The sequence below is a fragment of the Ixodes scapularis genome, unplaced genomic scaffold (assembly GCF_016920785.2).
Source record: "Ixodes scapularis isolate PalLabHiFi unplaced genomic scaffold, ASM1692078v2 PGA_scaffold8__174_contigs__length_109621045, whole genome shotgun sequence".
In the NCBI taxonomy this organism is placed as follows: domain Eukaryota; kingdom Metazoa; phylum Arthropoda; class Arachnida; order Ixodida; family Ixodidae; genus Ixodes; species Ixodes scapularis.
This window is the reverse complement of record NW_024609883.1, coordinates 95,341,996-95,414,084: the sequence shown is the minus strand read 5'-3', so window position 1 is coordinate 95,414,084 and position 72,089 is coordinate 95,341,996. Positions and strand designations below refer to the sequence as shown.

General features: G+C 46.8%; 1 protein-coding gene across 1 annotated transcript; it reads left to right on the top strand.

Moving 5' to 3' along the window:
- Positions 1 to 43,987: 43,987 nt before the first annotated feature.
- LOC115332841 lies at positions 43,988 to 60,790 on the top strand. The gene is made up of 5 exons (XM_040210344.1): positions 43,988 to 44,248; positions 54,224 to 54,362; positions 55,241 to 55,452; positions 59,362 to 59,651; positions 60,496 to 60,790. Exons 1-5 carry the CDS (start codon positions 43,988 to 43,990, stop codon positions 60,788 to 60,790), a joined length of 1,197 nt encoding a protein of 398 aa, XP_040066278.1.
- The last annotated feature ends 11,299 nt before the right edge of the window (positions 60,791 to 72,089 follow it).

The window sequence follows — 72,089 nt, the reverse complement described above, 5'->3', positions numbered from 1 at the left end:
AGTTCCATCCCTCTATATTGGCATACCGCTGAGAGCAATCATCTCTATCGCCTAATTACTCGCGTGTCACGTCATTAAAGAGGAGCCCAATAGTTAAAATAGCGAAATTATCCTCTCCAAGCTCGATTTTCGGGTTAACGCGCATGTCTCCTGCCCAAAGACTAGAACCCCGACTTGGATCAAACCCGAGTTTTAGGATAGTTCCATCCCTCTATATTGGCATACCGCTGAGAGCAATCATCTCTATCGCCTAATTACTCGCGTGTCACGTCATTAAAGAGGAGCCCAATAGTTAAAATAGCGAAATTATCCTCTCCAAGCTCGATTTTCGGGTAAACGCGCATGTCTCCTGCCCAAAGACTAGAACCCCGACTTGGATCAAACCCGAGTTTTAGGATAGTTCCATCCCTCTATATTGGCATACCGCTGAGAGCAATCATCTCTATCGCCTAATTACTCGCGTGTCACGTCATTAAAGAGGAGCCCAATAGTTAAAATAGCGAAATTATCCTCTCCAAGCTCGATTTTCGGGTTAACGCGCATGTCTCCTGCCCAAAGACTAGAACCCCGACTTGGATCAAACCCGAGTTTTAGGATAGTTCCATCCCTCTATATTGGCATACCGCTGAGAGCAATCATCTCTATCGCCTAATTACTCGCGTGTCACGTCATTAAAGAGGAGCCCAATAGTTAAAATAGCGAAATTATCCTCTCCAAGCTCGATTTTCGGGTAAACGCGCATGTCTCCTGCCCAAAGACTAGAACCCCGACTTGGATCAAACCCGAGTTTTAGGATAGTTCCATCCCTCTATATTGGCATACCGCTGAGAGCAATCATCTCTATCGCCTAATTACTCGCGTGTCACGTCATTAAAGAGGAGCCCAATAGTTAAAATAGCGAAATTATCCTCTCCAAGCTCGATTTTCGGGTAAACGCGCATGTCTCCTGCCCAAAGACTAGAACCCCGACTTGGATCAAACCCGAGTTTTAGGATAGTTCCATCCCTCTATATTGGCATACCGCTGAGAGCAATCATCTCTATCGCCTAATTACTCGCGTGTCACGTCATTAAAGAGGAGCCCAATAGTTAAAATAGCGAAATTATCCTCTCCAAGCCCGATTTTCGGGTAAACGCGCATGTCTCCTGCCCAAAGACTAGAACCTCGACTTGGATCAAACCCGAGTTTTAGGATAGTTCCATCCCTCTATATTGGCATACCACTGAGAGCAATCATCTCTATCGCCTAATTACTCGCGTGTCACGTCATTAAAGAGGAGCCCAATAGTGAAAATAGCGAAATTATCCTCTCCAAGCTCGATTTTCGGGTAAACGCGCATGTCTCCTGCCCAAAGACTAGAACCCCGACTTGGATCAAACCCGAGTTTTAGGATAGTTCTATACCTCTATTTTGGCATACCGCTGAGAGCAATCATCTCTATCGCCTAATTATTCGCGTGTCACGTCATTAAAGAGGAGCCCAATGGTTAAAATAGCGAAATTTTCCTCTCCAAGCTCGATTTTCGGGTAAACGCGCATGTCTCCTGCCCAAGACTAGAACCCTGACTTGGATCAAACCCGAGTTTTAGGATAGTTCTATACCTCTATTTTGGCATACCGCCGAGAGCAATCATCTCTATCGCCTAATTACTCGCGTGTCACGTGTGGGGCATTCAAGTTTTGTTTGCACACGACTTACAAACAGGAAGATATTTGATCCATGTTTTCGAAGGCACGTGAATTGTTTATTTCCATCTTTTAATAGTATATTTTTTAACACATTGTTGTTTCACGCAACAATAATTTTCTTAAAGCTTTTGTATCGCTCTGATTTAACTGTAGCGAGGTTGTCACCGAACCACCCGCACCCATGATATGAGAATACAGTTTGGTTTCGATCCGTTCTGAATCAATAAAAAAAGAAGCGGCCTTTGTCTTGTTTTCGGTTTTGTGTGGGTCCGGTTCGACAACCTACTCGAGAAGCCCAGGCTCACGCTCAGAGATAAAATATTATGTCTTTATTACTTTTCTCGTGAAGGAAAAATGGCAATTTTAACGCGAAACTCAAGTTTGTAAGTTTGGCGGTTTTATGTTACATCTGTGGTTTTGCACTGCCAACCGTCAAAAACGGCGGTGCTGTTTTCGCACTGGCCTTGAGTCAAACTTGCAGCTTGTTTCATGTTCTCCCGCGTGCGGGGGAGGCGAGGGAGGAGAGAAAGAGCTTTTTTTTTTTATATAATGCTTTTTTTAAGATCTTTTAGCTGAGACATAATCCTTTCCGAGAGGCCGCTGGAGGAAGCTACCTGGCACCACTGTGTTTTCTGTTGCAGCGTTTTGGAAAAGATTGCGTCTCCTACGGTTCCTAGCAAACTGACCCTGAGCACGGAGCAAGGAGTGTTTAGTTAAGGGGTGGGGGGTGCAACGATTTTAAGAATAAAAGGACTTGCATCTTGTCATTTTTATGTTGTTTATCGGGTGCCGGAGGATAGAGAAAAAATCTCCTTCATTAAAAAACGTCGCGATTCCGCTGCCTAATCGCAAAGCAAATGTCGAGCTTCCCCCCCCCCCCCCCCCCCCCCCCGCCCCCCCTTCCCCCTGGAGCCGAGAGTGGCACCGAAGGCATTACGGCAAAAAGCTTACGTGACCTCGCTCTCGCCTCTAAGCTGCAGCTTAACGCCCGCTAATGTCAGCAGAGAGAGGGAGAGGAAGCGGGCGTCCTCCGAGAGAGCACACGGGAAGCTACACGGCACCTCGAGTTACGTCAGTAGAAGGGGGACCAGGTGTGACCCTGAAGACTGGGAGTGAGTTGACGGGTGCGAAATATTAAATATGCCAATATTTACCTTTTTTTTTTTTTTTTTTTTACACAACAACCAGGACACGCAGGCGAAATCGTTTTTTTGTTCTTTATTTAGAAGTGTCTGTGGCGATTTCCCAAAGTGTTTGACTGAAGTCCGGAAATCGTTGCATCCCCCCTTTCCCCCTTTATGGTCGTGAAAAGGACAGTTCTGACCTTTTTTTTTTTTATATAAACATTTCTTTACAAAAGAGAAAAAGGAACTTTTTTTTATTATTTAATATATTGTTTTTCGAAGACCGGTTACGCCGAATCTTTTTAAGAACTTCCCTAAAACATCGACATCTGATTGTGCGCTTTAAGGAACGCCGTTGCTGCAGCACATAACTTTTTTCGTGCTTGAGCATTGTTCTCTTGATTCCTCGTATCGGGCGCGTCTCTCCCCTTTCATCGCTAATCCCCAGATATTCGCATCAAACGGTGGACCTATCCTGCCAAGGTAGCACGCCATTGTCTGGTCTCTAATTTTTATTCTTCTAATCCAATTTTCCTACCGCCAGTGACATGTACACCTTGAGCGTCATGAACTACTACGTCGATTTCTCACTCCTCATTTAAATAAATAAATTTACTCTTTTTTGACGTCAAACAAAATTGAGGCGCAATCCAACTGAACACCTTTTTGCCGGAAGCACTCTCTGCAATTGTAAACTTCAATCTTACAATGACAGTAAAAAATATAATTTGTGACAGCGCTGGGAAATATATAGGGAGCGAACAAGTAAAGCCACAATAAAACCTGGCTTGGCTTCTTGCCTTTGACTAGTGAATGAGGATACTTATGCGTGCATTTATATTGAGTTGTTTATTATTTTATCAAAGATATTTTTCTTGCTATCCAACTTTTGTTAGAATCACATCACGCAGAATATAAAATTCACGCACAAACTTTTTTTTTTTGTTGCTGGTTGTGTTTGTATTTTACGTCCGTCAACAAATGACTCCAGTGTGCCACATTCGCCTCGAGAAGCACGCCAGTCATTGATAGAAATTAACCGTTCATACTACAAACACAAAAGCTTCCAAGTCAAGACGGAAGACAGACAACCGGAAGCAGCGCTACTTTTCGGAAATTTTACTACGCGGTCACTCTAAAACGCCAAGCGTGCAGTCTTCAGAAATCATTGGGTGCTCATTTCTGCCTAGCGTAGGGCAGGCGGAGGTGTGGATTTACTGTGCGCGTTAAGGTCGGCGCTCCTTCACTCCTACTCCGACGCTCCGAGTTTCATACTCCGAGCGCCGCAACTAAACGACGAATAGCGTACAGGAGCGCGACACACCGAGGCTGCGGTCCAAACCTAAACGAATGGATCCGAGTTACCCTGGCGGATTATGTCACGTGACAACAAAAAATAAAGAAACGCTGGACGCAGGTAGGTTTTCGATAACCACCTTTACCCTAGAGTTAGATCAAGTAAGTTTTGTAACACGGCCAGAAACTATCGACGGGCCACACGAGCTCCTTCCGACCGTGGTTACAAATGGCAGAAGCCGAAAATATTTCGAAGATAAATATATAGGCCCGTGTGGAGCGGCAGAGTCTAAAGCAAAAGAGACGGCGACGTTTTGAAGTTTCTACGAACGTTTTAATGTTCCTGAAAGGTTTGAAGACTCGCTTCGTGCTCGTATGTGGAAGGTTATCTCAGCACTCCTTGTTATCGTGCTACTCGAGCCACTGCTGCTGGAGGAGCTGCTCGAGCAACTTGAAGACGGACTGTCATCAAGCAGCAGCAGCAGTAAAGCGGGCAGCACTTCGCGAGCGGCCACCCCAATTCTTTCGAGGCGAGATGCGAGATGCCCGGCGAGAAAGGAAGCCACGTGTTCGCGCCGAAGGCTGGCCTGGTCGAATCCACAGAAATCGGAGGAGCGGCTTTTCTCGGATTCAGACCAAGAGCTGTAGTGGGAGCTGATCCGAAAGGACGAGCGGAACACGTCCGTCTCGATCCCGATCGCCCAGTGAAATAGGCGGTCCCGGCGCGCTCCAAAACAACTAGTGGAGTTCGCCATAAGGCAAGGCTTCTTAAGCACACTCTAAAAAAATCCTGTGAGTCTGCTTTCCCGCACAGCACTCGGAGAGCCAATCACCGCAACTTACGGAGGCAGCTCAGCGAATGACAATGCCGAAACATATGTTTAGATCAAAAAACGCAGATGGAGTTGTGACATTAAGCAATGCAAGCGTGACGTTTTGCATTGCTTAATGTCACAACTCAGACTGCGTTTTTCGGTCGAAACATATGTTTCGGTATCGTCATTCGCTGAAGTTACTCCGTAAGTTGCGGTGATTGGCTATCCGAGTTTTGTGCGTGAAAGTAGACGCACGGGACTCTTTTTAGAGTGCATGCGAGTAACTTGGCAATACATCATTCTAAGAAATGCCTGCGCGTCCACTTGTCCGCAAAACACTCGAAGAGCCAATCTTTGCAATCGACAAAATCAGCGCAGCGAATGATGAGGCGGAACATCTGTTTATGCCTCAAGGTTAAGTCTGCTCTGTGGCATTACGCGCTGCAAGCATGACGCAATTCGCATTGCGTACTGCCACAGCGAAGACTCCATTTTTAAGTCTAAACGGATTTTCCGCCTCATCATTCGCTGAACTGATTTCGTAGTTCGCAGAGATTGGCTCCTTGAGCGTTTTGCTGGTAACCAGATGCGCAGGCATTTCTTAGAGTGAAGGATAATGCTGTGTTGAAATTGGTGCCGCGGAAAAAGCATCTGTTATCGAAGCTAAAAGTTACAAAACTAATGCCTTTAATTCGTGTGTATGACTATCTGGATAGCGCGACTATTTTCAGGCATACAAGGGGCAACAGGTCTCTAACCTGAGGAATTGAAATTTAGCCGACTTAGTACGACTGCTAGCCTGGGGACATTAACATGCCTCGCGCACCAGTGAAACACGACCAGATGCGGGTGCGATGCTATACACTGTTTCATTTTAGAGGCATACTGAACCAAACCATTTAGTGTCTATAATAAGTGCCATGAGCCAGCAGCCGCCCCTGTGCGGATGCACTCGCAACGAAATTGATGTCATAGTACCCCATTCGCGCTTAAGATGACAGTGAAATGTATGGGCTTTAGGCCTAGTCAGAATAAAGACAGGCTTTTCATCTCCAAAAGTAAAACCTACGTGCTTGTTAGACCAATTAGTCGCTTACCTTTTACACCAGACCCCGCTGTGGAGATGAAAAGCTTGTCACTATTCTCTGTTTCTCTGGAGCCCAGACATTTCACCGTCATCTTAAGCGTGAATGGGGGACTATGACGTCAATTTCGTTGCGTAAGCTCGCGCACACCGGCGGCTGCTGGCTCGTGGAAAGATCGTGAGCCAATAGACCCTTTCCGAAAGTCAGTCTACCCACCTTGTGCAGAGCCAGACCCGACGCTCTAATGGCGGAACTACACTGTTTCTTCACACCAGAAAAATCGGACGGCTTCGAAAGCATAGAGCAGAAAAAGGAAAAGATGTTGGTCGTTTCACGTCACCTTCGATGCACGAAATCGAGGGTGCTTGATTGAGCCGCGCATGATCTCCTATCACCGCCATTAGAGCGGCAATATTGGAGCTTTTCGGACTGCCACAAGAGGACTCTGACTTTTGAAAAGGGTCTATTACTATAGACACTGAAATCCAGCATCCCTTTTAGTGCGAGCGAAACCGAAGCTAGACGCTCGAGCATACTGCCCTGAACAGTGCTTGCGCTGCACGAGTGCACGTGCTTAGCAAATTTAAAGAGGGGAGCTCGCACTCGTAGCTTCTGCGCTCACACTTGAAGTGAAAGCGAGTATTACTCGCGCTTTGAATGTGCTTGCCAAGCACGCGCACGTGCAGAGCAAGCATCATCCCGGGCCCCACGCTCGCGCTTGAAGCGAGCGCGTATCGAGAGCTCGCCCTGCAGAACCCAAAGATCATGAGTTTAGTCATTTTGTCCCGACCCTGCCCGTTTGAGTCTGGATGAGCCTCGTACCGCCGTGCAGTTGTGTATCACTACTGGTTACTGCTCGTTACAAAATACAGTCTGTACTCTCTTGGGCTGGTCCGCAGCGGACACTATGAGCCGTCTCGGTCAATCGAGCACAATCGGCGGGACACGCGGTTTCGCTCTCTCCATGTCGTTCTGCCAAGCCGGGATGTCAGTGACACGTCATCAGCGGTCAATATGCTCCAATGGATCATAGCGTTTGCTGCGGTCTATTTTAGGGTGAAACGGATTATAAGTCATACAGCAATGGTTCAATTTCTTATCAACATCGTAGAGGCAACTAACAAGCGGCAGTCGCCACTTGAATATTCGACAAGCATTGCGCTGTCTAAATATCCAGAAACATTCAGTTAGGTTTCCAAAGATGCAACGGTGCTTGTGGTTGACTTCAGCTTCCCAAGGTCCTGCGTTCGATCTCTGACGTGTCGCTTGAGCTGACGAATTTGGCCACTGGGCAGGATTAGCTCGTATTAGCTGGGACCCCCCTCCCCCCCCCCCCCCCCCCCAAAAAAAAAAAAAAAACGAAAAAAAGCTTCCCTCTTTTTATTTTTAGAAGGACACTTCCCCTCCCCCTTTTTTTCTCTCTCTCTCCTAAGGTGGCAAGGGGAAAAGGGGAAAGGGTGCGAGAAAGGGTTCTCTTCGCTCGGCCTTGCTACGATCGAGGCGCCACGTGGCGACGGTCGTTACAACTAAGATGGGATGTCCAAAAATCCTGGCCTTGAATTTAGTGTATATAGTCGTTTTTACTGAAGCAAAACGATAACAGGCAACATACCCAAAACTATAAAAGTCATGCGCTATAAAAGCGGCTGTTCCGGTCCGAAACCTTCGCACGGTGGCTTCAAGAAATGCCGTTACCTCACCTGGATGACCCATCTTATTGTCGCAGTGAGGCGCTCTTGTGCGTTCACTACAACTTTCAAATATACAGCAAATCATGCTTGGGACGGTATTGGCTGCGATAGAATCATACGTAGGCGCTCACAGATATAAAAAAAAAAAAGAAAGAAAATGTATCTTGAGTTGGCGCTGTGTCCACGTCTCCAGCGAGAAAACGAGCTTTTTTCATACTCTGTATGCGGCGATCAAGTGTTTCAAAATGCATCTTTGTAGCATCGACACGCAAGGAGGAGTCAAGCTAATCAAAGACAACGTAAAGAAGGCGAAGGAAACCAACACTGTGACTGCCTGGAGCTCAGCTTCAGGTAGTCACAGGGTTGGTTGCACCAGCGTTGTGCTTGTGCATGTTCCTTGTCTCTCTCTCTCTCTTGTATACTGTAGGGACTTCAAGCTATAGCTTTGTGTCTCAACGCAGGTTATATAAGACGCGTCCGCGTCCACTCATGATTATAAAACTGTGTATTAAAAACGGTCAATAAGATTACATTTCATTTGATTCGTGTTTTTAACGACCTCGGTATACAAGCATATGTCTGTAAAAAACTGCAAGGAGTATTCACTGGACGCCATATTTGAGGGCGCTGTGTAGAGTGCATGCTCGGAACAAAGTCGCATTAAAAGATGGGTAAGACTGGCAACCTTGATAGTGGTTGCTCACTTATGACCGGCATTGAATACTCTCTATAGAGAATGACCAATGAGATGATTGACGGGGGGTCGGATAGAAATTGGGGTGGCGATGTGTGCCAGCTCAGCAATTCATAAAACAACGCACAAAACAACGAAGACGGGAGAGAAGTACGCACGGGAGGCGAAAGCTAAAGTTTAGAATTCTTTCTTCGGTTCGCAACCTTTGTTCGCAGTCATGCAGATTTGAGGGCAAAGCCGAAATTTTTCGATAGCTGGCTTACCCAAGAGAGGCTTTCACGATGTAAACTTCTTCGAGTGCTTGTTGCCCACGGCAGTTGAGCTTCATCGAAGCTGATCCCATGACTTTAAGGGGTCGTCTGTCTGGACCATGAAGTCGGCGTTGGGGCTCGGAGAGCTTGTGGCACTTTGCGAAGATCTTTTGAAAGATAGCAGCTGGTAACACCGTTTCATCTCCTCCAGTGTCTATTCGGAAAACAACAGGAGTTTCGTAGACGAATATCTCGATGTCCCATTTTGCTGTTTGAGGAGAAGCTGCAACTCCTACGAATCCTTGTTCGTGTACGAGGAAGTTCACGGTTGTTGAAGATTTGCAGACTGTTGCAAAATGTCCCTTTTTCTTACACCTGTTGCAGCCTGCGTTCTTCGCCGGACACACGCTCCTCGGGTGTGCCTCTCGACCACACAAACGGCACGGTTTGCCTTTTGGTTTGGGTGTTGCGGTCTTCTTAGTAGGAGTTCGAACATCTGAACGTTCAATTCCTCGCTGAGCAGGTCCTGCTGTTGTCCCATTTTTGGCTGCTATACAGTCAACGTTGGCATCCTTTTCTTTTGTCGGTCGGAGTTCCACTTGTTGCTTCTTAATCACTTCCGATTGTCGCGCAGCAGCGATGGCCTTCTGGAGGTCCAGATCAGGATCCAGTTGAAGTTTTTCTGAAGTCCTGCTGTCCCGAAGACTAACAATCAGCCTGTCGCGGATCAATTCTTCCTTCAGTGGTCCATAGTTGCACGTGTAGTGGCTAATCCATGGAGAGCAGTGACGTACTCCTCGACGGTTTTCGTCTCCAGTTGCGTTCTTGTGTTGAACATGGCTCTCTCATGCACCACGTTTCGACGAGGAATGAAGTAACGTTCGAAGTTCTCCATCACCTTCTCGAAATCTTGGGCCTCGGTGTCGGACAGCTTGAAGGTCTGCAAGACGTCTTCAGCTTGTGGTCCCATGATGTAAATGAGAGCGTCGACTTGGTGTGATGATGGTTGAGATGCCAGTCCTGATGCACAGTGGAAGCGCTTGAATATCTTCTTCCACGCCGGCCATTCGTTAGGTGTTGTAAAACTGAAGGCTTCGGGTGGCGAGATGCGAAAAGTTGCCATTACCGTTTGTTCGGTAGCACCGTTGTCGGCAGAAGTTGAGGGCTTGTTCATTGTTCCTTCGTTTGTAGTCGATCCTGCGCTTTACCAATCATTAGCAGACTCGCGGAGCGATCCCACTTCGGACACCATGTTTCGTTTCACGTTCTTTTACGAAGGGCACACATGGACAACCTTTCGTGCAGGAGTCAGACTAAAGACTGACGTCTCGTTTATTAGATATAAAACGAAATAAAAGAAAGGCGCCTCTGGTACGGGGTGCTCAGGTTACGCGCAAAGCGGCGGGGCGGATGTTTATATCTCGGGCTCCGCGCGCGAACAGTTGCTCTCGCTCGGTCGCTTTGGACTTTGGAGCTCGCTAGCGTCGGCGCGTCGGCGACTCCATAACGTGTATGAGCGGAGAAACTTTACATAAATTTGTCTGAGACAGGAGCCTCGAATAGCTCAAACTCGCACAAAGCAGCGTCCTGATTCAATAAGTTTTGCATCGCTCGTCTTGAACGTCCTCTGTATCCCGCAGGATGTGCCCCTAAAAAAAAGTACACAGATTTTTGTTTTTTGAAAAACTAAACTACGCATTCCAGGTCGCTAATTATCCGCCCAAATGTTGCGCTAGCGTTCCGAATTAGATGCCAAAGTTTCAGAAGTAACCGCTATGTTATTAGAGAGTTACAAGCTGTTTTCTTAAATTCTCCACGGGAAAATGGCGGCCTAAGGTGACCTCGAATACACAGAGTTGAATGGCACCGGGGGGCGAAAATGGGCGCCATTTTGCCATTGCGATTTTCGGAAAATCACTTCCAACTTTTGAATAAGGTAACGCTTTGTCCTAAAACTTTGGCATCCGGTTCGAACCGCTAGCGGTAAATAGGGAATTGTAGTAGACCGTTCCCGCAGCCCGCTAAGCACCCGGATAGCGCTCCGTAATCCGCCACAAGACCTTGAACTATGCAGAGAAGGCTGGCGGCGCGCTTGCGCAGCTGCGGCGTTTTCTTCGGGGATAGCGTAGCGGAGGAGAAAAACGATCTACTACAACTCCCTAATGTTAGGACGGTAAAGCGCGCGCTGGTTGAGCGTCCGCTCTAGCTGCTGCTAGCGGCGCACTCTGAAGAAAAAAGGGCGTAAAAGGGAGTATCGTTACACCCTTTGTCCCATATAATACACCCCAAAACTTCAATTCGACGTACAGCGCGCTACAGTCGGACGGACGGCGCGATATTTTACGAAGGGCTTGATAGCCGTGTGGTACAACTTATTAAAATAGCTAATGTACCGTTTTACTGACTACAAAAACGACGACGCTGAGATAGGGGGCCGCGATCAGCCAATCAGGGCTCGGCGTTCTGACGTCACCGCTACTTCCTTTCTCATGCGCAGAAGATGAAAATGAGCCCGAGGCGTATACGCATCGGAGTAGGCCACGCACCCTGTCTCCCTTCCAGGTGGCGCAGCCTGTACCGCGAGCCACGCGCCTCGTTCCGCATTTCATTTTTCCCCGATATTACATCCACGTTTGCAGTAAAATTACTTAATTTGCAGAAGAAAGAATCGCCAATAAGTTGTAGCACAATTCGATATGCGAATATTGCCGGGTATATTGAGTATATTTTTTTACCGGCATGCTTCGCGCGGCTTTTGTTGAAGCAAAAGGCTTAAAAATCTAGTCGCCCATAACTGCGTCGACGTTAGAACCAGTTCTACAGCCGACTATGTAGAGTAGGAAAAAAATTATAAATTGGATTAAGCACAACTACAGGACTAACAACAGGAGGTATACTGCATCACGTCATCTTTATCCGCTTTGCTGCGCCTTTTATTTCTTTTTCGCAAGGTTTAGGTTATACAGGACGGTCGATTACCGGAATACGACCGTAACCCTAAATGGAATCGTTTTTTTTTTTTTTGTAGGATACCTCGGGCGATTGCTGCAACAAAAAATGAAGCATAGCTTTAACCCTCACGTGCCGTCAGATTCGAAAATCAGAGAAAAAGACCAAGCACATGCTCGGCAGGATGAAAGGGTCTATATATTAGGAAGAGAAAACAAAAAGACAAAAAAGAGAACTGCGTCAAAGTAAAGGCTAGTCCACACTTTTACGACTGCGTACGACCGTGTTCCTTAAAACCTCTTGTGATCTCTTACAACGGTGAACACACTGGCGCCATCTATCGCCTTGCCGTGGAACACATGGCATTGCCGTATACTTTCCGTTTCCTTTGGCGCATCGTTCTTGTTATTTTTTTTTTCTGGAAAGAATTTTCGCGTATGTTATAATTTATAAACGACGGGTTACAGCGGGCTTCTTTGGCAACTAAAACTGACAGACTGTGGGTATTGCCTTCCTGCGTTGCCTGCACTGCTGCCGTACCTAAAACTTGAAGTGACTGTCCCGAGCGTATGCGGAGAAAGACGTTGCTGGTCTCCAGCCATGGTGGGTCTTTACTCCAGGTGGAGCTGAAGGTCTCGCCACTGATGAGCGTACACGGCACTCCTTAGTCAACTTCGAAACTCAAGCTTTTGTTGTCAATAAGTACCTCCAGTTTGAACTTGGTTGTGTCTGGCAACGAGTTTAGTTCGTACAGTGTGGATGTGTCCGCTGAGCGGTGATAACTGGTACTATGATGCATTTACAGTCGACAGCGGTTGGTGTTGGGGTAGCTCCATGCTCTAATTCCGATGCGAGCTGTTCGCATGTCTTCGTTTCTCGATGAATCTTTTTTGAACGCCAGCATTTCTTGCAGTAATTGGAAGAAACTCTGTGGAACTTCCAAGTTTTTGGGCTGTGTTGCGCATCGCATCTCTAGCAGCGTTGAGCGGTGTAATTATTCTTGAGACAATCTTATTTTTGTGACTGGCAGTCACCTGTTCTCACCTTGTGCACATCTTTGAAGTGGGACTTTACGTTCCTTTGGACTTCTCTGGTTTTTTACGCTCGCAGGGCAAAGTCGCAGGCCTTCTTGAAGATCAATTCATTTTCTATAACTTGCGTTGTTGAACTTGTTCGCTTCATAGTCCGCAGACAAAACGAACTCGCAGCAATATATCTAATTGAAGAACGGACGGGTTAGTTGCCTGCTCGGCGCTGGTTTCGAAATTGCAGTCTACTGCGTGTTTCTTCAAGGCTGTTGCGTAAGCAGTCACTGCTTCGTTCAAACTGCAGAGCACGTTCAAAACGTGCTCTGCAGTAGACCTCGGGTGTCTGTGGACCAAAGTGATCTTTCAAAAATTGTACAATCTCGTCGAAAGTCAGCTGTCCTGGCTGCCACACTGTTAGCAAAAATAACACGCCCAGACGTGTAAACTGTTGTCCCATAGCGGACACGTCGAAACGTGTTCGTTTTACACGAGGCCATCTGTGTTTTTCGTCTACACATGAGTTGCTGTGTAAACTTAACACGCTACACCGTGTCTGCCTTCCGCAAAAACGTTTCGAGCGTGTTCCTTACGAAACATGGCGGCCAGCGGCCGAGAACAGGCGAGAGACGAGCCCAGCGAGCCGCGCGCGTTTCAGCCGAATTGAAAGCACACAGGGCGCGTTAGTTCTCGTTCGATGTATTTTATACACAGTAAAGTCTCCAAGCGGCGGACGTAGCTACTTGCAAAGGTACGTACGTGCGTTGTCGGCGGTCGGCGGCGTCGGTAGCTACGATCAAGCCATAGAGTAATATAGTAAACGTAAAGAGAGGACACAGGAGCCGATTCGCGGCCCAGATAGTGCGTTTAATACCCTCCGCTATGTGGCGCTTTTCTGCAATTCGGTTAAAATTAATTAAGACTCTTTCCGTGTAAAGTGTTTATTTTTTAAATGGCAATGCGTTAAAATTATTTTAAGTACTTAAAACAACTAAATAGTTTAAACCAAATACGTCACAAAAACCACGTGATGAATGGCGCCTGCCATGGCCTGCCTGCCTGCACGCCGTCGCCTCTGCATCATTCTGCATGGCCTCTGCTCGTCCCTGCGTCGTTCGTCTGTGCCGTGCGTGCCGTCCAGCTGTGCTTTCTGCTGCATCATGTTCGGTCGACTTTGCATCAATCAAGGTGACGCATGACCGCCCGCGTGCTCGCATGCTCGGCGTGAATTCGTGGAGCCGATCGGTTCGAGCTTCTCGCGCTCTTGTTTCTGCCGGGCTGTCTGGCTGCACTTGAACGTGTGTGCATGTTGATTTTCGATGAGATTGTTTAAAAAAAGAAGAATTTAACTAACGACCCTGCACACGACATTGTCCATGGGTTTACAGATGACGGTGTTGAACGAACCTCTAACATTGCAGATAGAGCCTTGGTTGTTATGCTGTCTGAAATTTCCAGGAGGTGCGTTTAGCCCCTTGCATACACTGTTGTGCACACTCCAACAACGTCTTATGTTTAACGCAGTCTCCTCATTTCTCTCATTCGGGAGCTTAAAACTGTTGGCTTCACAGTAAAGGCTGTGGTCTGTGGTTAGGGGGCTTCAAACGTAAGCTTGGTGTGTGTGTTGATAAGCCATTTTTTGAAGTTGACAACGAACACGTTTACTTTGTCTTTGATGTTCCGCACCTTCCCCAAAAAAAACCAAGAGCAATCTCCAAGCCCACAAACTTTGCATTGGAAATGAGGTCATTGAGTGGTCTCCTATTGTTGAACTTTATTGCTCTATTCATGAGATGAGCTTGCACCGAAACTTACTGAGAGACACATTTTTTCAAGAACCTTTCTATAACATGGAAGAAAATTGTGCCCCACAGGTATTGAGTGCCTCACTCTTTCTTGCAATCATATCCCTTGTTTATGCCAAGGAGCTTCCTGAGGCAGCCATGGCTACAGCCTATTTCTGTGATAGGATGTGCATACTTTTTTATCCTCTAAATAGCTAAAAAATTCAAGAAGACAGGGCAGAAGTTGCGTCATGCCATTTTGAAGGGAGAATCTGAAATACTTGATTTTCTCCACCAGTAACTCGGATGGATTTCAGCATGGCAGTTCCAAAGTAGGAGGCAGCCATAAGCCATCATTGGGTGGCAAGTTACTATAAAAAGTGTCCTCGTGCTCTGGGATGAGCTTTCAAGCAGCCATGACTTACACTACTGCTTTCAAGCAGCCATGACTTACTTACACGACGCCTGCAGCAAGACACATTGAGAACGTTTTTGGAGCTATATACGACAAATGCTGGGCTGCAACACAAACCCAAATGTGCATCAGTTCACCTCAGGACTAAAACACCTCCCGATAAAAAAACTGTTCAAACTGTCGGACAATGAAAACGTAGAGGATGACAAGGCTGACCTCCTAAAGGAGTTGCAAATATCTTCCCACCATGAAAGTTTAATTTCAGACATTGTGGAATTTCTTCCAATTGATAACTTCCCGCCACTAGAGGATATTTCTGAGCTGGCATCAGACATCAGGTCTAATATAATGGATGACTCGTCGACTTTTTTATTACGTTTGGGGCTATTTGATCAAGCTTTTGCTTGAACAGACAACTTACAGCTATGGCTGCTCTCAGCTGCTATCGGATGAGTCTAATAACTTGACCAGGCCTCACCAATACTGTCTTGTTCCTAAAGCATACCACGTGCCTGGAAAATTCCTCGGGAACTTAGTAGTACCACCACAGGCTGCCTGTAATTTCATTCAGCAACTGGAAAATCACTTTCTTCCCATAATAGAGAGTGTGACACATTTTCGAGGGGTGTGTGCCGCCTTGTATAGCACACTTTGAGGTCTGGGTTGTTTTAGCCTTTGCCCAGAGGAGTACACACAAAAGGTTTTTAAAATTGTTTTGCAGAATACGCTTGTGTTGACATGTTTGATTTCTTAACCGGAATTTGGACAAAGTTCGGTTGCGCTCTTCAGTGGCTAGTAAGCAACGAGACAGGTTTAACTGTTAATAGTGTATTAACAGAGGCGGTTGCCAAACCAAAAACAAAAAGTGCTTATTAAGTGGGCGGTGCAGCTTGCTTTCCAAACATTTGTTTCCCCTTTTTCCAGCGAATCTGTAGCATGGCTCCCTAACAAAAATATTTGTTCACTTTCTACAAAATGTCGACAGAAAATTGTGTATAGAGGCTAAAAATATTTGAAAGAAAATGTATCCACTTTTGTATCTACTGTCCATAGTTTTTTAGCCGCTCTTTTCTGAAGCCATATTTCTTTTCTGAACAATTTCGGGGAATGTTTAGGGACGTTGAATCTTGTAAGATTTCGAATAGAGTTCTCATTGTTTGGTAATGGCTCGCCCGCAGTGAGTTTGAGGCTATGCAAATTGGTGTTTTTTTATATTTGCCGGAAATCGGGGAATTTGTACTATCCGGCGTGTGCTTCGCACTATACTTTTATGACTGGTAATGATAGCGATGTCTTATTTATTTTTGCGCTTCCTTCCCGTACCCGAGTCGGCGTGAAAGTGAATGTATCATACAGCATGTTCTCTGTGGAAAGGGTTTTTAACTTGGTTCCGTAAGAATTTATTACGAAGTGTACGATATGCTGACGTCCTTCATATTCATTTATTTTTGTGAGTATCGATCTCTTTCGTATAAAACATACAGAGCTTCTGAAGTAATTCATGTATACATGAATGTGGTCCAATAAAATGTGTTCGAACCACTTACTGTTGTTGACCCCAAAATCCTCCACCAGTCAGGAGTCAATGCGGCGATTGTGTAACTTCAATGCTTTACAATAGGAAAAGAACAGGAAATATATATACATCTGCTTTGTGAAGTAAGTTGAGCTATTGTTTGACACATTTTGCACGAACTCTATCGTAAAAAATAAAGCAAAAGTGCGTCAGTATTAAAAAAAACAACAAAAAAACAGCGGCTTCGGGAGTCCGAGAGCCGAGCGAGGCGGGGAGGAAAGAGAGAGGGGTACCGGAGAACCGGAGCAGAAACGCCCAAACCGAAACCGAAACTAACTTGACCAGAAACGGAATCACATTATGCTTAATACCGCCCGCTAGGAGCGCTACCTGTCACTGGTCTATCTGGGCCGCTGGGGCCTATGGCAGTGTCCGCTCTTTACCTTGTGTATATTACTCTATGATCAAGCCGCTAGACACAAAAAAAAAAGCCGAAAGCCAAATTTCTATAGATAAATAACTTGAGCAAACTATTTAGAATCGGGCGGTAACTTGCGCCACCTATCGAGATTTTTAGCAGCCTGTATTTAAAAAATAGACGAGTCTGTTAACACTGCGAACGACCACGACTACACAGCAACCCTACATACAACGCAGGCAACACCAGTACCACGTACTACACAGCACCGACATGTACACAAACACAACAACGACACTATGCCCGACACTTCCTACTCGATATCCATTTCTCCCCGCGGCGCATATAAGCTTGACATGTGCGGGTGAGCTCTTTGGTCGCTGACCATTACAGATTTATAGAAGCATACACAAAACACGGCGCAATGGACAGCCGTGTGTTAGAACTGTTCGCATTTAAAAAGTATGGAGGAAAAATCTGTAATGTTAGCCCGTTACAATAAATAACGATATGTTAACAATGAATCTTAAACCGGTCATGAAAAAGTTCAAATTTTTGTTATTTTCTTGCTTGATCAGTGTTATGAGCAGTCCGACTAGCTTGAATCAGATAGGAAAACAAATTATTGGGATTTTGTCATTACGTATACAATAATAAATGAAAATGATCCTTGCGCAAAGCATTTTTCATATATTTCTGAGAAGGACATCCGGACATCCGTCCAACACTTCACTTCCGCTAGTTGCAGTACGGGAACAGACGCCTTCACTTTTGGGGCGTTTTGATGCAGTTTGTTGTCGTATGTCGTGTCAATGTCGAGTGGAGCGATGGGGCTTGGGAATTTGTGACCGGTGTTATTCGTGAACACTGGTGTGGGGCGCTGATGCGTCTTTTTTTTATACTGCCACCACCCCGAACTTTGAAGATACACGGGCCCGTAGCAGTGCATTATGCTGAATCGCGAGCTCCTTCTCTGTTGACGTCGCTTTCCTGGTACCACTCGTGGATACTGCAAGCGTTTAAACAGTGTGCACCGTCTCGCCTACATCCCCGGTGACGTACTCGACCTGTTGAAACTTATTGCTTCCGTAATTTTATATTACGCAAGGCAGTTATCTCGTTGGTCTGGTTTCGGTAATAAAAGCAAGGCAAAACGCTCGCAGTTCCCGCCCTCAGTAGACGTCGGACATCTTCCACACTTTGACACCGGATAACTGAATGAACGAGGATTTACATTCACTTCCGAGGTTACTCTCGCCGCTTCCTCACCGTTGAGCAGCAGGATGAGCTGGCGACAAGCCGCGGATGAAAGGCTTGAGCATCAACAGCCCAAGCGCACTCGGTGCCGATGCGGGCGACGCAGGTTTCTGTCAACCGGGAGGCCAGCACAAACCGTGACCGTTCCAGCTCTTCGTCATGACACGGTGTTGCAGAGAGCAGGGTAAAATACAGCTACACGAATCACCGAAGCAAACGCACTGCTATCTTAAATCTTGGCTTGTGATTGCGCCTTTGTAGTAGATCATCTTATTCGTTTTGCTGGAGAGACGCAAACGACGGGCATAAGAAAATCGCTTGCATATTCCACATATCTCACAAAAGCATTTACCCCGTCACCTTGCGAAAAGCGCGAAACACGGAGTCCGCACCGTCCTAAGCTTCCCGTTTTTTACCTACTTTAGAGCAGTTTGTACCTGCTAGTAGATATGCCTACTGAAACTGAAACAGGGCAGTACCAGAGAGAAAGAGACTAAGTTCGGAAAGCTTGCTCGCTCTCCAATTTCTTAACTCTCAAGTGATTGTACCATAATAAATGCACCAACGCTTCTTCCAAAATAAAGAAAGAGCACCACGTTCACAACGTAAAAAATGGTCTCCGTACATGCATCTGTGGGCAGGTAGGAAACCTTGCCCTAATTTATTCACGCCGCATGATTTGCGCAACTAACTCATTGCAGGACCGAATCATTTACTCGAGCGGTGTGCGTCGCTGTGCAAACGCAGTCCAACACGAAGCATAAAAAACGGCAGATTTAAGACAACATTCCGGAGTCCATTATTCAATTAAAACAACGTAATTTTGTTGCAAACGCCCGCTGCTTCTTACTGACGGTATGTGTAGGGATACTTCCACAGTTTGAAACGGAACGAAGGAAGATTTACTTTTAAAAACGCTCGCTGCGTCCTCCCGGACCAGCTGGACCGGATCAGCTGACGACGACGGGTCTGTACCCGTTGAACCTCCACCCCGCAACAAACAATTTGCGCTCCGTGTTAAAAGCGTGGTTGAAACAGGCCCGGAATACAAAGCACCGCACCACACACGACGAACGTTTCAGCTCTTTTTCGCATCGCCGGGTTGCACCAAACAGAACGAGATCGCCGAAGTCAACGCCGCGCTGTCGTGAACCTTGGCTTGTGGTTGCGAAATCGTGGACCCTGTGACTCCCTTCGCTTTCAAAGCACATACGACGATTACGAATGGAACTTTCCGTCTTCCAGGAACATCACAGGGGCACTTCTCCAGTCACGTCTTCACTATGTGCTCGCAAACTCCGAAGCTCTATGCTAAGCTTCTCGCGTCCCGTCAAACCAAAACAGTAGCGGCGCCATGCGTACTTGACAGATTGCTTCCAGCGTACATCGGCGCTTGCGCCGTGGCCAGATCGTTTGCAGTTGAAGGTTGAAGCAAAAACGAAACCAACTGCAATGTCACGTGTTCACACCGAGGACACGCTTTTTATATCCATTTTAACTGTTTGGAACGAATAATTAGACCCATGACTTTATTTGTGGTGTGTAAGAAATTATTATCAAGACCCCTAAACTAAACACAAACATGGGCGACATGAGGGAAGCCGCATTGCCATCGACCAGAAAATGGCGGCGAGCACGGTAAGCGCGAGTTTCGCCAACGTCCTGCGACATGGCGCAATTGCTTTTGGTGCATATCTGTCTCCGAGACATGTTTCTTTCCGCGGCATTTGTCTCGACGGTCCTTTCTAAGTGTGTCCCCAAGCATTCCGGTGATTCGATAGCCGGCAATGCCGCGGTCGTCGCCGGGGGCGATGCGTGTTATCGAGGTCGGCTACACGGTTATGCGTGTATGACCGAACCAAACACGTTTTTTACAACCTCGCATGATTTCTGAACGAATTATCCGTTACTCATCGTGTAAATTTATAGTAATTTGTGTAAATAGCGTGTTTTTCACCCCAAATATTCGCCAAATACACGGGACTTGCTAACAGTGCAAGGCTAGATGAGAGCGCAGACCACATCGCATGTATCTGCCTCACACAGCGTTAGTAAGTTGGCTCGTTTCATCGGAGAGTCCATGATGTCGTTGGCTTCGAAGAAATATTGGAGCCGTTCGTACCAAGATGTCCTGGAGCTGTCCGTGCCATCGAACTCTGGAAGGTGACCTAACTCAGGCGCGACCAGGGCGTTGCGACGATGGTCGTTCATTGTCGAGGCAGGGTGTCCGGTAAGTCCCGAGTCTCCCTCGTCGCCAATGGATCGATCTCACCAGCCAGTTTGGCTGCGCTGCCTCAATTCATGCCGGGAACTTTAGTATTTTTCACGTGCGACGACCTCGCTGAAGTTCTGCGCAGGTACAGCAAGAAACGGCAGGAGTCGTCTCGTGCAATGCCGCCTGCCTCCTATAAACAAAAGTTTTGGCGTCGTCACGCAGGCGTCGAACGTTTGGAGACATCGGTCTATTGTTATGTCCGAGAAGTCATGCTTAGTTTAAGTCCCCAAGAGCATTATAGAAAAATAGGAGACGGCCAGCTAGGCCCAACGTCGGTTCAGTTCGAGGTCCCGTGCCAGAGTGTTCGCGTGTCTCGCACGCTTGAACACGCTCTGATACGCATGGCTGTTTACGCGGTTCCTGATGACGGTACATTTTCTATGCAGAGAGCAAGTCGTCTGCTTCTTTTGCAGGGGCTGCGGTGACGTCAGAACGACGTCGAGTTCTGATTAACTTTGATTGGAAGGATAGTGGGTAGACCTCAAGGCTAGATGCCTCGAGGTCTACCAATTATCTTTTTTCCCAATCCGCCAATAAGAGCTTGGCGTTTTGGCATAATCCCAAACCCTGTGCAAGAAACAGAAGAACGTGCGCCCCGCATCACGACACATCAGTATGACGGCCCTGTCCCATTGGTCGTACATTGGCCGCCGACACGCTCGGCGTACACAAAGAAAACACGTTTCAACATGCTTGTGAAGTGCCCGCAGATACTTTCGGCATCATGTCTGCAGCAAACACACCGCCTTTTATATGATGTATACGAGCAGTGTGAACTCGCCGCAGCCTACAGCATCTACTAGGACATGCACTAAGGATGATGTCGAAGGATATGCCGTCGATGATGGTGGGCAAGATGTCGGGCCTGTTCACGATGGCAGAGATAAAGACACAAACCAATGGAAGCGATATAAAACCACAAAAGAATGTGCAATAAATCATCACCGGGCATCCTGCCTGTCTGCTTCTGCTTCAATATAACATAGAAATAATGGAAACAGCGCGCAAACGACAAGGACGGGAGGAAAAGGAGTACACAGGACGAGCGCTGAACTGACAACTGAATATTTATTGAAAAGGACCCAACGAAGAAAACACCCACAAAAAACACACTCGCATCAACACGTGTCCATGAAAGTAATCTCCTTCTTATGTAAATACACAGAAGTTTGACTCACGCAGTTCTGTTCCCCCTCCTTCTTTATTCCATACGCTTCTAAAATTTCCCTGGCTGTTTTATCTGCTCCCCTCCCCATGATTGTGATCTTATTGAAATCAGGATGACATTTGCATGTTCCGCAGTGCAGGGGCAAATGCCCTCCTGCTGTTGAACTAAGCGACCAGTCATGTTCGCGTGCCCTTTCATTTATGCAACGGCCCGTTTGCCCATGACTGGTCGCTTAGTTCAACAGCAGGAGGGCATTTGCCCCTGCACTGCGGAACATGCAAATGTCATCCTGATTTCAATAAGATCACAATCATGGGGAGGGGAGCAGATAAAACAGCCAGGGAAATTTTAGAAGCGTATGGAATAAAGAAGGAGGGGGAACAGAACTGCGTGAGTCAAACTTCTGTGTATTTACATAAGAAGGAGATTACTTTCATGGACACGTGTTGATGCGAGTGTGTTTTTTTGTGGGTGTTTTCTTCGTTGGGTCCTTTTCAATAAATATTCAGTTGTCAGTTCAGCGCTCGTCCTGTGTACTCCTTTTCCTCCCGTCCTTGTCGTTTGCGCGCTGTTTCCATTATTTCTAAGCATGAACCAACTCGCCCACATCGCTACTCTGATTCAATATAACAAGCGTCCTTTTCCGCTGGCATTAAAAAGAAGAAACATTACGTTGTTGAAATGCCGCTATTACAAAGCAAGCGCTCCATGTAAAAGATGAGGCCGTAAATTTGAATTACAAACGTACATAACCGAAAACGGGCACACGAACTTCATTCCGGAAGAAGTTTTATGTGCAAGTTTTTAGAGCTTAACTCGGACGCGGTGAAATATTAAGAATAAAGCACAAACGTCGGTCGTGTATAACACAGGAAAGGTGGTACAAGGGGAAAAGGTGCGGAAACCAGAGTATCTGAAGTGGAGAGGAGCGACCTCTTTCCCCAGCGGCTTTTCTTGTGCGCGCCCGTTGCTCCCTCGCACTGTTTGTCTTATATTACTGTTTACAAACATGAACCGCTGCTTGCGTCCCATGCGAGTTCCGCCAGCTTCGTCTTTGCAAGCCTGCCGAACTTGCTTAGGGAGACTAAATGCTACACGGACAACAAAGTTGGAGATTTACCGAGGGCCTTCGGCTGTGCGATTGATTGGCTTGGAGGAAACAAGATGGTTCACAAGGATACTCTAAAAATTTGGACTGACCTCGCGCTTCTTGGTTCTTTTGGCGTTCGCCTGGACACCTAGTAGTTAAGTGTTTCATCGACGTTTCAAGCAGCGGTGTTAAAGGCCGACGACGAGACGCGAGATTCTGCAAGGCAAAAGATCATTTTCACCGTGGGGGAGGAGAAAACAGGCAACGATGGACAGGGTAGAAGAAGGGAGAGGAGGAAGCGGGGGAAAAGTGGAAAGCGCGAACTTGGCCACCGGTCTTTAAGCATGGCTTTATTCATTCTAGGACGCATACTGCCTGGTGGCGTTTGCAAAGAAAAGGGTCTGTCAGGAGAAATGCGATACTGATATATATAAAAAATGACAGCTCAGTCCCTGCACTGAGAACCTTTGAAGTATTGGCAACAAGATGGTTCGGTGGCGCCACTTTGCGGCCGCTCTCGTGTGACGTAGCGGGTAGGACGCGAGCAGACGACACTCTATGTAATAGCACGGAGTGGCTACGTTATCTCGTATCTATGGCGATTTAGAACGGTTTATTTATTAAGAAAACGTGTAAGTTTTTTTTAGTCATATTTTTAATATTCGAGTCCAACTATAGAGCGACCAACAGAAACACCCGACACCGACAAGCCTCAAACACGTGCAGCATGCACGCAATTGTACCTTTGGCAGGCTTGCGGTCTCTCGATGCACGTGAAGTAAGCACTATACTCTGTATCACCCTATGATGTACCGCAGGAAAGGCTATAGACGCTTTACACACGCGCCAAATTACAGCCGCCATTGCTGACCTTCTCTTGTCTTACCGAGATGCCGAGCAACTGAAACGGTAGTTGACGATCCTCTACAAAGGCCGATGCTTTAGAAAAGGACACAGTAACACTTAAAATGGCAATAACCTGGCCTGCTATGGTAATGACGAAGTGAAATAAACGGAATAAGAGGAAACGAAAACTGAAGGTCAGTTATGGCGGCGTCCATGCACAGCTGCTGCAAAGCGTCTATAACCGCAAGCTCCTTGCTCTAGGACACGTCTCGGCGGCACAAGCTCTCGTGCGTTGAGAGCAGTTCCAACCAGGTTCCAACGCTATGAGCTCGCGCTTCTAGCCTTCTCTGCGATGTACCATAAGGTGAAACGGAGTATATATATAGTGATTGCGAGCTTGCCAATGGTACCCTCGCGTGCATGATGCTCGTGTTTGAGGCGTGTCGGTGTCGGCTGTTTCTGTCTGTCACTTTAGTGGAACTCCTGCATTATGAATAAGAACGCCCCGAAATTGCTTTATGTCTAAATTTTTTTAATGATCAAAAACAAGCTCGGGACTTCAAATTACACCTTGTGTTGCGTGCGTCAGGGCTATTCACAGTGTTTCTAATTCTCGTTTTTTTTTCCGGATTTGTGGAGGTTTTTGTAGAAAAAATGGTTTTGGCCTTCAGCAGAGTAAATGACCTGCTGACAGCTGCGCTCGCGCGCGCAGCTGTTTTGCAAAGCGCAGGACACTTGTTTCCGCTACATTGAGCTTGCCGATAACGACGCTCCCATCCCGGTGCGACTCGACAGTTACACTAAGGTGGAAGCGTCAGGTGGGAGCTAGTGTGACTCGTCAATTGCGCGCGCATTTGACGTCATCAAATGCGCGTGCAATTGTACTGGATCTTTATACAACCGGCGTTCGCAACCGCTTTGCGAACGCGGATCCGCTTCCAGTTTGAATGAGCTATAAAGGCTGAACTTAATGGAACGAATTATGCGACGAATAACTGGCGAACGCTGCCCGACGGCACGCTCGCTTTGCGCGCGGCGTAGCAGCCACTGTGTTGATTCCACACGCGTAGCAAAAGCCGCCGGGCAAAATTCGTCGGTCATTCGCAGCATATTTGTCTCATGGAGGTCAGCCTTAAAGGGGTATTCACACGAGGGAGAAAGCCCGCGGATTTATCCACGGCACGCGCATCCTGCGAAAAAAAAACAAAAAAAAAAAAAAAAACGTCAGGCTTTGCGATGTGCAAAAGACTCGCGTTTTCATCTCGCGATGCGTGCGTGCCGGGGAGAAATCCCCGGGATTTCTCCCTCATGGGAATACCCCAAGGGGTATTCACACGAGGGAGAAATCCCGGGTATTTCTCTTTCGTGTGAATACCACGAGTCGGGCCAACTCTGCCCATTGGCCGCTGGGGACCCCGAAGGTAATAAAGGCCTTTCTTGTTGAACTGGATTCCGGCTGTAGTGCCTCCCTTTGGGCAGCAGCATTGCCAAACCGCTGCAGTGTGTTGCCCTTTTGACAGCACTAAATTCGCTCATCCACCGGTCTGGGCAACACGCCCCCGTACAATTTAAGTTGCTGCTGTTTTTGTTGCCGAAAGTTGCCACCTTGAGGCAACATTGTTGCTGTCGCCTGTGTTGTGCTGATGTTCTCCCGATGTGACAAGCAGTGTTGCGGAGTTGCCCCTCCGGAATGGGAATGATTCCGGAATCATTCAGCATTTTCGCGACCCCGGAATGGAATGGGAACGGAATGCCGGCGGCGCTGGGAGCAATCGAATGGGGATAGAATTAGATGCATTTTGTCGGAAAAGAGTGGGAATTGAATGGGCTCGGTTCTTATGTGAGCTGTGTCGATTATCATTGGGCCTACGGGTGGATAGCGCAATTCGCTAGCGCATGGTGAGTGACTTTTGAAACTGCATCATTGAGCTAGAGGTGACTGACGGCTTACTGGCTTATTCTCTTTCGAAGATAAAAATGGCGCGCCCTCAGTGAGGCAACCATTCTGAATAGTTGTAGACCGACAATGTGTCGTTCATGGCGCCGCGAGATGCGACAAGGTGGCTGTTGTAACCATGCGCGATTAGAATGCAGCTTTTAGCCAGGATGTCGAACCGAACCCGAAACAAAAACCGGAGCAAAACCGTTATTTTAAACTGAACCGTGTGGGAATCCTCTTGATGTCACCCGTCTCGGGGAATGACGCAACACATCGGTTCAACAACACGTAGACATTTAATGACCGTTATCGCCTGCCCCGCGATCCCAAAAGCCTCCGCGCCTACGCTGGGACGGCTCTTCATCAGCGGCGGAGCGCCGCTCGCGTGGCCAGTTGCTGCCAGTTGCCCTTGGCCCCCTCGTGGTGCAGATGACCACTCACAATTGTTAGAGGGGCAAACTGGGCCGAACGCTTTGAATCCCCAGGTTGCCCCACATATCTCCCCCCTCTCCACAAACAAAATAGACCCCTTTCGAAATTCACGTGCCAATTATCAAGAGGTCGAAACCACTGTACAATGGCGTAACAACTGCATCGAAGAACGTGCAAGTCACTCGATTAGATAGCGAGCGTCGGAGCGCGGCCAACATTACAAGCCGACGAGCCAATTAAACGGCGTTTAAAGTGCAACGTCACTGTGCTCATCACCTTTTTCTGTGGGTGGGTTTTTTCCAGTCTGCCGCGACACTGAGGTTTAAGTTCGCCATTGTGCAGGGATTCGACAGCTGCCAACAGGGGGCAGTATTTCGAAAGGGGTCTATAGACATTTTTCACAGGAGCGCCGCCATCTTGAATTGTCGTCACTTCCAGTATGGGCGACGAAAAAATAGTAAAACGTTTCAACCTGTAACTAGTAAAAAAATTGAGGGGAGCCAAAACGAAAATATGTGACGGTTAGGCTTATATCCTCAATGTCTTCTATTGGCGTGGTGACGGCAAAGTAATGTTTTCGCCCATACTGGAAGTGACGACAATTCAAGATGGCGGCGCCCTTGCGGAAAAGGTCTATAGGGGACGTCTTAGAAGGTCTTAGGGGGGGGCTTTCTGTAGAAGAATCTGGAGTTGGGCAAGTTGGTACATCTTAGATTCGAAAAGCGCCAGAGAACAAGGACAACAGAAGGAATAGACGAAACGATGCGCATCGTTTCGTCTATTCCTTCTGTTGTCCTTGTTTTCTGGAGCCTTTCGAATCTAAGGGGGGCTTTCGTTTGGGTCAACAAGGGCCTTTGCAGATAAGCGAGCACTGGTGCGACGTCAGTACTTCCCGAAAGCACCGATGCGGATGTGGTGTGTCTGATGATGGGACCTGCGTTGCCGCCGTTACGTGTCAGGCACGAGGAACTAGAAATTAAAAACGACATGAGGACATGGCCCGGCAGAAATAAGTGGCCGCGCTCATGAACGACGCCTGCCCAACTGTGCATACGGGAGCACGGCTACTTTCTCTACTCCCCCCAAAAAACGGAAGAGGGCATGAATACAATCCACTTAGAGCTCGGGCTACTTTTCGTCGTCTTCACCGCCGTCTTTTGGTACGTTTACACTTGAGAAGAAATCCGCTGCCGCGGGAGCGGATCCGCTCCCGGCGGCGGCGGCGACGAGCGGGTTGCGTTTACATCTATTTCCTTCGAGCGGCGGCGGCGGCGCCCGCTGCGGCAGCTGTTCTCGTAACATCCCGTCAGATATGACGAGGAGGCGCGAGAGTTCCCACCTCGACTCTCTCTACCGGGCAATCCCGGGCGTTGCAGCTCCCGGAGGAACGCCTACTCATGACGTAGGCAGCGTCGCGCCGCGCAAGAATGCCACTTCCGGTCAGCGAAACGCCTCGTTCGGCGGCAGAAATAGATCCCGGCGCCTCGCCGCCGCGTTTTCCGTCCAGCGTTTCGCCCCAGCGGCAAAAGCTAGGCGGATTCGCTGGCGGATCCGCAAGTGTAAACGTACCATTAAGTTGTATCGCGGCGGTGTGGAATCTTCCGAGAGGTGGTCCGGATCGTCGCAATCTGGAACCAAGCGACACATCTTCCTCCTCGGGTTCATAGAAAACTTTTAGGTCGGCGACGTGAGTAGACCCGCACACTTCACCAGATTCGCAAAGCACCAGCTCGTAAGACAAGTTGATAGTTTCTTACTAATACGGACGGAATTCCTGATTTCTTTGCTAAAGAGGCCGTGAAGCCTCTAGTAGCATCACTCAGCGGATGAGTTCGCTTCAGTACCAGTTCTCCTCCCTTGAACTGCAGATCCCGCCTCCCCTTGTACTGGTTTGCCTGCTGCAGTCTCGAGTCGTCGAGGCTATTTCGAGCTTCACGGAGTTTCTCCGTGAAACGCTTCTGGATATCTTTTCCGAACTGCGTGGCAGTGCACTGCATGCTTGCAGGATCTGTGCAAAGGAGACCGTTTCCCAGGGGAAGACGAGCTGTTTTCCAAAGTTAAGTTGAGCCGGGTAACACCCGTAGACCAGTTTATTGTGCGGGTAGTGAATGCCATTTCTGCCAATTTTGCGTTCCAGTCTTTGTGTCGCTCTGTATGTGCTACAAGCATCAGCTTCAGGTTAAGGTCCACTCTTTGCGCGATATTCGCCAGTGGATGGTACGGCGAAGTCCGTTTCTGCCGCATCCCTAGCGCCTCACACACATGCACGAACACCTTGGTAACAATTAAAAAAGTAAGAGTTGTCAATAATCCGCGTTGTGGCAAAGCCCAAGCGCGCGGACGTCTCTAAATGACAGTCCCAGATCTTCATCGAGTCCAGTTTGCGCAAAGAAAACATTTCGACCCACTTCTGAAGTGGTCGGTCACTGCTAGCAAATATTGATTGCCGCCTGGACTGCGGGGAATGAGACCGACAACGTCGCAGGCAGCACACTCCCAGGGGTACTTGCTTTCGACCGACTGGATTAAACCCGGTGGATGGCCACCTCAGGGTTTCGCCTCCTTACAAACCGTGCAGCTGCGTGTGTACCTCACAGCATCCTGCCTCATGCCTGGCCACGTTCCGATTTGGAATCACTTTTCGTAAGTTTCGCTCCCGCTGCTGTTGCCTGCCAAGGCGAGGTCATGCATATATCCTATAAATGACTTACGCAGTTTTGTGGTATTTTAGTCCGGAATGGCGGGCCGCTGGACCCATCATCCGCCTAAAGGATGTACCGCAGCAAAATGCCGTCGCTGCTCAGCAGGCATGAGTCAGCGTCTCTGGTATTCCCAGCGTCAGCTGCGTTTTCTTCTGCCAGCTGGTGCATCACCTTATGACGCAGTCCGTCGGACAGCTGGGCTGCCCGGAGCTCCTCTCTGCTCACCAGGGTTTCCGACTGCAAATCTGCTGTGATGGGTGCCCCATTGGCCAGTGCCCCCAAGTCGGAATCCACCTGCATTTCCTGCCCGAGAAGTGGAGCACGGGACAACGCATCTGCAACGTGGTTATCCACTCCACGCCTGCACTCGATTGTGAAATTGTAGCGCTGGAGCAAAAGGGCCCATCGAGCGAGTCGTCCTGCAGGGTTTTGAAGCCCTTTGAGCCCCACGTTGGGCACCAGTGTGAGAATTCTGTTTCTGCTACCGGTCTTGGGGAATGACACAGCACACCGGTTCAACAACACGAAGACATTTACTCACCGTAATCGCCTGCGCCGTGATCCCAAAAGCCCCCGCATATACGCTGCGACGGCACTTCATCAGCGGCGGAGTGCCACTTGCGTGTCCAGCTTTCCTTGGCCCCCTCGCGGTGCAGATCACCACTGACGATTTTCGGAGGGGAAACCTGGGACAAACGCATTGAATCTGCAGGTTGCCCACAACCAGAATACAACTGTAACCGAAATTGAGAACTTGATATTGAACCCGACACGGAATGGAACAGTAATTTTATGTAGCGGTTACCGGTTCATTGGAAACAGTTTGGAGCAATAAAATGTGAGCCGTGTCTTTGCGGGATGCGGCGTGAAGCCAATTAAATATTCGCGACGGTGGCGTCAGAAGCTCAGTTGTGACTAAGCAAATGGTAGCGGCCACATGGAGACAGTGCAATAATAATGCAACCAACAAGTATACTTCACGTCTATGTACAGCACGAATTGGCATCGGCAAGTCGGTGTGGAGGCGTACACTTGTACACTTGCTTACGATGAACCGCAAAGGACGCTACGAGCCACCGGAGCCAATCCATAGCTCACTGGGTGTTACATGTCCTTCCGATCGGGTGAAGCGACACGGGGAGCGCGAAGTAACGAGACGAGCTATATGGATTGGCTCGTGCCAATCCATATTCGTTTTGTCTATCGCAGTGAAACGAAATATATTTGACTAAAGAGCTATTGTTGTCTCTGTGCATTTTCTTTTCTTGCTGATAAGCAATCTTCCTCAAGGAGAAGGCGAACAAAAAGGTGACTGCTGTCTGCGCGTTGCTCCGCTATGGCGAAATCTGGAGGCGCCAAGAGGTGAAGCCGCAACGAGTGCGACACTGCGGCGCCGGTCTCCAGTTGACCAGTGACCGGTTCGACTCCCTGCTTTTAACTCAGCCGATCGTCTACACTGTTTTCATGAAACAAAATAAAGAATTACAATGAATATGTTAAGAAATCAAAAGAATAGTACAGCAAACGTAAAATTTTACGTTCTGAGGCAGATCGTATCATATGGCGCTACTGTCGCTTTCGCTGGCGCCGTGTACCGATTACCGTTTGTCAGCGGTTTTCTGTTCTTGCCGCAGTAAATGGAGATTTGCGGGAGGTATACGCGGCGTCGCTTGTAGCACCGTACTAGCGGTGCTGTTGTGCAAGTACTCGAAGCAGAGAGCACAGACTAGACATTTTTAAGGCCTTACCTAACAAATAACACTTTAACCGTGCATGTGCAGGGGACGGTCTGTTTGCGAAAAATATCGGTGGATTTAATTTTCAGCGACTGTCGCGACTCGCAAGCTTTTTACGTTCCATCGCCTTTTTATGCTCCATTGCGCGATCGATGTGCGCAGGGACACCAAGTGCCACGAAGCGCTTTGTGTGGCTACGCTTTGACTTGATTGAGTGCTTTGAGGAAGCTTTTGCATACTTATGCGGTCTCTCTGCGTTTAATGTCAACAGCTTAATGCTGTTTTTTTTTCAGTAATAGAACGCGGCTGTCAATTTTTTTTTTATGTTCAGGAAGTAGAGGAATGGAATTGTGGAGTTTAGCCATTCCAGGAGCGGGAATGGGTCTAGTGTCTCCATTCCAAGGAGTTGAAAGGAATGAAATCATCGGAAACTCCAATTCCCCGGAGTGGAATTGGAATGGAATGGGGCTGTCCATTTAGCGACACTAGTAACAGGTTTGTCGGGACAGGGCGATGGAGAACAAAGTTGACCAACTGTTGATGAACATGTTTCCTGCTGCCACCGCCGTGTTTGCTCGATGTGACAGGGCCTTTATTAAAGCTACACCTAAACTTTGGTCCAACTCCGTGTCCCGCGATAAGCTCCTAACGTATTATGATAAAATATGCCTCTGTAAAGTTAACATCTGTTTGATTTTCCCATGATGTGGTATAAACCGAGTGTGCAATTGCACGAAAATATTAATCAACTGTCTAATTTTTTTCCGTGATTTTTATTTTTATTGCGTGCAACCTGTGTACTCCCAAAACTGGTGGCTTTTTTATCTGGTTCATGGGACGCCGCAATTGCTCTGCCTTTGTTTTTGAGTGTAGAGCAAACGGAAAACGTTTTATTTTATGAAAGCATTTTTTTTTTCGTCGTTGATTACTGAAATTCCTCTGCATGTATTAAAAAAGCAGATGCTTCAGATATTGTTCAGATCGAATGGTACCCCTCTAAACAGGCTCTGAAGTCAAAGCTACTAGGGTAATTAAAAAACATCAGTACTCCGATTATCTTAAAGGGCAACTCCGGCCAAAACTCGAAATGAATTAAATTACTGGTTTCGCTTTAGTGACACAAAATACGACCCCAGCCAAAATATTACGCCCGTGGGACGCCGCATTCTCAGCTAATGCCGATAATAAAAATGCGACCCGCCGCAAGCCGCTGCTCCTTAGCGGGCAGGCAGCGGGTTGCCGATCGCTCAAGCAACATTAGACCGTGACGTCATAGTCGTTCTCTTTTTTTTTTTTTTTTCCGTTCCGGACGGGCGCACGGCGCACCCGTTGCACGCGCTTCTTTGTGCCGCTACCACCGCTACTTCGGGTTGTGATTACGTTGCTTTTATCTCCGTGTAGCTTCGGTATAGCCTTTTGTTTATTTGCTTGTGAGGACTCCAAGACTCGTTTTAGCGAGCAACTCGGTGCGCCCAAGACTGCCCGGCTGTTCCTCAAAATATGCCGAGTACAAGTTGTAGCACTGTGGGCTGCTCAAACAACCCGCTGCGCAACCCGGAGGTGCTTTTTCACAAGTTTCCAACGGATCGGAAATTGGAGAAGCTGTGGGTGAACGCCGTTCGACGAGTGGACTTTGGAAAGCCTTGGACACCGACCCCCAGATCGAAGCTCTGCTCCGATCATTTTTCGCCGGAGAGTTACGAATGAAACCTACGAGTGTTGCAGCAAAGTAGAAATTTTGGCTAGTTGGTTCATGATCGGTATATACAGCGCCAAAAAAAACGACAGGACAAAGACGAGAGTAAACAGGACGAGGCGCACTCGCAACTAAAGTTTATTTAGAAAAAAACACATAATATATAGGCCGTTAAAAATGCTTATTCATCCCATCAATCCAGAAGACCTCTTGATAAAATCAAACTCTTTCCCTGAGAGGGCAAGGGAAGGTTCGAGGCGTTTGAGATTAGAGCAAAGGGAGATGAATGCGTTAGCGAACCTTCCCTTGCCCTCTCAGGGAAAGAGTTTGATTTTATCAAGAGGTCGTCTGGATTGATGGGATGAATAAGCATTTTTAACGGCCTATATATTATGTGTTTTTTCCTAAATAAACTTTAGTTGCGAGTGCGCCTCGTCCTGTTTACTCTCGTCTTTGTCCTGTCGTTTTTTGGCGCTGTATATACTGACTACGAGTGTTGGTTGCTGGTGGCTTATAATGAAAAGGAAAACAGAATGTTCTGCTTTGTGCCACTGCTTGTTTACTACGCTATCTCGTGAGTAATACAAAGGTCCGCAACGACTACTAGCGAACAGCCGGCGCGTGAAGCTTATGCGGTATAAACATTCGTCTCCCAATCGTTCGAACCCGTTACGCAGCAGTATTAATTAACAGTGGGCTTGTGGATACCACAAAGGACTTCCATAAATCGCGAAAGTTCGGATTTGTAAGTTACAACTCTAATTTACCCGAGTTCGGCTGGAGGTAAATATAATATTTAAAAATGCAAAAAAAAATGAAAGCCGTTTACAATTCCCTGTAACGCCGGTTAGAGCGCAGCTCTTGGGGAGGAAGATGGAAGCGTACTGAGGGATAGGTGACTCCTTGAGGTCACGTGACCTCAAAGGGGTCACGTGACTTCAGGGGGTCACGTGACCTCAAGGGGGTCACGTGACCTCAAGGGGGTCACGTGACCTCAAGGGGGTCACGTGACTTCTGGTGGTCACGTGACTTCTGGGGTCACGTGACTTCAGGGGGTCACGTTACCTAAGGGGGCACGTGGCCTTGGGGGTCACGTGACGTAGGGGTGTCACGTGACCGGGGTGTCACGTGACCTCGGGGGGGGGGGGTCACGTGACCTCGCGGTTACGCCGACGCCAACGGCCACGCCGCTCAAGCCGGAAACGGGCCCCTAAGAGCTGCGCTCTAAAAGAAAAACACTTACCTTAGTCAAAAAGTTACGGAGGAAAACTTTTAAGATCCTGTGTATTCCAATAAAAAAAATTGTTATTGTGTGTGTGTGTGTGGGGGGGGGGGGGGGAATGTGGAAGGGAAAGAAAGTTCTCACCTTGCCAACGTTCCCTGTTTTCCTCTATCACCCACAAAAACTTTCGCTAGCTTTGATGAGAATATGACTGCCCAAAGAACTTCCTTTTCTTTCTTTTCTTTTTTTAGTGCCGCAAGTTATTTTATTTTTACAAATTAGATTCACTACCTAGCAGTGGCGTCACGAGGGTCAGCGGCACCCAGGTTGGTAGCCCGCCGCAACCCCCCCCCCCTCCCCCCCCCCCCCCCCCCCCCCCCCCCCCGCTCTCGCGTGGCCTGCCGCGACTCCCCCCTCCACCCCTCCCCCCCCTTGTGACGCCACTGCTACCTAGACGAACTTACGTGGTGAATTAGTGTCATAGCTTAACAATTCGGCTTTTACGCGCCTGAGGAAAAAGAACGAAAAAACAGACGTCTACAGCTTGACACACGTCTGTTCAAGTGTCGCGGCACGCGCCGGAGAGTGTCAAAGCTTTGTGTCTGGGACTGACACGCAGCGCGAAAGCAAGAGGGCCTTCAGTACTGTACGTCACTGGCAGCGCGGCGTAGATCAACGCCGCTCCTTCCACGGACTCCCGATGCCAATTTAGGCCTGGCGACGAATACGTGAGACCGCACGCACGCCGACAGCTGCCGAGTACGCACCGAACGAGTTCACTCGTTTGCCAGTCACAGCTTTTGGGTATACAAGCGACGAGTACGGCACGGCATAGCGCACGCACGGCGGCAGCCGCCGAGCACGGCACCGAACGAGTTGACGGGTGTTCCAGTCGCTAGATTTTGGGTATACAAGCGACGAGTACGGCACGGCATAGCGCACGCACGGCGGCAGCCGCCGAGCACGGCACCGAACGAGTTGACGGGTGTTCCAGTCGCTAGCTTTTGGGTATACTCACTAACTCTTGCTACATGTGCTGGGTAACTACCACGTATACAGAATTAAAATAAAATCAGCTTACCTTCTATTTTTAGACGGCTAGAGCAACAGAGGTGGCCGTAAGTGTCGCTTAGCCTGCATGCTCGGTGAACGAGAACGACCATGACGTTACGTCCACATAGCGGCTGATTTCCAATGTTGCCGGAACCTCGAGCGGCTAGTTTCGGTTTTGTCGGCCGCGCCCCAAACACGACTTTGAGACGTCGATATCTTTAAAACTACGCAGAATAACGAGAAAAAAATTACACCTTTCTGACTGCACTAAAAACAGTCATAATCCCAAAATCGAAAGTATGGACCGGAGTTGCCCTTTAAACCTTATGGTGGCCACACGATCTTATCGGTGTTTTTCGCAAAAGGACACTGTCTCTCCGGTCAATGCAGTTGTGCTGGTTTGAACGTGTGAAGTTAGTTCACTTGTGACTGAGGTGCGAACCGTTGTAGTGTCCATGAAACGCGACAACAAAAGAGGAGCGCTCGTGAGCAACCGCGAAGCGCGGCCATTTAATGCTTACGTGTAGCGGCGTCCTATCGTCCCATCATGAACGATCCACGGGCGTAAACTAGCGTCTGCTTGCGTCCTTCAGCGTCTGTGCACGGGTTCGTTTGAAAGAATGTAATGCGACCTACCACGGAAACGCGACCTAAAATAATCCTATGTTGCTCGCCAGTGGCGCTGCCCAAAACTTGGGAGCTGCGTCCATATTGCTGCCCCCCCCCCTTCCCCCCCTTTGTGATTTGCACAAGCGGGAAAGCGATTGTTATCGCAATCTGAGAGTTTGTCTGGTGCCGCTATTTATGGAAGACTTTTCGAACACTCTAAGAGAAGTGGTTTGTCGTAAAGAAGCGTGTTTGAATAGATAGCGAAGTTTAAGGAAGGGCGCACAGGTGTCAGCCATTATGAAGGAGCCCGATCCCCGTCCGCGTCCACGAATCATACGACTACATTGAGCGTGCACGTGAACTGAATCTGTAGGATAGTGGAGTGACAATGGATGACGTAACAAATCATTTTCAATTCAACCAAGCCTTTGCGTATGTAATATTTAGTGAGAGGCTTGGGTTTTGGAAAAGTTCTGTTTAATATAAGGTTTAAACGACTAGATGCCGACTAAGCACGGCACTTAGCTGATAGATGTTTTCAGGAAAGTTGTATGCGCAAAACAGACGAACAAAAAGAAGGGGACACAGGCCACCGCTTGTTCGTGTCTCCTTCGCGTTCGCTTCTGTTTACAAGTTTCCTAAGAAGCATCATTAATCAACCAGCCCAACAACAAGTCTTGTATAGCTGCAAGTCTGTTACGACAACATGGCTTTCAGTGCTGCTTTCTTAAAACTACACCACGGTACCGCAGGCTTCAATCTTCGCTCTTTATCTACGTGTACATGTTTAAACACGGTCGACATTCGTGTACATCCATCGACTAGTTAGACGTCGAGCCATTCGGAGAGAAAAGGCCACGCAAACTCCGTCACAACCACTTTTTACCGAAAGTTGTATGAAGCTGATCAATTTTGAAAGGAAGATAAACCGACTGCTGCCTATTGGCTCACAAAGTTCAAACTTTCCCAAAGTCAGTGAGAGCCCTCCTTCGCAAATATATCCGAAACCGCTTCAAGAGGAAACTACGAGGACTGGAAATCATTTCGCGAGAAAAAAACACAGAATGTAACTGCGTCGGGTTTAACAAAACGCTCGTGGTCAGGGCGTTTGACGTCAAAGTGGTTAGGTTAGGTGTTTCCTTTAGGCGGGCCGCTTACCTCTGCAACACAAGGAAGTCATGGGAGAGTACCAGAAACTGACTAATATGACTTTGCGCATTGCCGCCTCTCGGGTAAGTCGAAAACGCAGGCGTTCAACTTGCTCTTGTACGTGTGCAGTGAATTGCTTGACTGTATAGTCACTAAAAACGCAAGGAGACATGCTGCAGGGAAATTTTTTTTTTTATACTTACGATAATTGAATGATATTTTTACGTTTTTCAGTGCACGAACTTCTTTTTATGTGTCTGGTGTTAGTTTTTATGTAGCTTGTTTTTATGTTCTGCATGTCACGGGCATCCAGAAAAAAAAAATGTTCTTCCGCACACGTGGGCTTGGCAACACACTTAAAAAAGCCTAGTAAATTAATCTACTTCGATCATTTTAAACCAGTGAGTACAATGAACAACAGAAATAAGTTCTGCGGAGCGTATATTATTTTGTAAAAAATAGAAACCAAAGAAAGAAAAAAACACCATTTTCAAACGGTCAACAAAATATTCTTACATTTTTTTCATAAATGTAAAGCAAAATATAAATCCTAACAAAACAATAGTAGTCCCCTTCTGCGTATTCTAAAACATATGCATTCCAAATTTGCCCGTGATAGTACAACATTAAGAACAGCAATTCTCGTGTGCGAACTGTAGAAGACCGCGCTGGGGAGAAGACTGCTAGGACTGCTTCTCAACATAAATAGGATGTGGCGGGCGACGTCAAGATTTGAAGAGCCGCGCACACAAAGAATGGAACGAATTTATGACATTTTGAATTGCCGGGAGTTCTTGAAATGCGACTAATTTCGCGATCGTAACCTACCATTATTGTTTTTATGCATAAAGTATAATATTCAAAGATAATAAAACACCGCATAGCTCAAAATCAACTTTTTTTTGTTTGCAAAATATTGACGTTTTGTTTACTTCTTCCTACCTTTAAAAAGCGCAAGGGGCGGGGTTTAATATGTTGACGCTCTCTGACTCGTCCTTCGGTGTTGTTAATTGCTAATTCTGCAGTCTGATTGGCCCTTGAGCGGTAATGAGATGATTGCAACGGCCTGTGTTTCTTAGGTTTGGTAGTGACTCTGTATCCATTCTCTCGAATGCATTGGTAAAGAAACTATGGTCTTCGTTTGCACGCTACGCTCCGGAGACAAATTATGTCGAAACAGCCCTTAAACATGTGACCATTTGGATTTTTTTTCTTCAAAATTTGTGACGGCTGCTGGAATGAACTCTTTGGTGTGCATTGTGGCGAAACCGTTTGTGGAAAAGAAAGAGCTCTTTAATAATTGGCTCTTTTGTTTGCATTCAAATCCTGGATGAGGGGCTGGCAAGGGCAATCGCGTACGGGTTTTTACCTTTCTGCTGAGCCGTGCACGCCACCCTGGATCGCATTTTTGTATGCAAATAAATATTAATAATAATAGTATTATTATTATTTGAGGAAACGGAGAGTCGATGAGTTTCGCAGTTCAAACGAAATGAGAATGACTTGTAGTTCTCTAAAATTGACGTTCTGGCACAATATAGCACAATATAACTTGCAAACACCCAATGTTTATTTAAAAAAAAAAAAGTTGCAGTGAGCAGGCATTAGCTATATTGTCACAATTTAACCAATGCGATTCATGGCAATGTTGCTAATACTGACGTAAAATTTAGGTTATTTATAAACATATAGAATTTAATTCGGGAACGCACAAACTGACCAGGACTAAATGAGAAACTGAACGCTCAAACTAAGATACAAAAATAGATCACAGAGCTTGAAGTACAGACATGATAAAAAAAATGTTTTGATGCAAATTTGTTTTTCTATTAAATATGATGCCGACAAAACACGAAGACGTTATGAACTTACCGTTAACAAGCAAGCCTTGAGGAACCAGGGTTCGTTTGGACTCTGAACTGGGAAGTTAGTCCACAAAAGGACAAGCTACATGAGGGGATACACAGCTAACTGTAAGCGGAAACATGATAAATATAAAGTACTTGGAAAACCACGTGTGATGTGAAGTGACGAAGATGTCGTACCTAATTTCTATAGGGAGTATTCACTGGCGGCCATAGCTGTGTGCGCGAATTCTGAGCGCGTGCTGATGGCGAGCTTCCACAGTTCTTTTGCAACGTGCATTCCGCACCATCAAGAGTGCCGGTCTTAGCAGCCTATTGATATGAGCCCGTTCTGAGCATGCGCTTTAAACAGCACCCACAAATATGGCGTCTAGTGAATACTTCCTATATGAATTTATTGCAGTGTTGAGAAGTACTTCGAGTACATTGTGATTGAAGTACTACTTCAAGTAGCTTCTAAAAACTTGTATTATTCTTGAGGTACAGTTTCTGAGGATGTAGCTGTACCTTCCTTAAATTTTTTTTCTGATACTTTCCGAGGAAAGTACAACTCCCGACATCAAAGTATACAATTCGCAAATTTGATCTTGTTAAATTTGTATCATAAGATGATGCTTTGCGAAATCTGAAGAAGTACCGGGAGGGATATTCTAATCTCACCAGGAACGCGAGCAGACGAAGCATCGTCCTGTTTGTAGTGGGGGTGGCTTCCTGGCAACATTTGGAACTCTCGCTACCTCTCGCGCGGTCAGCGTACGCGAGGAAGTTGTTAGGAGAGGACACTCCCCCACGAGAGGATTGCTTGCGGAAGCGGCGGGGCTGGCGTCATGCTCTCTCCTATTACGTTTAAACCTCTTCAGTGCAACTACTCTGTGGCCACTTCATTTCATGATTATTCCCCGCCATTCCAAAAGAACTGGTGCGCACCAATTTTCCTTGGAACAATGCATACCCGTTTAGAAGAAAAAAAACAAAAACACTGTATAGGGGAATGAAAAGGCATCATAAAAGATGGCGTTAGAAGTAGATGTATGTTACTTTGAAAGTACATTGTATTTATAGCACTTTACTTCAAATACAGCGCGCCCGGTGTACTTACTACTTAACTTCAAGTACATAACCCCTTATTTACTTCGTACTTTACTTCAAGCACTTGTTGGATGTACTTTACCAAATACTACGTATTTCTAATCACTTCCCCTACCGAAAAATCCGGTATAAGTTTTCGCTATCCGGATTATGGAACCGGAAATCCATCTGGATTCTATCTGGACTATATCTGGAATTTTGGTTTTTAGAAATATTCCTTTGTCTGCAATCTGGATTTCGGGTTTTCAGAAAAACATTTCCGGTTCATAATCTGGATAGTCAAAAGTTATTCCGGATTTTTCGGTAGGGTCCGATCAGGTGCTCAATACATTTTCAGCATTCGCAATATTCTGGCAGCGTCGGTGCAAGCTGCGTTAGCTAGAGACAATCAAAAAGTGGAAACTGAAAGTAGAAAAAGAAGTTTGCAATCGCGGAAGTACAATCGTTTTTTTTTTTCTTTTTTTCCCCAATATTCCAGTTGCTTCCCCTTTCGATGCCAGAGGCTGGCGAAAATGGGAGGATAATCTTGAAAGGCCTGTCCGGGTACATGGTTAAACTCCTCTCTCAAGGCCTGGGATTCAAGTGAGCACGTTCAAGCAACACGCCCTAGACTCCGGAGAAAAAAATATATTCCAAATGTCAATTCTTTGCAGCGACACTCACACATGCACGCACGCACGCACGCACGCACACAAAAAAGATCGTATTTTATCCTTAAAATTACACAGCGATAAAACCGCGTCTGTGTCAGTGACATTAAAGGGACCCTGCAGTCATATCTAAGTGTCTACCTCTTTTTCTGTTTCCAAGTCTCTTGGGGTTCGGGCAAGCCAGCGGGCACGGAGAGAGTAACTAAATATCAGTGCGTCGTATTTAAACCAGACGCCGCGCAAACCTCCTCCACCTACGGGGGCGACGCGCGGTGTTGAAAGAGCGCGATATGTGGCGTCTTCGGTCCTGGGCTTACTACTGGTCAGAATCGCTAAAAGCTTCTTTTTAGTCGAAATACAAAATATAAGTGGCGCGAACCGTTTCAGTTATCTATAAAAGTAGTTTTTGTTCGCTATTTTAGATCAGAAACGTAACAAATGCAGTTTAGAAAGTACGGAAACAAGAAATGACCAGTCGACATACCCGCCACCAAGCGGTGGAAAGGGCGGCGCATGTTAGAAAAATGTAATGGGATAAGGCGCCAAAGTGCGGTGAGCGTAGAAAGGTCCCGGATGTACGCGGTGGCGCTGCGGTCGTATGGACTGAAGGATTCGACCGGTTCCGAGCGCTCCCAAGGCCTTCGGCAAGCAGCTGCGGCTTGCGGTTTGGCCTTTTGGCGATATGGCAGCGCGAAGTGGCTCCCGTTCTGAATTGATCTTTACCCAGTGTTGGCTGTCGTTTGTGGCCAATGAAGTGTCATGCCGAATTAGTGTTTAATCGCGCAGCAAATGCAATGCGAGCCACCCTGGCTGCCCGCACAGCCTACCCAGAACATGACTTAGTGGCGCCCTCTCGAGCCGTCGACACGGAGTGCGGCAGCCGTGAGCGCTCGCTGAGCTCACTACCCCTCCTCTAGCTCACGGCCACTCAAGCAACCAAGGACGTCATGAAGGAGGTCATTTTTTGCTTGTTTTTTGTAATTTTAATTTGCCTATAACTTTTAAAAATAAAGCAAAATTCGAGAAAAGTTTTATTAAGTTACTACGTTCAATACGCTCAGGTTCGGTGCAAATTAAAAGCAGTAAAGAAGTCCTTGCAGAGCCCCTTTAAGTCCTAATGCTCTTGGGTCAGACTAGCTAGGACCAGTAGGCTTGCTCAAAGTGAAAAGCATTCCTACCCACTGTAGTTGACCGGCACCTTTAAGGTTACGTGCAGCCTCATAATCTGAAAGCCTCGATAAGGCTTTGTGTGCAATAGACACTGGGATTCGTACCTTCCTGAGATATCAGCAGTATGCGTAGACACGCGCGTTAACAGTAATTGACTAGGAGTTGCCACGCGGTCAGGTCTTGAGGGCGGTTAACACCATTTAGAATACGAGACCTACGCGTGACGTCATCATTGGTGGATCCCCAACCCACCCCGACCGGCAAACTGGCTCAAGCTCAACGAGGGACACAGCAAAGGTCCGTCTTGACGTCGCGGGTAGCGTCGTTCTCGTTGGGAGAAGCTGCGAGACCGGCTGGTGACGGTACTGACGTGAGCTAGGCGGCGGTATGGGGATCCTCTAGTGATGATGGTTGGGGATGAAAGGCCTTGTCTTCTAGGTGCTGTATATACACAGCTGAGATGAATAAACCGGTGGATCACCCACGGCCAAGTTGACATGTTGTGCATTTCGTTTCTACGAGGCATGGAATTTATTCAGTAAATCGCGCAAGAAAGTTCCTGTGTTCTTAAAAGCAATATTAACAAATTGATTGGCATACATATATGTACGCTTTAATAAAGTGTTCAATTGTAAATGTACCATAATTTTTGAAGGGGCGTGAAACAATGTTTGAACTCACTGTACGGTAAAATAATTGTGGTAGTTGTTCCCTGTCATGTCTGTATTAAAGAACTGAAAATAAATGTTTCCTTTTACTCATTCTTCCGAGTCTCGTGCGCAGTGACGCGCAACGGGGATAGTGAAGATCCGGTTGCGTTCTCTTTCAGAGCCTCCAGCGCGCACGGCCTCTGCTTGCAAATCACATGGAATTAAATACTGATAATTTTTGTGTTATCATTGCATCATTATACATTTACCTATGAACACATAAATGTCATTGACAGAAAAACTTATATCACCTCATACAAAATAAATTTGGCTGTAGGGCAAATATTTAGTTATTTACAATATCGTTAAAATACACGTTGAAGAGTAGTGGCCTTAATACGCAACCCTGTGGCACACCACGAAGCACAGGTTAAGCCTTCGACTGCATATTATTTATTTGCACGACTTGGTCGATCTCGTTGTCTGTAGAACGATAACAGCAGGTTCTGGATTCACCTCGCCTTGAGTTTCTATACTCCGTTCCACCTTCAGTCCGAGCGCAGCGGATGCTAGGAGCCATCCCAGCCAATCCAGCGTGGAGAGAGTGTCATGTGACCTTGAGCTCCCTGTGGCGCTCTGCCCAACCGGCAGGTCACGCAATTTTCTCCCGGCGCTGGATCGGCTGGGATAGCTCGTGGCGTCCACTGCGCTCGGACTGAAGGTGGAACGGAGTATAGAGCTGTCAGTGACGTGTCATCAAGAACGAAGGCCTGTACACACGCTTGCGTTTGACTACGACGGACTGAGTCAAAATTGGCTTTTAAGCCTTTTGTGACTGCTTAGGACCGGCTGCGCAGCAATGCAGCCGGTCGGAGGCAGTCACAAGATGCTTATAACGTGTTTTCAGCCTTATGTAAACAGTCGCAAGTGTGTGAACCAGCCTTAAGGCCCGTTCACACACTTGCGATTGACTACGACCGACTGAGACAAGACCGGTTTTTAAGCCTCTTGCGACGTCTCATAGCCGGCTCTGCAGGAGCGCATCCGGCCGTAAGCCGTCGCAAGAGGCTTAAAAACCGGTCTTGTTTCGGTCAGTCGTACTCGGTTCCAAATATGTGAACGGGTCTTTAAGAGCGATGATCGTTCTTTATTTTCGGAGGTCCACCATCCATGTGCCCTCGGACGGCAACTGGGGAGGCCGGAGGCCGGACGGGTCGTGGGGTGGCCAGGTGGGCCTTGTCGTTCGAAACGTAAGAACAAATCGTCACTTCCCCAATTATTTATGAGCGCATTTTGTCTAGTTATCAATTTTGGTTTATTAATGTACACAGCCGTTTCTGTGCCACATTAAACGATGGTAGAGACCCGTCGTAGCACTCCGGCTGCGCGCGTTGCTGCACTTGCCAGAGAGTTTCAATAATGAATCGCGGGAGGGCTCTTCATGTCCTAACATGCCAGGTACCGACAGGCACTCTGCGTTCGAGTCAATCCTGTAGTCACATGATGTTCGGCCTTGCAAACCATGACTAACAGGAAACTTTACCGAGCATGACCTCCTGCTTCAGTAAAAGCCTGTACATCCCCCCCAAAATAGCTCGCTATCTCTCGGCATTCCAACCTTTTCTTATTAACCACATCATTCACACAGCATAAAATAACTGAGCACAAAATCGGTATCTATATATATACAAAAAAAATAAATAAATAAACGTGGCAATGAGCGCAAATGTCTTGTCCGGTATTTCATTTTAACTTGTCTCATGGTTTAGGTTGCGAAGCTTGACTAACTGTGTTGGCGCTACTTGCTTTCTGATTTGTGCTTGGGTGTTCTTATCAACAATCTAATCGGCTTTAAACGACACAAAAAAGCCTGCGCGTGGCAGTCAACGATTCGCTAAGGCATGTCCTTTATGCTCTCAAGGAGCAAGGATTTTCAGCTAAAAGTCGGCTAACGCTCTGAGTCGTCCTGGAGGTTCCTTCACAAGAAATAAAGGCTGGTTTACGCAGGCAGCACAGCCCAGAAGACAAGGCCTTAGTGCTGATATTTCTGCGTCATCAGTGAAAGCCAACGCAGGACACAGATTAGAAACGAGCGCTCTATCAGCGCTCGGCTTCGAGTCAAGTTTGAGCCGAACATTGACGCAATCGTCGTGTCCAATCGGGGATCAGCGTAGGCCTTTGCGGATGACGACATCTCTATTAGCACTATACGGCTTTGTTATCTTGGAGGTGTTGACACAGTCCCGTCTTCTTTCGTTGCGCGTTGCGAAAGCTTACGTCTGCTTGTGACGAAGTTGACGGTTAGTTCCCATGGCAACCAGCGACGCAAGGCTCGTCGTAACGTAACGTAATTAGTTGGGTTCGTTTCAATTTTTCCTTGTGGTCTCTTAAAGAAAGCTTTCAATGGACTAATAGGACTCGAGGAAGCACGGCGCCCGCGCATGCGCGCAAGGCTCCGTGACCAGCTGTGCTCTGCAAAATGGCGACGCCGAGGGAGGGGGCGAGGTCTCGTCGACGCCGATGGAAACCCTCGTTTTTTTCTTGAGGCGTCTACGTAGATAATTCTGTCATCATAGGTATCTACTGCGAATTCCGTGTCCTTTGTATGATGAATTAGCAGATTGACCGCGGTTACGGTATGGTGTACAATCGCGTCTCTCGTGGCGTTCCTTGGGAACGGCCATGGAGATCCTTACGATGGAAGTGCACGTATATAGTACGGGAACTGTCCCTGCAGGTGTGCAATGTGGCTGCCGGTCCCATGGCCATGAACGCGGACCGTGTGAGCGCCATGCAGCCTCTGCCGGCCTACTTCTACGCGGACGCCGGCCACATGGCCGGCAGACGGCAAGTGTATAGCACCGACGTCTTCGGATACATATACGCTTTCGATGAACAGGTACGCCGTCTCACCCGTGTGCCGTTAGGGGCATCCTGGTTGCACCAAAAGCGCTGAGACTGTTGAGTCACGTGAAAGCAGTCTTCGCTCCTTAGAAGGAAACGAAAGTGCGGTAATCTGATGGCCATTGACCGGGCAGTTGCTCGAGAGTGATAAAAAAATATATTTAGACTCTTGCTGTAGAAGTTATTTGAGACAAAAACCTTTCGAAACCCAAGCCTGTCAAGAAGTATTGCGTAGGCAAAGGCTTGCTTGATTTGCGAAGGATTTGTCACGTAATCCACTGTCACTCCTATACAACAGCATCAGTTCACGTGCACGCTCCATGTAGTCATGATCAGTGGACGCGGGCGGGCGTCGGGCTCCTTGCTTATGGCTGACACATATCCGTTCTTCCTCAAACTTCGCTATTCATTTAAACACGCTTCTGTGCGACAAAGCACTTCTTTTATAGTGTGCACAAGGTCTTCGGTAAATATTGGCAACATACTCTCAGATCGCAAAAACGATTGCTCCCCCGCTTGTGCAAATCACAAGCGGGGCAGCCATAGGCCTGTAGCTCTCATCTCTTGAGCAGCGGCCCTGGCGAGCAACATCGAATACTTTCAGGTCGCGTTTCCGTTGTACGTCGCGTTGCGTCCTTTCAAACGCTCTGTTAGAGCTCGTGGACAGACGCTGTCAGATGCTAATTCACGCCCGTGTATCGTTCATGATGGGACATTGGGACGCCGCTTGACGACATCCTTAAATGGTCACGTCTCGCGGTCGCTAGCGAAGCTGCATCTTTTGTGATCGCGTTTCTTGGACGCTACATCGGCCCCTGGCCGAGAGAAACAAACTTATGCGGAGCACAAATTCGTCTGCTTCTTTTGAAAAGGTTGTGGTGACGTCAGAACGCCGAGCTCTCATTGGCTCCGATTGAAGGATAGTTGGAAGCCTCAAACTTCAAAGCAAGCTGCCTTGAGGCCTACCCAGTATTCTTCAATCAGAGCCAATCAGAGCGCAGCGTTCGGACGTCACCACAACCTCTGCAAGAACAAGCAGACGAACTTGCGCCCCGCATTTTTTCTCGCACCTCAGTCACAGCTGAACTGACTTAACAAGTTCAAACCTGCACAGCTGCATTGACCGGAGAGACAGCGACCTTGTATGAAAAGCACTGATAAGACCGTGTGGCCAACATAGGTTTTAAGGTAACCACAGTGGTGATAATGTTTTAATTACCCTCGTGGGACTTCAAAACCTGCCTAGAGGGCTGCCATACGATCTGAACAATAAATCTAGCAGCTGCTTTCCCGCTACACGAAGAGGAAGTTCACTGATCAACGACGAAAATTATTTTTATGAAATATAACGTTTTCTATTTTCTCTACATTGAAAAATAAAGGCCGAGCAACTTTTGGTTTCCATGAACCAGATAATGTCAACAGTTTTAAACCAACACAAATTATGAAGAATAAAAAAATCACGTTAAAAATAGGACAGTTCACATAAAAACGTGCGCCACGCAGATGGTGGCGCGGAGTTCGCTTGTATTGTTTGTCTACTTTCAGGACGGCGCTAACAATTGCCATCTCAGGGTCTACAAGATGTCTCTAATGTTACCACTTGATGTGCTACCCGCAAGGACTTCCAAGGAGTCGGCCACGTTGAAAATAAAGTGCGCTTCTGGGAGAAAAGTACTCAAAACCCGTTCACACATTTCCCTCTCTTACTACCAGGCGGGGGTAAAGGTGGGTGAGGAGGAGTGGCAAATCCCGTGCGCCGACACCCGGGGTCCCGAGTGAACGATCGCAAAAGAGAGCGACAGAACACGAGAGAAAGAAAGCAACGTTGCCATGGTAAACGCGAAGAGTGAAAACTCTCAGCAATGTAAACAGTGATAATTTAACGTTGTAAACTAAATTCTGAGCTATTTTAGCGCTTATAAAAAGCAATAAAGTCATTACGCTGCATTAACTTCCCTTCTGTCGAAATCTCGGAAATCTGGTGGTTGCGCAGTTTCGTATTCCTCAGCCGCGCCCCACCGGCGAAGCTGGGTATATGGTTTAGTTTAGCGTTAACGCGAGGCCGTACATCTGCGCGCTATGCAAAAAGAAAGCTTCGAAAGGAACGCGAGTATTTTTCCACCGGTAAGTTCGTGGATTGTTGAAGTTCACGAAACTGCTCTGATGATGTAACCGTGTTTGGGACCCCGAGGGTCTGCCTGCATGATCCGCCGCTTGCGGCAGCCAGAATGTATGGGAAAATGGCGGACCTTTTCCTCTAGAGTTAGTATGCATGATCTCTATGCTTACTACCGAGTCCTTGAGGCCTCTCAAAACGAGAGAAGACAATGGCACGCTATCGTCATCTATGTGGTGACCCTGGAACTCTACTGCATTAGACATGACCTCCGAGATTTTCGCGCGCTGGGACAACACCTTCTAGGCTGCTTTCAATACCTGCGCGTCACGTGACATGACGTCGCGTCCGTAGACCTGAGCGGGCGCTGATTGGGTGCGAGTGCCGCGTCAGCGTTCGCCCGTGGGACTCGTTTCCTATCATAGTCCCACGCGAAGGCTGACGCGGCACTCGCGTCCAATCAGCTCCCGTGCAGGCCACCGGGACGTGACGTCACGTCACGTGACGCGCAGACTTGAAAGCTGTCTCGGAGGTGTTGGCCTCGCCGCGAGATGCTTTTATCGCGTGTTGACCACGCCGCGTGGCGTCGTTGGGGGCCCAGGCAATTGGGCGGGGAAACCACTCTCTATCCGTGCAGGATCCAAATAAAATGGAAGAGGATGACGCCGAGTACGCGACAGCTTTTGCTTGACGCCGGCGTTAAAAAACTTTCGACAGGTAAGCCTGTAAAAAAAAAAAAAAAAAAAAACTGCCACTGCATTTAAAACATTCCGTAATGTAATAAACTTAGGTAAGGTGTAGGAACAAATGGTCCCGGAATTAGGTAAGGTGTAGGAACAAATGGTCCCGGAATTAATGGTCCCGGAACTAATGGTCCCGGAATAAATGGTCCCGGAACAAATGGTCCCGGTACTAATGGTCCCAAGTCCAAGAGAGGAAAAAATGGTCCCGTAAGAATATCGTTTAGAAACTAAGATGCACCATATGGTGCATCTTAGTTTCTAAACGATAATCACTGATTCCATAACGGATGAAGTATATCGTATATACAATATACTTCATCCGTTATGCAATCAGTGATTTCCTGGTGGAATGAAGGATCTCGTCTATATTTTGAGTCCGGTTACTTCGAAGAAAGTGATCGGGTATTGAACTTAATTTTCTTCAAAATCGTCAGAATATTTTCGAAATGAATACTGTCCAACAGTTATCTCTTAACTGTTAATGTAGTGACCTTATGCGATATTATAGGAGTTATTACTAGTTTGATGTAAGGGGTTTTAGGATATTTATATCAGTAGGCTCTTTTGAAACAAAAAACGAGTACCCTTAGTCATTCTGTTGAAGCCTTGAAACTCGAATTACTTCCACCTCGCCATGACGCGTGATGGTAGCACACAGAACGAGCGGAGCTCGATTCCTTTATAGGTGCATTTAGGTTTCCATGCACATTTGGTGTTCCTCCATGTTTCTTTAACCAGATCAGCAACTGCACTAGCTAGGTTAAACTATATTTTACGACAAGATGTTCAGAAATTATACAATTTATTCATAACACATATATGGACGTACCTTAACATCTTACTCCTGGTGTTCAAAACCTAACAGTGCGACTGACACCTCGAAGGAATTCTTCCATCGTCTTTGCTCCCTGGTCCTACTGGGCGGAGAGTTTGCAGTCGGCGCTGCATCTGGACCAGTGCTTTTTTTTTTGTTTTCTTCTCCGTAAAAACTCCTGAGCAGATTTTACGGACACAGATAAAGCTTCCGCCCGTAGAGCGTCGATCGCCTTCCATACAGTTGGATGGCTATGCCCGAGTATGCTGCTGAATCCCCGGTTACATGCCTCGCAGTTGTTTTTGAGCATCTTTTTTATATGGCAGCGTGTTTGAGCAGTATATTTATATAAGCGAGCCCCATTCGATTATTGTCGTACAGAAGCTACCTAACTTTTCTTTTTATATGGACTGAAAATATATTATTTTATGACGCTTGTAGCACAAACGAGAAAATCAGCGCAAAACATTTCTGAGCTTCCCAGAAAAATATAAAAACCGGATGAGTTCGTGCAACCGGCAGCGTCGAAACTCGGAGCTTTTCGTATAAATTGGAAACCGTAAAATGTTTTACCGGCAAGTGTTATTGGATATTATCGGATTAATTCGAAAACGCGAAACCCATATTGGCAATATTTATCTGGGACCATTTTTTCCTAGTTTGAACATGGGACCATTAGTTCCGGGACCAATTGTTCCGGGACCATTTGTTCCGGGACCATTTGTTCCGGTACCATTTATTCCGGGACCATTTGTTCCGGGACCATTTGTTCCGTTTCCCGTCGTGCGGATATATACGCCTCGCAAGTGGGCTCATTTTTGTCTTCTGCGCATGAGAAAGGAAGTAGCGGTGACGTCAGAACGCCGAGCCCTGATTGGCTGATCGCGACCCCCCACCTCAGCGTCGTCTGCTCCTTTGCAACGTCGTCTGCTCGCAACATCGTCTGCGTCTGTCTCACCTTTCGTGCGACTTTCAGAAGTGCAGGTCTTTACATGCGAGCTCGACATCGCCTTTCACAGAGGGCAGACGAAATAACTCGAGCGGTACGTTGTTTTTGTCTAACAACTAGGAGGGAATTCAGAGGACTCACTGGCGAGGTGTCCCGAGGCGCCGACGTTTGTTTACTAAGAACCGGGAGGTGAGCGTGCAAGTTCCCTCCCAAATACTTTGTCCCTCCTTTCGTGTGCGGCGATACCTCCCATTCTTTAACAGCGTCGGCGGGTTGGCGCAGTTGACGTCGTCTGCTCTACGTCTGCTAGTCAAAGCGATGGCTGCTTTACCTTTCCTGCGTCTGTCGGAGATTCACCGCTTTTTCACCGGCGAGAGTCGCCGTTGCCTCGGGAAACAAGGAGATAACAAGAGGAAGAAATTGACCTCTTAATCCGAAAGTGAGGTCAGCGATCAAAGTATAATACGGGAAGGGTTCACAAGGGTCGCGCGGGCATATTCCATTCAGCACGCCAGCCGGTCGTGGGCAGACGGTCGCCGAGTCCGGGAGTGCCTGCTAGGCCTAACTGCCGTGCTCGCTTGGTCGCGTTCGGTGGAATCATGGCCGTTGGAGCTTTTCCCGGGTGTTTGTGGATCCAGCGCGTTCTTGTTCGTCGTGGTCTGTTTCAAGTACTTTTTACTTTTTTCTTGCTGCTTGAAGTCGGGACGCGTGAGAAGCGCACATAGAAAAATAAACGTCCGTGGGTAGTCGCGACCGCGACGCTGTCGGCCATGCTGATTGTAAGAAGTTCGTACGACAGCTTCAAAGCTGTCCTAGGATTTCGTCGTAACCTGCGCAAAACTTGCGAAAATTTCGTTTCGTGAATACAAATTTGTTCTTAAGTTATGGCTTACGCATATTTTTGGCGTAAGATCGTTTCCTGCGACTTCCGAAAGTCGCAGGAAAGGTAAGACGGACGCAGACGACGTTGCGAGCAGACGACGTTGCAAAGGAGCAGACGACGCTCAGATAGGGGGGCGCGATCAGCCAACCAGGGCTCGGCGTTCTGACGTCACCGCTACCCCCTGCGCAAGAAGCAGACGAACTTGCCCTCCGCATACGTACGCCACAGGCCACACTATCATTATACATGCGCACGCTTGTTCCGCTTTCATTTAAAAACTTCTTACTAAATTAATCCGTACATACGTCAGGACAAGCGGCAATCGGCGTTCGATGTTTTGTTCAGTTGCGGAGCGATCTCCACCGACGTGAGCAGTAACGAACGTACAGGAGATAATTCATTGCGATCATGCTTAACGAGATCATCTGACAGCTCGCGTAATCTTCAACAAACAAAATACAAGTCTGTTTTTTTTTTTATCATACCTTTTCTTGGGTTTCGCATTACATTTATGAACCAGCTTGTCTACAATTTACACTTACGTTTTTAAATAACAAAGGTGTTGCGCTTATGAAATGGTTCCCATATTTTGAGGTGTGGCAGCTCGATTTACACGCATGCGCTTTTCGAATGAACGAACTTTCAGGAACGTGTCGGCTCTGCAGCCGCAACAAATTTTGTGTTTCCGGCGATGGTCTCCGTCACTATTACGTAATTTGCACAAGTCATACTCTGGTGTTTATTTACGCTTGATACGCCGATTACGAGCCTACCCGCCGGGAAATTAATCAGCTAGTGTTTGCAAACCGGGAAATACTAGCCAGTTTTCGTAAAGTGGGCAATATTTGAAGCCGATTATAAAAAGGGGCTGGCTTTTCAACAAACTTGGAGTTATGAGGCATATCTGGCACAAACAATTCTACCATTCTTTGACGCAACTCGCTGAGAAAACAGACAATATGATGTCGCGAAATATAACAGTTTATTTACGAGTTCTACACATTTCTACACAAAGTAAACGAGAGGTTACACCACCAAAACATCTCTCTAGCTCCTGAGACCCACCAAAACCAAAACCACTGTGTATAAAAGATGGTTTACATTCAAAATAGGGCGAATAGAAAAAAAAAAAGAATACATCAACGGGCTAAAAGCGTCATGCAGTAGTGCTTGTATTAGACGCAGTTTCGTGAAACCGGCCTATCGTGACGGTGTTTCTACAGATACCGCTCTGCCTAGCTTATTATTATTATTTTTTTTTTTTTTTTTGCATACCGTATTTTGTTTATGCTCAAGAAGTTGCCAAAAAACCTCGTTGCGTTGCTTGACGAATTCCTCGACAAGGAGCTCTGTAGAACATGGGCAGAAATAGCCCACGTGATTTCTTTAGGCTTGAAAACTTGCACAGCCATCAGGCCCGTGTGGCGAGCAGGGCTTTAGCACGGCTTCAGGTTTCGATTCAAAACGTCTTTGTTGAGCCAAAAGATTACGGCGTAGGTTCAAACAGCCTAAAGCGGCTGCCCTTAGACCGCCCTTTTCTACGAAGCCCCGACTATGAATTTGCTGGATTTGGTCGAGCTTAAAATCTTGTACTGACGGTGCAGATGCATACGAAGTTTAATGATGGGAAAAAGAAGATAAACACCATTGCTTAGGTGTTTATCTTCCCTTTATCTGATCGCCACACGCCCGTGTGGCAATCCGAGTTTCACAATGGTGCTCGCCACACGCCCGTGTGGCGAGCACCATTGTGATACTCTGCTCCGCAAGCGGAGCATGTGCAGTAACTCTAGCTTGGCTGGATCTATGGCGCCACTTGCAGAGCACGGAGGAGTTAGCATGTGACGCTCTTCCTGCTGAGGGAGCGTCTCATGCTAATGGTACGGTGGGACGGTCGGTGAAGTGGAAATCTCGGACGCCGTGAAGGTTTTGCGGTATTTTCGAGATCGAACGTACTATCGGGGAAAGATGAAATGCGAACAGAGGAGCGCGTGGCTCGCGGTACAGGCTGCGCCGCCTGGAAGTGAGCCTAGAAGCGAGGGTGCGTGGCCTACTCCGATGTGTTCACGCCCCTCCCTCTGCGCTCCCCAAGCTTCAGCAGTGCGCCTCTTAGTGCGCTGAAAGCTGTCACCGCTATCTTTGCCTGCTCGGCGAGTGCGGCGAGCTTCTTTGCACCGCACGTGCTGAGCCAGCAAAGATAGCGGTGATAGCTTTCAGCGCACTGAGAGGCGCACTGCTGAAGCTTGAGGAGCGCAGAGGGAGGGGCGTGAACACATCGGAGTAGGCCACGCACCCTCGCTTCTAGGCTCACTTCCAGGCCTGTACAGGCTGTACCGCGAGCAGCCTGTACCGCGAGCCACGCGCTCCTCTGTTCGCATTTCATTTTTCCACGATAGTACGTAAAAAAAAACTCCATTCACCCCTGATCTGAGACTGCGAGGGAAGCAACGACCGCGTTCGACCAGTAATACGTCGATCCTTCGCCGCGTGACCACGCTCTCGCCCACATCCTCGCGGCGTGGAGAGCTGGGTCAGGTGATGAAAGGGAGGCTGTTGATTGGTCCGGCGAGAGCGTAGCCCCCACCGCGGTCTCAGCTTAGGAGTGAACAGAGTATAGCGACGAGAAATGGTCGTTTATAACATTGTCAAAAGTTTTGTGAGCCAAAATAAAAAGAATGATGTGCAAAAAAAAAAAATGTAGAAAACACACTAAGATGATGATTAGAGTGACGCTGTGGTAAACTTGCCGAACTGTCTTATCAGCCGTGGAATTATTAGAGGCATATGAAATAAATAAGCAAGAGGGAAACAGTCAAACTTCTCTTTACTTGCACAAAAAGGAGATAACCTACTTGGACACGTCTAAGTCAAACTTCTGTTTACTTGCACAAAAAAGACATAACGTACTTGGACACGTGTTGTTATGACGGTGATTTAGTGGTTTACTTCGTTGTTGTCGTTTTTCTTTTCTTCTTTTCAATCGATATTTAGTTATTAGTTTAGCGCTCGTCCTGTGTACTTCTTTAACGTCTTCGTTGTTTCATATACAGTGCGAGTTTTTTTAAAGCTTTACAGATTTGTCTTAAAAAAAGCCGTGAAAGTTGCACTTATAGGCTTTGGGCAGGTGAGTTATACGGCAAGAGAGACATTATCTGTGTGACGAATTTTTGCAACAAGTCGACTTATAAATTAAAATTCGTTAATTAACTTTTTGATTAGTAAAAATTGACATATGGTTTCGATTAGAAACTTACTGAGCGTAACCAAAAACCCGTAAATGAACTCTATTTTAGAACGTCTTGAAGCTCGTGGGAAATTCAAAGGCGCGCCATAATCACCACTCGTGAAGCAGGCCCAAAGCTAGCGGTGACGGAACGCGGATGATAAGATTAACATCGCGTTCCGCCACCGCTAGCTTTGTGTCTGCTTCACGGGAACGTCGATCTATGCGGAGAGGAAGTTCGTCTGCTTGTTGCACAGGGGTGGCGATGATATCAAAAACGCCGAGCTCATTGGCCGATAACAAAAATAGTGGTTAGACCTTAAGGTATCTAGCATTGAGGTCTGCCCGCTATCCTTTCAATCAAAGCCAATGAGAGCTCGGCGTCGTTCTGACGTCACCACAACTCCTGGTCAAGAAGCAGACGACTTGCTCTCCGTATAGTCACGCAGGACGGGGCGTTTTACGATCCCACTTTCTGCTTCGTGATTCGTTCTTGGGCGTCCTTATCGGCTAATGCTACGATCTCATTGGCTGCGGGGCGATAATGAGATTCACGGGGTTCGCTAAGCCCTGCGTTTGTTTGAGACGTCAGCGACTACACGGCGCGCAAGTTTGTCCCCCGCTTGCGCACCTGGTGCGTTTGTTTACCCGCCACATGCGTCCAAGTGCTTTTTAGAGCGCAGCTCTTAGGGGCCCGTTTCCAGCCTGAGCGGCGTCGGCGTCGGCGTAACCGGGGGGGGAGGGGGTCACGTGACCCCCCCCAGGTCACGTGACCCCCCCCCCCCCCCCGAGGTCACGTGACCCCCCCCCCCCCCCCAACGAGGTCACGCGAACCCCCCAGGTCACGTGACCCCCCTCCCCCGAGATCACGTTACCCCCCGGGGTCACGTGACTACCCACAGGTGACGTGACCCCCCTCAGTACCCTTCCCTACTCCTCCTCAAGAGCTGCGCTCCAATTCGGCGTTACAGGGATTTGTAAACGGCTTTCATGTTTTTTTTCCCCCGACCTCAGCCAATGACGGCACACGCTTGGCTGTTTAGTCATCGCGCGTATTCTGCGTGTTCTTTTTGTTGGCACTTTGATTGGCGTGCTGCTCCCTGAATTTCAATGCGACAAAAACGCCTTTTGGAACACCTGCTCGCCGTACAGTCTGCCCGCAAAGCTGGGCTTCAAGACTGAAAACGTGTGATGTACAAGCCTGAGTGGTAGGGCCTTGTATCTACCTTAATCTTTCAGGTGTGGATGGCACTTGGAATTGCGTTGTTGGCCACCGCAGTCGTCATGGTCCTGTTCCAAAACAACTTCAAGCGCGTCGGTGCCGTCAGGAAGTTTGTCGATTACGTATTCCTACTCTTCGCGATGCTCCTCACTAAGGGTGAGCGTTGTCTGTGATTATGCCTACCTCGCATGTAACGCCTTCCGATTTCATAATTACTTACAGCGCGACTGGGACAAGGACAGACAGAGGAGAAACACAGAAACACAGGACAAGCGCTGTGTTTCTCCTCTGTCTGTCCTTGTCCCAGTCGCGCTGTAAGTAATTATGAACTCTTACCAACTCGCCCAATTGTCCATTTTGCTAGCCTTCCGATTTGTCCCTGTTTTCTTTTTAAATACGATAATGAAAGTAAATGATGGAAATCTCTTCGGTACTGCTTCTCAAGCGCCTTCTGATCATAAGCACATACGTAAACTGACACAAATATAACGGTTTATTATTTTCTGCGTGGTAATTCCCGAGACTAAGGGATCATCTTTTAAGTGCGAATCTTCATCGAGGTATGCAGCATAAATAAAATTTCAAAGTGAAAAGCAATAAAAAAAATTCTAAAATTAACTTTATTTGTTTTCACAAAAAGCTTTACACGCGGAAATATACATTCTTACGAAATTCCTAACTCCCGTTTTAATTGAGTAGAAACAAAATATATATAGACATACCACAGAAATTTTCGCATTAGCCTTTGTTCCTTTCTCCTGTCTTCCTTCGCCACCGCGGCAATGTTTGGCATTCAGCAACATGCAGTGTAACGGGGCGCTAGTTCGACAAATATAGGTGGGCTACAAATAAAGAACGCAAAAGGATATCAGACGTACATTTTCTTTCTGAAAGGTCAGGTGCATCATTCGGCGTAACAGTGATTTCGGTTACAATATTATAATAGCTATAAGACTTATTATCTCTCAATCCTGGCAATATATGCCCGCGATAAGGCATCAAGAGACGCGATGGTAAGTGGGCGCTTCTTCCAGGTCCGTCGCGATGTCCGGACAACACGAGGGTGCTCATCGGGGTCTGGTGGGTGGCCGTCATCTTCACGACCACCACGTTCACGAGTTACATGCAAGCCAGCATGACCGTCAAGACGGAAATGCCGCGCATCGAAAGCGTCAAGGACTTCGTCAACAGACCCGACATCTTGCCCGTCATCATTGACGGCATGGCCTTCGACATCATTCTTAACGTATGTCCTGCTAGACGTTGCGCAACATTTTAGTCTGAATCACCGGCTCAGAGTGAATGAAATGTTTTTAGTGTCGTTTCCCGACCCCTCATAGTCATCTTGGCGATCACCCTCACGGCATGATAATAGTTACAAAAATGCATTGGCAGAAAAAAAAATCTAAATAAAAACAATGTAAAGGAAATAAATGAGACACCTTTAAAACAAACGCTTTTCTTTCGCAATATTTGCACCGTTAGACGCAATTTAGGTGAAGATGAAGGCCCGCTGTAGCCCTGCCCACAGGTCAAAGGCCCCGCCCATTAATATTGGATTGGATTGGCTGCTCGGCCAAGCACGCTAACAAGCCTAGTGTCTCCCATTCACGATATCCGGTGCGCTGAGTCTCATGTCCGACACCGCCTGCTAGCTGCGCGAGCAGACGCGCGGCAGGACGGATGCGCGGCAGCCACAGGCGTCTGCTACTATATCACCACCGTCTAGCGTCGTCTGCAATGCCCCAAAGACGCGGACTCCGTTTTCGCCTTCGTCCGTCTGCCATTTCGCCCCCGTCCAACAACGTGATCAACGTACGCAAGACGCGACCATGAAAGTAGCGTCTTAGCATTTTATCACGCATGAGCCACAGTCCAACAGAAGCATCTGTCAGCGTCCCCGATGTGCGGCAACAAGCGACCGGGAGGACTCCAAACAACAAAATTAATACGCAGTCGTTTCAGCTTTTCTTTTCTTGTTATTTTGTTTTTCACGTGGCATCCGCGAGCAAGGCCAGCGAGCGTCTTGACGCACAATTAAAACGCGACCTAAAACGATTCGCTTTGGTAGGCCAGGTGCGCTGCAAGCGTTGAGAGCTTCTTGCCTTTTGAAGCGAAATAACGTCAACATATCTGGACAAGCTTGATGTGAGCCGAACGCCCGATTGCCACCAGCGAAATGGCTCGCCAACTCTTAGCTGTGTATATGTATCTTATCGACGTTGAAACCGTGGTTGCAATCCCGACGGTTGCACAATTAACTTTTACGGGAACCAACATCTTTGTTCAGCATCAACACACTCAAACGTACAAATCAAGCCAGATTGAGCAACATAGTTGACTTGGGTCACCAGGCTTAGGCCAGTCGCGCTACGAAAACAAACACCCGCAAAGCGTTCCCAATGGTGCCTACTCGTGACAATTGTTTGTGGCAAACTACGTCGGACGAGGAGATCTTCCTCTAAACATCTCGGTTAACGCAAAACGACTCGCACTCATACAAATAGACGACCTCGACCAGCTGCGCACGTTTAGCACTTCGCAAACGCCGGCAGCTAAGTTTGTTATCGCTTGAAACCAATGCGGAAAAGGCGATATTGGGATACTTCTGAAAACAATAATGACGCTTTTTAATTATTTGTTTCTGGAACGTAAGAACGTTGTCGATAAATTTGTTACTACGGCATGTATAAAAATTTTACAACGAACAATCTATAAATCAATCATCTCTCCCACCAATGAGAGCCGAGGGGTACACTCTAAAAAATGTTTGTGCGTCTACTTTCACGCACAACACTCGGAGAGCCAATCACCGCAACTTACGGAGGCAGCTCAGCGAATGACAATGCCGAAACATATGTTTAGACCAAAAAACGCAGACTGAGTTGTGACATTAAGCAATGCAAAACGTCACGCTTGCATTGGTTAATGTCACAACTCAGTCTGCGTTTTTTGGTCTAAACAGATGTTTCGGCATTGTCATTTGCTGAGCTGCCTTCGTAAGTTGCGGTGATTGGCCCTCCGAGTGTTGTGCGAGAAAGCAGACTCACGGGCTTTTTTTACAGTGTAGAGTATAGTTACACGTTCCTGGGAGAGGCCTAGGATAGGCAACCTCCAGCTAAATTACGTCTAACGGCGTAAATACCGCACAATTTTTTTTTTTTGTGGAAAAAAAAATTAGGAAACAAATACGTGTCCCGAATCAACCTTTTCAAAATAAAACTATTATTTTAATTTCAGTGTCCCTTTAAGAGGGGAGGAATTATGTATTTCTTTGTTTTTTAGGCTAGGTGGCGAAGCTGCTACACGTTATAAAGCATACAACTGTTAAATCAATCCATTCATCTGGTCCTGGTCGAGGTTTGTTTCCTGGGATTTGTGTTTTCCATCCACTCTCAGAGTATAGTTATTTTTTCGGAAAGTATCTTAGCCCAAATACTCGCTAAAAAACTGCCTGCGCATGTAATTGGTTACAAAGAACGTAGTGGCGCAATCACTGCCATCTGATCAGTGAGTCCAGCGAATGAGGAGCCTCAAAAGTGTATTGGCTCCTAGAGGTGATTGACGCAAGGTCCTTGAGGACGAACGTTTTCCTAACTCGATGTCTGTGCGAAAAAGACCACGTTCTCAACAGGTTTTCTGCACCTCATCGTTGGTTGAACGTACTGCATAACTGCCCTATCTGGTGTACCATGTGCTTTACGGTGATGTAGACGCCTTGGTTTCATTATTATAAGTACTAGCAGCAGGACATTACTGCAATTGTTGTGACGTGTATGCACCAGCAACTCTCCTGAGCTTTAGCCTCGGGTTCTACACAAACACTTCCTCCTCTACCGTGCAATGAGTAGCGTTTTAAGTTCAGAGTCGCTTCAACACCGTTTCCCAGACGAAATTCGTTCGCCTAAAATTCAGTATTGGCGACGTGAGCGATCGAAAGCGTCGCTGTAGTCGGCCCACCACAATTGGCCGAATGCTGACTATGACGTCAGCAAAGGATGTCTCATCGACGGAAATAAGAGGAATGTAAGAACTTACATTTTGACAGTGTTGACAGTGTTGTTTTGAAAGCGCTATGATTTCAGGCTTCCACCATGCCCATTAGAAACACCATCGAACTTGTTGTTTACAAGGTAATGACGTCACGAAAGGTAACCGAACGAGGGTGCCACCGAAACATCTCGATATACCCTTAAAAAAAATGTGAGCCAGTCAGTAGACATCTTAACGATTTTTTGACATATTTCTCCATTTCCTATCTTATCGCCATTTTTCCACAAGGTTTCTACAGATTTCCTGTCAACAAGAGTCTACAGAGCACAGTCGTCAGAAACCCTACCAACCGTCTGTCGCCTTCAGTCGTTAGACTTTGCGTCGCCACATTCCTAGATTTTCTACAGACCTGACTTGATAGACCATACACTCTGAAAACATGACAAAATCGTTGATATGAGTCATAAGCAGTTTTTGTGTGTAGTATATAAGAAACGCTTTTACAACAGGCTTGAAGTGAACTACATAGTCACAGGATTTTATTGTCACAAGATCCGGCCCTGATGTTTATCACTTGTCAACAGCAATTCGGTAGAAACTCTCTTATTGGCGCTAGAAATGGGACAGGAGTGTTCCTAGAATGTCTGTATGTTTGCTGTACAGAGTCGCCACATTATCTGTACACTGAAGTCTACACAAAACCTGTGGGAAGCAGCAGCCAATAATCTGTAGACGGTTAAAAAAGTGGATACATTCTCCCTTAATAATTTATGCTCTCTAGCCATAATTATATCTAGAAATTCTGTAGAAATTGGTTACATTTTTTTTGTATAAGAACAGCACTTCGGCGTCTTGTGAACTTCGAGCGAACACGTGCAGCCAATGCACGACTGAAGGCAACCCGCGCGAGCTGGAGGCATCCAAAGACACTCCCTGACGCTTTCATCCTAACAGCGACTAAGCATTGTCAAACTGTCCGTACAGTGCAATCGGAAGGACATGTGCACCCATCTTCATTCTTTTGGGCAGCTTACTACACCGCCGTGGGTGACGAGTTCTCTGGCTATATGATGCACAGGCGCGTGGTGATCTGCATACAAACACCCTCCCAGTACGCCAGCGGGAGGTTTTGAGCATGACTCGTGCAACCTCTTGTGCGCAGACCTCGACCTTCCCCGAAGATAACCAGCTGTGGCGGCGCATCCAGAAGCTGCAGAGCCAGTGGTCCTTCAAACGTGTCTTCTCACAGGACACCTACGAAGACGTGTTGGACGGCAAGAAGGTCGTCTTCATGGAGCAGTCTCTGTACCACTACGGCGTCCAGCTACTCTACCCCGATGAACCACCCAAGGGACAGTTCTACTTCGGCAAGGAGAAGCGTGTCACGCTCCCTACCTCCATGTACGTCAGCTACGACGCACCCCAGCGTGTCAAGAAATCTCTGCACCGAATGTACGTAGCCATTTTTGATTCCCTTACAATCTTTGCACATTTTGTTCCGCACATGATTGCCTCATCAAAGGCAGGCGATGAAGTAGCTATCCCACCATATAGCATTTTGCATCTCATTCGGCATACCTATGTAGACCATAGGGTGCACGCTAAAAGCCTTTACAAACTTAAGGGTGTAAAAACGCACTTCCAGAAACTTAGGCCCACTGCTTCACCTCTTCAGCACACTTATTTCGACTCAACTACTTAATTTTCAATCGTAAAATAGAGCATGAAAACACGCCCCTAAATTTACAGTCACATTTGGCTCCATTGGATTCTATATCGTCGGCTGCATTCGGACTTACTTTGAAACGAAGTACAGTCACTGATAAAACTGAAATACTTTGAAAAGACTCCGCTCTAAGGGAGACATTTGCTTAACCCGGCTCTGCAGAAAAATCGCGAAAACATGACGACATATCCAAGTCGGACGAATATCGCTGGCTGCTAATGAAACATATATGCAGATACGTCAGTAGTACCTCTAATAATCAAAACTTGCGAACCTCCTCTGCCTCTCTATACCTTCATAGAACGTCATCACCCTATGGCATAGCGCCAGATCAGCAATTAGGCTCGAGCCTGCGACTGAGCGTTCTTGGACCATTGACTGGAAGTGAGGTTCAGCCCAACGCTAACAAGCGCTCGTGTTCCATCTATGTCTGCGCTAAATATCACTATGATGACATAAACACTTTAGAGTTCCCGGCCTTTGATTATTCCAGGCGGGGTTAGGCAAGGTCCCCGGTTGATCACCCGTGGTATATGGTATATGTATATATGCATACCACTCTTCTCGCAGGTCCCGCTGGATCTGCGAGTCCGGCATGATCGACATGCACCTCAACAACGTGCTTCTTAAGACCTGGAAGATGCTCGACTTGCAGCAGCTCAGTGCCAACGCCCTAAGCGTGGACGACGTGTTCGGTTTGTTCGCTCTCTTGGCCATCGGCATGGCTCTGGCAGCGACGGCTCTCCTGGTCGAGTGCGTGCAGGTGGCCGTCCGGAAGCTTCGAAAGCCCAAGATAACGACCCGCATTGCGCTATCTTACTATCGTAGACGAATAGCCTGTGCATTGCTCAGAGAGCATCTTTAGAGAGAGAGAGAGGGAAAGACTTCTCAGGAGTCCTACAAGCACTGAGAGCTAGTCTCAAGATGGGAGCGTCATGTCTATATGCGGATTGTAAGTACGTCTGGTTCTTGGGCAAGTGTTGCGGTTACGTCAGAACGCCGAGCCCTGATTAGCTGCAATTGGAAGAATAGTGGGTGGACCTCAAGCAGCTAGCATTCCGATTCACCCACTACCCTTCCAATCACAGGAAATCAAAGCTCGTCGTTGTGACATCACCGCAACCCCTGTGTAAAAAGCAGACGAACCTGCGCTACGCATAGACACTAAGAGCTTAAAAATCAAACGCCGGGCTTGGTGAACTCCAACCATCTGATTATCATCCAGTAGCCAATCAGATCGCGGCATTAGCCGATAGGAACGTGGACGAACCAATGACGAAGCACCCGGAGATAAACGCGTTTTTTAAGCTGCGTAGCCTAGATGAGCGGCCTGGATATTGAACAAATGGCATTTTAAAGAGAGAGAAAAAAAAGAAGACAAGAACTTCCTCAAGGGGTTCTTTTTTTCCTTCTTGGGAACCTTTGCACAGCGGTTGTACGCAAGTGGAGGTAATTTTGAAAAATTCGCGCTCCGCGCTCCTTTAATGGGGGTTGAGACCGCGTGTACATCCAGCTTTACAGTTGAGCTCTCCGCTCCATCCATGAGATGGCGCAAGCTGTCTGCCGTTTCGAGAAAAACAAGAATGGCGGGAAATCGATGCAGCGGGAGCTTCGCCGTGCTCGGGTTTTCAGTAATTTTTTATCACTACTTCTATTTTGTTTGATATTCTAATCCATGCTGCGCAGACTTAAACAAGATATCTGGCCCGCTGTCGACACACCTTTGAAATCTTTAATCCGAGAGAAACCTTTAAAAATGTGCTGATGCACAGCTGGCTGTACTCCAGACCTCTCTTCATTAGTTTTGTGCGATATTTTGTGAAAATAAGCAAATTGCATTTTCCTCACTCAGTGAACAAGCTGTTTGAGGATAAAGCACAACTTTTCATGTTCATTATCTAACTCATGATGAAATTATGAATTTACTAGTTGAGTCGTCTGATATCGAGGACTTGTCAGACGGCGTAATCAAAATTACACGGCTCTTAACAGTACAGCTGTACGAGAGACCAGTGAATGAAGCTCCTCCACCTCAAAAGAACCCGATGTTGGGCCCCCACCCTTAAGAGGGGCGCCAAGTACATCGGGGTGTCATCAGAAGGCCAGATGAAAAAAAAGAAAAGAAAGCAAAATAATATTTTACAAAAAAAAATGCAATGAAAGTTTATATTGTTTTAGTTACACCTTTCCAAAAAACACTCGACCCCAGGGGCCACAAACCGTTTTCGAGCCCAGTCACTGAGTCTGAGGCTAGACTCTCACCGGCGTCCCTCCTAACCCTAACCGAGTGGACTGTGATTTCAATAGGCGCAGCCTGCGTAGGCGCAGTTTCAAACGGTGCTGGCTGCTAAATTCTCGTTTTTTCCCGCAATATTTTGTGTTTCATTGTACATGTATTTTCCCGAGGGCCATTGAGAAAGCATTGTGCCACACTAAAAAAACAAACAAAAAAACTGTAAACTGTTTTTGTTGGGTACGCGCGAGACAGAACGAGTGCGACTGGAATGTATAGTTCTAGTTATTTGTTTTTTTCTTACGATCAGTTTTGACGACGCCGCGGGATTCGCCGCATGTGAAGCGACAAAGCGCTTTGCTGACAAAAATAAATTGCAACAGAAGAAGGCCGAAAGGCATGCATTTTTCACGCTCACAAATAACGTGTTTACCGATGGCCAGGACACGGACATACAATTGAGGAAGTGTTAACATTCGAACAATATATCATACGTACCACACGATGCAGCGTTATCCGAAAAGAATTTATTTGAGGACGATCTCAAATAACACAGTCACAGTCGACGACAGTCACATCTTGACGATCGGACGGAATCCGAGATGACTTCGTTTTGGGGCACGTATTGGGGAGAGCTTCCTTTTTTTACAACCGCACCAAGGCAAAGAAGCAAACGCTACTGACCGGGTCTGACCCGTTTCTCACCCCAACCTAGAGTGCCTTCATGTTCGGCGGGACATGAAGGCACCCTACCCCAACTCGGACAACTATTTTTGGAGATGACTGAGGATTCTACGCTGATTATCTCTGAGAGGGGGGAGAACAATGTTCGCAAAATCGCGTCGAGGGTCGTTCAACGTCCTTCACCTCCCTCGTTTCCCGTGAATGTCGAGCAGAAAAGCTTGAATGGCAGGCACTTACCAGCCTTATTTCTCACAATGGAAGATAACACAAAAAGAGTACGGAGCACGCATAAAAAAAATTAAGTGGAAACTTTCAAGAGGTGCGAGAAAAAGTCGAATGCAAAACCGCAAAAACGCAGGTAGAGAACCGCGCTGAACGGGTCTTCACAGTCCCAGAGAGTGGCAGGAAATTTCTAGCTGATAGAGGGCGCGAGAGTCGCACCAGCCGCATCAGCATCAGCAACATGGCGGCGGCCTAGGAGCGTTTTTTGGAAAGGTGTGGAAGCGGGAACGTGCTCCCATGAACGGATTATCCGTGTCGGCGTTTGCGCGCGCGGGAGTCTGGCTTCGCAGGGGAGTTTGCGCTGAAGACGAGGCGACCATGCGAACAGGTGCCCAGCTGCGAGGTCATCCCAGTGGCGCCTCCTGTGGAACCCCAAAACCGATCGAGTCAGAACTCACTGAAGGCAGACAACATGAAAACCACAACAACCCTCGGAGTGTGCCCGTTTTTCACGGTTGCAGCTGGAGGCGCGGCGCCTGCGCGAATTACCGGATTAGGCCAATACGCGACCAAGTCTTGCTAACTTCCTGCGTTCGTGCACGCCGGTGTTATGTTTTGGCTGCTCGCGGCCACGATCTACCTTGGCCCAAGGAGCCTGTGATGCAGTTTCTACGGCTGCCGAGTAATAAGTGCGTGGGAACGGGATGTGAGGGGGCCCCTTTTTCGAGAATCCCACTTCATTTGCCGGCGTCTTATTTATTTCTGCGCTCAAAATTTCGTGATGAGCAACATTAGCACTAGATTTCGAAAGTAGTTAGTAATTTGAGTAGAAGCTACCTGAAAAACGTAGTTAAAGTAAACTAATAATTACCCAAATAACGTTGTAATTGAAAGTTACCAAGTTATTTGGAAAAGTAGTTAAACTACAGTAGTTTGAGTAGAATAGTTGAACTACGTCCAAGTCTGCTTTCATCCTACCCGGAAATTGCAAGTCTTTTTTTTAACAAAGCTGAGCGCAAAAATGCTGTCTTCAGTTAAATTTTTGTCACCTAAACCCAGTGTACAGTTTACTCTACGGGCCATAAAAACAAATCAAATAAACCGATCGAGCCAAATTATTTGTTTTGCTCTCCTCCGAACCTGAGAAACACCAAATTGCAGCGCTAAACAAATATTCTTCCGCAAATATTCTATAATATATTCATCTCAGCCCGGAAGCATCATCACTAATGGGAAATATGTTATGTGAGGTTATATCCAAAGTTAAGCCAAACTTGGAGATTTTACGTGTCAAAGCAACGACGGGCATCTGGCACGCCCCAGCGGAGGACTAAGGAATAATTTGGACCACCTGGGGATCTTTTGACGTGCATCCAAAAGCCAGACGACGGCGGCCCACGGCCGGAATTCGAACCCCAACCTGGGAGGTCATACCCCGATAAAATAAAGTTCTAAAAGATTTCCTTATTTGCAGCTCATACCTCCCTTCGGGCACTCGCAAAAGTGATTATAAATATCCGCTACTGTGACCTCGCGGTTCATCTTGCACATGAAAAGGTGTCGACGCGAGTTCCACTCGACGGAGATAATAAAGCTGCGTGACAAAAGACTCGCTTCCGAATGTGTAAAGAGCGCTGGATTGTGACGAGCGGACCGCAGTCTTTTATCGGCCTTATTTGTAACGAGGGATGTGGACGCGCCTATGGTGTAAACGCACATCCCTCCACGAATTTCTCCCTTATGTGGAGACCACTTTAAGCACTTTTATACACTCGAAACACAGCATACAAAAGACAGTCTGCAGGGACTGTCCTTGTACGACGTTTCTGTCATGTTGGTTAGACAAGGGTACATATGAATGAAGTAAATACGCTTGTGACGTATCCGCAGATAACTTTGTCATCATGCCTACAGCTCACTCTTTTTTTAGTCTTTTTTAGCTCCTGAAGCGCCTGTACGCCTTTGTCGCAGGGAGCGGACAACAAGAAAAATAGCTTGTCATCATTTTCGGCGCAAACCGTAACTTCATGAAGCGCATTCCAGTTCTTGACTGTTTTAACAAAACAAAAATCGACTGAGCTTTGTCTTGGTGCGTACTCACAAATTGTGTGCATATGGTGGTGTTTGCGATGAGAAAAGTGGTTGGTGCTAAAAAGTAAGATTAGCTGTCAATACCACTGGCTTCATGATGCATACTATATACGAAATTGCAAGCTTAAAGGGTGCGGGACAACGACGTTTGGATTTTGGCCAAATCACTGGGGGATTTAAACTGTGCCACATACAAAACGAAGAACACAACACCGTAATTTCTTGTGCCCGTGCTAGTTCTTAAAAATAAAATAAAACAAATCAAAGGTCAAAGTGACTCACAACTCTCACGTGGTCTTTCGAGTGACGTACTTTGAGGGACCTCCTGGTTTCCCGTTGGGTTCTCTCTTCAACGACTCCTGCCTCACCCTCCGCGATTCTCGACTTTTCAAGGATTAGCTACGTCGAAGGTCGCGTCGAGCGATCGACACAAAACACGGTTCGCCATGGGGCTGACGGTGAGTGTAGCAACGGAAGCGGACAGGTTTTGTTGACTTGAGCGTGTCCCCCAGAGACGTGTCATTGTAGTTCTCGTAACCGCCACACGCGGCTGCGGATCGGCAAAAAATTCGTTTTTGAATAGCACCTTTTCGGGGCGAGGTACCGCGTTTTTGTAACTCTTTCCTTCTAGGTGAACAATATAAGATATACAAACTACAAATGCTTTAAACATTAAAATCGTTGCCCTATCCCTCCAATGGACACCAGCCTAGCAATTTGTTTTTTTCATATTAGTAACACTTTAAAATTTATTGCACTGACCCACAACAAAGCGAGCGCCACGATTCTGTATATTCTTTTCATACCCTCAGTGTGATTTTCTTGATAAGGGCCCCACACAGTGCAGGCAATTTCTAGAATAAGCCGTACGTAGGCAAGGTACGCGAGCCCCTTCATTTCCCGTGGTTCATTTTTCAGGTTACGTTGAGCGAACCCAAGTACTCGAGCCGCGCTCATAACGACATTGTCAACGCGTAGTCAAAGAATAAAATAATAGCAAAATATTTTATTGACGCCTCATGTGACACTATCTTGTTCAAATAATACAAAACCTAAAGTATTTTTCTTTGTTTTTTACGTGTAAAACTTACATTATTAATCTTACTTACGTTAAGCGGCATATGCTACTCACTGTACCACTGTTTTACTCGGTCTAGATCAGTCTGCAGCTGCCTGGAACCCTTCTCGTCTTTTTTTACATTTGTAAGCAACACCATAATCGGCAAACAATCTTGAATGGGAAATTACATCATCCTGAATATTGTTTACAAAACTCCGCGTCTTTTATATGGCCTCTGATCCGTGACCCTGAGGCGGTATGCTGTTATTCGAGCCACAGGCAAGTTATAGCCAAAGCAAGTCGATACCCCTACTCCTAAATGGTCGTGGAACTCGAGATTATATGAACGATAATTAGGGACGTCGGGAAACTGTCGAGAGTCAAGTTGAAAGCTTCGAAGTTTGCACGCAAAGCTCGACTGAAGTTCGACAGAAGTTCGACAAAAGTTAAACTTCCCTTTGGTAAGTTAAGCAAAATAAGGGAAATTTGGCATGGTTCTCGTAATTACGTGTAAAATATAAAGCGAACTAAAATAGTGCGTTATTTTTAACCGGGATATCTAACATTTCCCGTATGAAAGTAGGGCATCATTGTTCAAGAGTCGAACTCTGTCAAAATTTGAAAAAAATCGAAGGTGTCGAACCAGTCGAGCATCAGTTTCGACAAACGCTCGCAATATTCTTAGTAATAATGACCTTCAAGAGTAGGTGGCCCCCGCTAGAGAGTTTAAGTAGATCGTTCCGATACCTCCGATAACGGTGCCCGACAACGATACGATGTACTACGCGCAAAGGCGTCGGCAGGGTATTGGGCGTCGTTATCAGGGTCATCGAATCTACTAAAACTTTCTGTTGAGGGACCAGCAGACAATAGCTTCTTGGACGCTTACAAGCCTAGTGGGGGTGACATTAGGAATATGTATACGCAAACACGCTGCTTACAAATAGGGCAGCGTTAGCCCACAGTAGGTGTGGGCAATGCCCGTGCGCAGAAACCCCCTTCGCGTGAAGTGATTCTTCTGCGCATGCGCCGTGCCGACAGCAGCGCCACCGCAGCCGAATGACGTCAGAGCCACGTTTTGGCCACGCCGTAAAAGTAAGCGAATCCGCAAAGCAGTTCATCGTAAACGAACCTTGGTCACTTATAGACGTTTTCATTTTATTAGTTGCCTCACCGGTGGATAGAGGGCGCTGACACACTCGGCGCCATCAGGTTGCTTCACTTTGGTTGGTTTCGGTTTTAACGTGAATGCGGCTGTGTTGCTGTTTTACGTTGTTTTTGCTTAATTTTGTCATTCGATTAGTTTCCTTGTAGCACACTACAAATGAAACAATGGTATTGAGTCACCTTGAAGACTACGAGATGTATCTTAGCCTAAATTGTGGGCTTTTTGTTTACCCACTCCTTTGATGTAGCTGATTATGGTCGGTTGCGAAACGCCTGACTGGTGTACAGGGGAAATTACCATCGTATACAGCCGTACCCGATGACACCAGTTTCCAGAAAAACAATATAATGAAGAGACTAACATGTGAATGTAAATAAACATATCGACAGCTTGATCAGCAATGTGCTGAATCGGCCAGAACAGATGAACTCGCGAGTTTACTACTCACTGTTCGGTTTCGTGGGCACCCAACCTTGAGTGAACTTCGCAGAATAAAACCTTTCGTGTAATGACGCAGATAAATGGTATAAAGGAGTAGTATCGTCTCGGCCTATTTTTTTTTTTTAAATTCAGTACTCGAGCATGCTTTGACATGCTGAGTAGGAAGTTTCTTAAATTGTCAACCCTGCTAAAGTACTCATAAGCAGCATTTCGCGATATTGGCCCTAGAAAATAAATTATTTTTATATGAACATTTGCTTATTCAAGATATAAGTGACAGGCCCGTCAAATTAAATCTGGTAATTGTCTTCCGTTAAAGTGGCCAAATAAAATTAAATGGCTCAGGAAGAGAAATGCCTCGGATAGTTTGGCTGAATTCTAGCGCTAGGCACCACTTTACGAACCTGTGTGAACAAATATTAATTTTTTTGAACAGATTCGCTCTCTAAATTTAGGCGTCGCCAGCCACCAAAAGTAAACCTCTATGCACCATCGACAATCCTGGACTAAAAAAATTGTTATGCAAACGGCTCTTTTTTTTGCGTAAAATATTGCGGATTTTAGATACGCACAAAAACTAAAAACGCGTACGCAAAAGAAAAAAAAACAAAAAACGTCGTCGTTATTGAGCATGCGCCGAACCCGAACCGCGTTTTGGATTTGCAAATAGAAACGGCGTTATTTCTTTGTGCACGCTATTCTAAAACTCGCTACCGTTAAGTGTCTGTGGCCGTTTCTTACGCGGGAAGTCCCAACTTTTGTGTTAAAATAAATTGAGTGGATGACACGGGTTATCTAAATTAGGGTGCCTTCATGTGCGCTTTGAGGCACCCTAATCTAAATATAATCAATAAATCACTTAAATGACTGTCGAAATGGAAGCGAGCGCGGTATACAATTTCTTAAACTTCATAAGTAAACCAACCAACCGAATATTCATGTCGCAAAAAAAGATTGAGAACCTCATCAACATGCAGGTGTGATATTATGAACAAACAATTCGCCTGATGTTGACGTACCATTACTTCTAGCGTCAGATAAAATACAAGTTAAACATTCGTTGTCCATCTCCTCTGCGAGTTTCCTTACATAATCAAAAACAACTGTTTTCGATATATTATGAATACAAAGAACGATACTTTCAGGAAATAACGATAGTCTCTTTGCGCTGACTATTCTTGACGCCTTCCGATCCTAAATGCGCGATATAAATATACGCGCTTCTTACTGGGAATGTTCCGTTACTATCACTAAACAAACCACAGTTAACATAAGAACCTTTAAATTCTCGTGATGCTTTAGTCGTCGAGTAGACATATCGGACTACAGTTTCCGAAGCAAGGCCAGAAAGCGCGGTGAAACGCAACGAAAAACACGGATACAACGCATCCGCCAAGGTGCGGAGGGGAGAGCGGAGGAGCAAGTTGAAGCAACCTAATGGCTGCCGCGTCACGTGATTCCAAGATGGCAGCGCCCATGCGGAGGAGGATGAAAAGGTCTATACGAATTAGACCAAGACGGTCGTCTAGGTTAAAGACTACGAGGTTTGGCGTTTCTTTCTCATAAGAATCGCTGTTTGAATGTACCGGCGGTTCCCGAGGAAACAGAACCGTGCTCTTCGGCACCGGTAACTAAACTATATGCATCGCAGAAAGCTCGAACTCCGCGAGAATGTTACTCTAGGGGTCGGGATGAAACGCCAAGGTTTTAGAACATGACTTTACCTGGATCAAAGGAGTAGTGAAAAATACGAAATCTTTTTATGGGCCCCCTTCAGAAGAATCGCTGTTTGAATGTACCGGCGGTTCCCGTGGAAACAGAACCGTGCTCTTCGGCACCGGTAACTAAACTATATGCATCGCAGAAAGCTCGAACTCCGCGAGAATGTTACTCTAGGGGTCGGGATGAAACGCCAAGGTTTTAGAACATGACTTTACCTGGATCAAAGGAGTAGTGAAAAATACGAAATCTTTTTATGGGCCCCCTTAAGCCTAACATCGTCAAAACGAGAAATGACATTGTGGGCGGCATGTATTTCAGAGAGAAAAACGTGTCGCCAGAAAGAAAACAATATTAACTTTCTTGTTGTCCGATGCATTTCGTTGATAGAAATCTCACTAGGGTCGACAATGTCGGTTCTTGTTTGGACGCGATATTGGGCCATAGGTTTACGTCAGCTCACAAAGAAATTTCATTTTTCTCAAGTATCTTTTGATCCAGGTAACGTCATGTTTTCAAACTTCCACGTTCTATTCCCAAGCCGAAAAACAATGTTTTTTTTTCTTTTTTCTCGGGAACTGCATGTACATATTCCATGGATTTAAATACCGTAGGCCGTCTTTTTTTCGCGCACCTGTGAAAGTACTTGTTTTTGTGGGTTTGTAGCTTGTAAATGTCCTTTAGCCGGCACATCTGTTGTTTTCAGTCGATATAAGGTGAAGCAAAAAAAAAAAAAGAAAGATAAATTAAGCGGAATGCTTTGTTGTTAGTGTCCATACGCAAACACTCCAAACCGCAATGCCGTCTGCAATATGTGCACGAAACTGACTGCATAACACATGCAGAAACAGCCCGTGTTATATTTGGACATTTAGAGCCCACAAGTGTACACGTACACAGGAAGAACAGAAAAGAAAACGCGCTAGTGCTTCAATGAGCTAAATAAATCAAACTCAGCCTTTGCGGCCGATTTGGCTTGACTCTAAGGCGAACGATCTCATGGACAGCAATCGTGATACACTATTTCAGAAAACTCAAAACAAAAGTTCCAGATTATCATAATGTTTTTTTTTTTTTAGTTCAAGTTTGTGCATTTAGTTTTAGTTCACATGTCAGTTCAGTTTATTTTTAAGTGAACAAAGCTAACCTGGTAAAATGTAGCGCCTGAGGGCAAAATATTTTAAATAAATAAATAAAAACAATCACGTCCAATGGACGGAAATGATTTATGATATAAATTGAGGCTCACAATTGGATCTACCTTTTTCCTAAAAGCTACACAAAGTTAGTAAAATTTGAATGGGTTTTTGACAGATAAGACATTGGACCCGTGAGGGATAGTTAACACGTGCCTAAACAGCAACGCCGTGCTGTTTTGGCACGTGCTCTTCTGTTGTTGCGCTATTTTGACGCTGTGCTGCTTTGTCACGTGCTATTTTAACGCGTGCTGTTTTGACGCTGTGCTGTTTTAAAGCGTGCTGTTTTGACCGTGCTGTTTTGTCGCGTGCTGTTTTGACGTGTGCTGTTCTGTCGTGGTGCCGAGACTCGAGATAACACCCCCAAAGAACCAAAACAAAAACCGTCTCTACCAGCACCAAGCTCGACAGCATGACGTACATCGGGCAATATTCAACCATCTAAAAGCTAAACTCCTCAGGCTTCACATCTTCCACGGCTTGATTCGCATCAACAAGGTGATATGACCAAACTACTGATCCCTATGTTTTTTGTAGCCATTAAAGTCATCCTCTAAACATCACCAGATGCCAACACGTTCCATGAAGTCAAGGCTTTTCTTGCTTCGGAACATCTAATATCGTAAAATTGGCTTTAAACCAATAGAAAACAAGGTCCCACGTAATGGAAAATATATATAAGGCAGCAACAGTGTTTCAATGGAATGCAAGGGGGTTAAGATTACGACTATCAGACTTCCGTCAGTTGGCACTCAAGTATAAATATCCCATCATAGTGATGTGTGAAGCAAAGTTATCCCAGAATCTACGACTGTCAGATTACGAAAAAAATTGATTCATCGCGTACTGCTGGGGAAAGCCGAGTTACGCTATTCATCCGTCAGGACCTCACGTTCACGCCACATGTCGTTCCACCTCATGAGGACAGCGAGTACGCGTGTGCTACAATCTCTGACGATAAGCTCTCGTTCACAATAGCTGCAACGTATTAACCGCCCAAATCAAAATTTGAGAGACAACGTCTAGAAAGCATTCTAAATACGGTACCCCCACCCCACATTATAACTGGCGATTTTAATGCTCATTACCATCTATGGGGTAGTGTTCGAACGACTCCTCGCGGGAGATGCCGTGCTGATATAGCTGACGTCCATAACTCATTGATCCTGAATGATGGAAGTTCCACATATCTACATGGGACAAGTGGCAGCAGTTGCCTTCACTTGACATTCGTGTCATCGAGCTTGGCATAATCTGTTGTCTGGTTCACAGGTGTAAAAACGCGCGGGAGTGATCATATCCCAACCTACACAATAATTCACGATTTTGTCAAAAAACAAAAAGGCAACA

Coding starts and splice junctions, on each gene's coding strand:
- LOC115332841 (XM_040210344.1), top strand. CDS start 43,988: ATGGTGTACAATCGCGTCTCTCGTGGCGTTCCTTGGGAACGGCCATGG. Junction 55,453..59,361: donor CCTTCGACATCATTCTTAAC/GTATGTCCTGCT, acceptor TCTTGTGCGCAG/ACCTCGACCTTCCCCGAAGA. Junction 59,652..60,495: donor AAGAAATCTCTGCACCGAAT/GTACGTAGCCAT, acceptor CTCTTCTCGCAG/GTCCCGCTGGATCTGCGAGT.